The sequence below is a fragment of the Diabrotica undecimpunctata genome, chromosome 4 (assembly GCF_040954645.1).
Source record: "Diabrotica undecimpunctata isolate CICGRU chromosome 4, icDiaUnde3, whole genome shotgun sequence".
NCBI classification, from domain to species: Eukaryota; Metazoa; Arthropoda; class Insecta; order Coleoptera; family Chrysomelidae; genus Diabrotica; species Diabrotica undecimpunctata.
In genome coordinates, this window is record NC_092806.1 from 102,190,304 (window position 1) to 102,262,392 (window position 72,089).

A 72,089-nucleotide genomic window follows, 5' to 3' on the forward strand; every position below is an offset into this window, starting at 1 on the left:
TGCACAATGGAATGCCAACGGCCTAGGCAACCATAACACAGAAGTTACTAACTTTCTTGAACATAACAACATTGATGTTCTACTTATTTCGGAAACCCATTTTACTGATAGAACGATGTTCAAGATCCCTCATTATTCTATTTACAACACCAACCATCCTAATGGAACAGCATATGGTGGCGCTGCTATTATTGTACGTAACACCATACCACACCATAAAGAAACAATGTATCAGACGGAAAAACTACAAGCTGCAGTAATCTGTATCAATTCTTAACCATGGTCTTTTGACATTGCGGAAATGTACAGCCCTCCAAGGCATAATATCACCACAGTAGAATATGAAGACTACTTCAAACATCTATCAAACAAATTCTTAATTGGATGTGACTGGAATGCCGAGCATACAGACTGGAAGTCGAGACTATGAACGACAAAGGAAAAAAATCTCAGACAAGCCATAGTGTTCAGGTTTCATTCTTAAAATGAATAATTATGTTTATATTTTGGGCAAGGCCCACCCTGTAGGTTAATCTTCGAGGCAGCTTGTTCGCGCCGTCCGAAGGCAGTCGAGAAATATACGTTCTAAGTTGAGCATGTAGTTTTACTGTTTCTGACTCACTATTCATATTATCAACGGGTGTAAAACCACCATAATTCAAGAAAAGCATTATATACAGTCCACTCAAAATTCGAGGGTATCCAACAAATGGTCCATCGCTACGGATATCCAAGTTTTTCAATAAAAAATCACGAAGTAATCACGTTCAATTTCCGTTAACCTAGCAGCGGCAGGAGTCCCAGACAATCACATCTGGTCGGTCAATTCAGTAATTGGCGATCGAAGCGACGTTTCAGCGACGAATCCACTGACCGATTGCACACCTGCAAGCGACAATCATTGTATGGGTTTAGGGACTGAATTCTTCAAAAAAGTGAGTAGGATAATACATAATACCTTTAAAATAAACACATTTCCTTATCAATTTATTGCCTTGTGTTTCTTATTCGTTTGACTGTACTAAGTTTACGTTTTACGTTTATTATTTAATATGTCTGATCCAATTATTGTTCAATTACGTAAAAAACGCGGTATAATAAAATCAAAACTAACAAATTTTCAAAAGTTTTTAAGTAAAATTCAAGATTTAGCAGATATCCATGATGTTAGCATTCATATTGTCGAAATAGAAACTCGTTTAAATAAATTTCAGTGTTTACTGCATGACTTTGAATTAATTCAGGATGATATAGAATGCCACGATTCAGTTTCTGATAACGACTCAGAAGAGAGGGAAGATTTTGAGAATTCATTCTATAGTGCGGTAGCTTTAACAAAATCGATCTTAGAAAAATTTAATTCTGGTAGGGCTTCAGAAAATTCTGATCACTCTGCAAAATTAAATGCAATTGAAAATAATGTAGGTTCTTGTGCAATCAAACTTCCAACGATTGAGATGCCAAAATTCAATGGCGATTTCGAAAGATGGATGGATTTTCGCGATTCATTTGACTCACTTATAATAAAAAATTCCAATTTAAGCGAAATTCAAAAATTTCACTATTTAAAGTCGTCTATTTCGGGCAATGCGGCTACAGTGATCAGTTCATTGCCACTTTCAGCATCTAACTTCCAGTTGGCTTGGCAATTAATTTGCGAAAGATACGCTAATAAATGTATTCTTAAATTTAGCCATACAAAGGCAATTTTTAATCTACCAAAAATATGTAAGGAAAATCCACAGCAGCTTCGTCAGTTGTTGGATTCTGTTCTAAGTAATTTACGGTCTTTAAAGTCTCTCGGTGAACCCACTGATCAGTGGAGTACACTTTTATCATATATAGTCGTAGATAAATTAGATACAGTTACTGAGCGTGAGTGGGATCTATCAAAAACCGGTAGCGCAACATTCGATGATCTTATAGAGTTTCTAAAAAGAAGGGCTGATATTTTAGAAAATCGTATTCTTAAAACGAGTGAGAATAAAGATAATTTTCAAAGGAATTATTCTAAGGGCAAATTTTCAAAATCCTTCATTTCCACGCAAGTATCATGTCAGTTTTGTCAAAATGCACATAAGATATCGAATTGTCCAGAATTTCTACGACTTAGTGTTAAGCAAAGAGCGGAACAGGTAAAAGGTCTCAAGCTTTGTTTAAATTGTTTACATACCGGGCACATCAGTAAAGGTTGTAAGTATGGCAAGTGTCATAAGTGTGCTCTGAAACATCACACATTGCTTCATGTGGACACAAATCGCTCTTCGCTTGCTCCTCATGATTCTTCAGTGCCACAAGGTTCAGGTATAACTTCTTCATCAGAAAATCAAAGCTCAGCAGTTGTTAATCTTGCTGCTTATCAACCTAATAACCAAGTACTTTTATCAACAGTCTCAATTCTTGTTAAGGACTCTCGAGGTCAATTCCAATCAGCTAAAGCCATTCTTGAGTCTGGCTCACAGTCTAACTTCATATCTGAAGACTTTGTCAATAAATTGGGGTTAGAAAGAGAGGTAATAGAAATGTCAGTATCAGGCATTAGTCAGGTGCCTTCTCTTATAAATTCAAAATGTTTGGTCGAACTTGAGGCAGTGCATTCAAAATTCGTTCTGTCACTTCCATGTTTAATTGTAAGGAAATTATGCAATTCGCTACCAAGTTTCCCGATCAGCACTGCTAATCTCAATATTCCTCAAAATATTACTCTAGCCGATCCTACTTTCAATAAACCGTCTAGGATAGATATTCTTATCGGATCTGCAGTATTTTGGGATCTTCTTCAAGTAGGGCAAATACGGTTAGGTCGAAACATGCCTACTCTTCAGAAAACTCGTTTTGGTTGGATCATATCTGGGCCACTTTCTGTCTCTTCTGGTAGCATCACTCAGTGCAATTTTACTTGTAATTCCGAGTGTCAAACTCTATCCAAGTTCTGGGAATTGGAGGAATGCGATAATACCAAGGTCATACATTCAAAGGAAGAGCAAGGCTGCGAAGATCATTTCATTTCAACGTTCAACCGAGACAACGACGGCAGATTCATTGTGTCAATTCCTCTTAAGGAGTCGCCTAATAGTCTGGGTGAGTCGAGACAAATCGCTGCTAAACAATTCTACCATCTTGAGCGAAGATTCAATTCTAATCCTTTGTTGCAACAACAATATTTCGAATTCATGCAGGAATACATTGATATGGGACATATGTCGAAATGTTCTCCCAGTTCTTCAGATAAAGTTTCTTATTTCTTGCCTCATCATCCAGTCATAAAGGAAGAAAGTTCTACTACCAAGCTTCGGGTAGTTTTCAATGGTAGTTCTCCTTCTAGTTCTGGGGTATCATTCAATAATCTTCAAATGGTAGGTCCAATTATTCAAAGCGATCTTCTTTCTATTCTATTGCGCTTTCGTCAGCATACTTATGTAGTTTCGGCTGACATAGCCAAAATGTATCGCCAGGTTCTAGTTAATCCTGAGCAGCGTAACTTGCAGCAGATTCTCTGGAGATTCAGTCCTGAAGAAGAGTTGAGCCCTTATCAGCTGAACACAATCACGTATGGTACGGCTTCCGCTTCCTTTCTTGCTACCAGATGTCTACTCCAACTCTCCTTGGAGTCTTCTGGCACAAATCCTAAGGCAGCTCAAATAATTCGTGATGATTTCTACGTCGACGATTTGTTAACTGGGTCCGACTCGGCCACCGATCTTGCTATCGCAAGTGCGGAAATAAGTGATATTCTTCAACGTGGTTGTTTTCCTTTAAGAAAATGGGTTTCAAACTGTTCATCTATCATTCAAGGGCTTAATGCATCTCCAGTAGAGTCTAATTTTCTTCGCATAGGGGATAGCACTAAAGCGTTAGGTATTCTATGGCACATTGATGAAGATGTTTTAAGTTATCATGTAACTACCCCTGTATCTAATTCAGCAAGCAAACGTACAATTCTTTCAAATATAGCTCAGATATTTGACCCGTTAGGTCTATTGGCTCCTTGTATCATTAAGGCCAAGATCATAATTCAAGAAATTTGGTCTGAGCACTTGGAATGGGATCAATCGGTTCCTGTAAGCATTCACACAAAATGGTTAATATTCAAGGATCAACTGTCTTTGCTAAATAACCTCAAAATACCTCGTCACGTTATCTGTAGCAATCATATTCTCCTCGAGTTACATGGGTTTTCAGATGCCTCTGAACAGGCATATGGAGCATGCATTTATACTCGTAGTATAAATTCTTCAGGTGAGGTTACAGTTCAACTTCTTTGTGCAAAGAGTAAGGTTGCTCCGCTCAAGAAAATCACGCTTCCAAGACTAGAGCTCATGGGAGCTCTAATTTTATCAAGACTCTCTAATAAGGTAATTCAATCGCTTACACTTAAGTTGACAAACATTTTTCTATGGTCAGATTCCACAATAGTACTTGGTTGGATCAAAACTCCTCCCAATCTTCTTAAAACCTTTGTTGCGAATCGTGTCTCGGAGATTACATCAAATATAAGTTCTGGTACATGGTCTCATGTAGGTTCCAAGGAAAACCCTGCAGATCTTCTTACTAGAGGTGTTGACCCTTCTTTGATTCAGGCTTCCAACCTGTGGTGGAATGGTCCCGAATTTCTTGGTTCAGAAGATATTGTCTGGCCTAATCAACCCTCTCAATTATGCAAGGAGCTTCCTGAATTAAAGAATAATTTATTGTCTTTGATTACTATACCAGAAATTGAATTTCCGTTCGACCGTTTCTCCAGTTTCAAACGATTGTCACGTTGTGTGGCCTACTGCTTGCGTTTTATATATAATAGCCAAAAATTAAATGTTCAAAGGTTAGTTGGCTCTCTATCTCTTAAGGAAATTGAAAATGCAGAGTTATGCATAATCAAGTTAGTTCAAGGTCAAGCATTTGCTCAAGAAATTCATGTATTACGTTCAGGTAAATCTCTACCGTCCAAGAGTAACTTGCTTTCTTTATGTCCGTTTCTTGATAGTGGTCTTCTTCGTGTTGGAGGAAGACTAAAAAATTCCGCTTTTGATGAAGATAAGAAACATCCCATAGTCCTACCATCCAGTCATCATGTTACAAAATTAATATTTACGGATCTTCACATTGCTTCCATGCACGCAGGTCCTCAGCATCTCTTGTATCTCATGCGTGAGAAATATTGGCCAATTCATGGCAAAAACACTGCTAAGGCTATTTTTCGCAATTGCATAACATGTTTCAAGGCACGTCCCACCTCTAATAATCCATTAATGGCTAATCTTCCATCATATCGAGTTCAGCCCTCCTTTCCCTTTTGCTATACTGGTGTCGATTATGCCGGGCCCTTTCCACCCAAGGACAGGAGAGGACGGGGGTTCAAAGGTTACAAGGGTTACGTCTGCCTATTTATATGCCTTAGTACAAAGGCATTGCACTTAGAGTTGGTTTCAGATTTGTCAACGCCTACCTTTATTAGTGCTCTTCGGCGCTTCGTGTCAAGACGGGGCCTGCCTTCTGAGATACATTCGGATAATGGAACCAATTTTGTCGGTGCTAGAAATGAGCTGGTCGCTGTAGGCGAATTCTTAAAAAATAACGAAGGTAATATTCTAGATGAATGTGTTAATCAGCATATTTCCTGGAAATTTATACCGGGTTATTCCCCTCACTTTGGCGGAATTTGGGAAGCCGGGGTCAAATCGGTTAAGTTTCATATGAAAAGAGTATTGTCCAATTCTTTGTTGGTTTACGAAGATTTTCAAACGGTATTAGTACAGATAGAGGGAATATTAAACTCAAGGCCTATTTCCCCTCTCTCTAATGACCCATCCGACCTAAATCCCTTGACACCTGCTCACTTTTTGATCGGGCGATCTCTTCGCCATCTTCCCGAGAAGGATGTCACGAACGAAAGGATGTACCGACTGCTGCATTACGAAAGACTTCAAATGCTTCAACAACACTTTTGGCAGCGTTGGTCATTGGAATTCATCTCAGAGTTGCAGCAGCGTCAAAAATGGAGAAGGACCTCCGACAACATAACCACGAACACGATGGTTCTCATAAAGGATAGGAATCTTCCTCCTAGAAGATGGTTACTTGGTCGGATCTATCAGCTTCATCCTGGTTCCGATGGTGTGGTTCGTGTCGTGTCTATACGAACTGGTCAAGGAATCATTCGTAGGGCAGTGTCCAATATCTGCCCTCTTCCTATATGCAGTGAAAGTGATATCAGTGACTGATTATCGTGTTATATAACTGTTTTATTTGATTTATGTACGCCTAATGTTATTCATATATGTTTGAAAGTTTAGCCCTTTCAAGGCGGGGGGCATGTTCAGGTTTCATTCTTAAAATGAATAATTATGTTTATATTTTGGGCAAGGCCCACCCTGTAGGTTAATCTTCGAGGCAGCTTGTTCGCGCCGTCCGAAGGCAGTCGAGAAATATACGTTCTAAGTTGAGCATGTAGTTTTACTGTTTCTGACTCACTATTCATATTATCAACGGGTGTAAAACCACCATAATTCAAGAAAAGCATTATATACAGTCCACTCAAAATTCGAGGGTATCCAACACATAGCTAACACAAACAGCTCTTACTTATCTACAGAGAAACCCACCTACTGGCCATCAGATCCAAACAAAATCACAGATTTACTCAACTTATTTATCCTCCATATTCTCCATAGCATGGCCTTCCAACCAGAAGTCAGACGAAGATTGAAGAGACAGTGACCAACAGACTTTATTCACTAATTTCAATTTTAATTTTTATTTTTATTTCAATTTTAGTTTCAAATTATAATCCTACATTAATTTAAATTGTTAGTGATAGTATTGGGAGTGTTACCAGTGGATAATTTCTCCTCTCATGTATTTGCAATACTCACATTTACTAATAGCTTGTAATAGCAGATTATTTTTTTTTATTTATTTACGCTGTAACCACCAGGGTTATTAGAGACCTAAATATATAATACAGGTAAAGTTAGAAAAAATTACAATAATTGATACAGTCCTGAGTATTTAAGATAACTTATTGTGTTTTTAATGTTCATGTTTTTTCCTAGGGCTTCCTTTATATTATTTGGTATAGTGTGCTTCTTTCTTGCTGCTTCATATGTTTTGCACTGAGTTAGTATATGCTTCACGGATAGTGTTACTTGACATTTTTCACACATTGGCGGCACAGTTCGCGTAAAGAGGTGTTTATGTGTAAAGTTACTGTGTCCTAGTCGCAAACGTGTTATTCTCACTTGGTCCTGTCTATTCGCTGTTGGTTGGAGCCACGGTTTCACTAATTGTTTGATTTCCTTAAGTTTATTTTGTAATGCACTTCACTTATTTTGCCACGCACTTAACACTTTTTGTTTTATTTCTGACTTAAAGTCATCTGAAGAAACCTCATTAATAAGAATGGAGTCCTGGCTGAAGGATGCTAAGCGTGCTAGTTCATCTGCTTCTTCATTTCCTTGTATACCTGAATGTGATGGAACAAACATAAAGTCAACAGTGATCTTATTATTATTTAGAATCTTTATTTCTGATTTGATATGTGAGGCAATTGGATTATTGGTATATAAACGTTTGATAGTGTGAAGTGAGCTTAGTGAATCGGTTATTATGAGAGACGGGGACTATTTCGACTCGTTTATGTGGATAAGTGCTTGTAATATTGCAAACAACTCCGCAGTATATGACGAAGTAATGGGCTTGAATTATATTGGGTATTGGATGTAAGGATTGCTGCACCAACACCGTCTGAAGATTTGGATGCGTCAGTGTATATCTTATAGTGATTTTTATAAGTTTCCATTTCTGATAAGAATGATTGTTTGATCAGGTCTGTTATAGTCTCACGTTTTTTATATATACTAAGGTTAGTATTAATCTTGGAAATTGGTATTAACCAAGGTGGAGAAGTTAGGAAATTTGTTGGGAGAATTTCAGGAAATTTAAGATGTAGGTCATGAAGGTTTCTTCTAACTTTTTCGTAAAATGGTAGATCTAGTCTTGTTGTAGAGAAAGTGTCTTGAAATCGATCTGTGAACGTATTGGTATAAGTAGGGTGTTCTTTATTACTAGCTATTTTAGAAGTATACGAGAGAGAAAGGTATTTGCATCGTAAACTTAGTGGTGGTTCTCCTGTTAAGCATAGCAAACTTTCAACTGGTGTCGTTCGAAACGCACCTGTAGCTATTTGTAGAGTTTTTTTTTTAAATAGTTTCTAATGTTTTCAATACTCATATTTTACTTGATGAATAAACTATCGCACCATAGTCGAGTTTGGATCTAATTAAAGATTTATATACATGTAATAGTGTATTTTGATCTGCTCCTCAGTTTTTGCTGGAAATAGTTTTCATAAAATTTAGTCCTGCTTGGCATGATTTTTTAAGTTCTTCTGTATGTTTTTTCCAGGTGAGCTTTTGGTCGAAAACCATACCTAAAAATCTGATATTATTTGTGAAACTAAGGGTTTGATTACATAGCTTTAGATGTGGAGTTAGAGTGTTATTTTTTCGTGTGAATAAAATACGTTTAGTTTTTGTTGGTGAAAATTGTAATCCGATAGTCCTAGACCATGATTCTAACTGATTAATTGTTTGTTGTAAATGTTTTTGAATAGATGTAGAGTTTTTTCCTTTGGCGAATAAAACTAAGTCATCAGCGTATAATCTTCCTTTAACAATCGGTGAGCATTGTTGAAGTAAGTCGTTTATGACTATTAGAAAAATGGTTGAGCTTATAACTGATCCTTGTGGTACTCCGTTCTTTTGAACTTTTTTATCTGAGTTAACGTTGCCTGATCGAACTATGAAGCTGCGAGAATGAAGAAAATTGGAAATAAATTTTAACATATTGCCTCTGATATTCCAATTATGCAATTTTGATATCATATTGTATCGCCAGACAGTATCATAAGCTTTATTAATATCAAAAAAAAACTGCAATACAATCTTGCTTATTTGCAAATGCTTTATGTATTCCTGACTCTAAGTCTATTAGGTTATCTATAGTGGATCTATTTTGCCTAAAGCCGCTTTGTTGTGGAATAAGGAGTTTTTGTTGTTCTAAATACCATCTCAGCCTTTTATTTACCATTTTCTCTAACACTTTACATGTATTATTGGTTAAAGATATTGGTCGATATGACTCAGGTGATGTCCGGGATTTCTCAGGTTTAAGAAGTAGTAGTATTATTGCTTCGGACCAAGTTGATGGGAAAACCTGGTTACTCCAGATAAAATTATAAAGGTCTAGTAATAAATTTTTTCCATTGTCTGGTAGATGTAGTAGAAATGCTAAGGGGATACCGTCTGGTCCTGGGCTTGAATCTTTGGAAGAGTTTAAGGCTTCAGTAAGTTCTATGAGGGAAAAAGGAACGTTAAGGTTGTGAATCTCATGTCCGTCTAATCCCAATACGTTTTTTTCCACGTTGTTTTTATGTATTTTAAAATTATCAGTGTAATTTTCGTCACTGGAATTTAATTCGTATTGGCCTGCTAACATATCCACGATTTCTTTTCTATCACTAATTATTTTGTTATTTTTTGCTAGAAAAGGAATCTTATATGGTTGGCTTTTGCCAGAGATTTTCTTTAAGTTTCTCCAAACTGTACTTGTGCTTGAAGAGGTATTTAGAGATGAGATGAATTTTCTCCAGGATTCTTTTCTATTCTTTTTTAGAATGTATCTTGCCTCAGCTCTTCTTTTTTTGTAATCCGTTATGTTTTCGTCTGTTTTATGATGCCTTAGTTTATTGAAAGATTTCTTATACGCTCTTGTTGCTTGGCTGCATTCAGATGTCCACCACGGAAGAGGTTTATGTTTCTTTAAAATTTTTGTTTTTCTTACATACGTCTCTGCGGCTGTTGTGATGGTTTGTAAAAATGTACTTAAAAACTTGTCAATGTCATTTGATGATGTAATGTTGGTTTGGTTAATATCCTGTTCGATCTGTTTGGTAAAATTAGTCCAATCAGCATTTTTAATATTCCATTTTGAGATAGGCGATTCGATATTTGTGGTTTTTTGATGCGTTAAAGAAATTATAATGGGGTAGTGGTCACTACCATATAAGTAGGGTAGAACGTCCCATGTTAACGTAGTGGACAGAACAGGGTCACACAGAGAAATATCAATTGCCGATGATGTGCCCTTATGTATGTTGAACCTGGTTGGTCTTCCGTTGTTAAGTAGATTCAGATTTTGGGATGTTATAATATCTTCTATAATTCGTCCTTTTGGGTTGAGTTTTATGGAACCCCACATCGGATTGTGGCAGTTAAGATCTTCAACGATAATTCTAGGTGAAGAAATTTGTTCCAAAACAGCTGTTAAATCTTCTTGGGATATGGTTTGATATGGTTGGATATACATATTACATATATAAATCTTTTGAGGTATATTTATTGCAATAGTTATTAATTCAATGTTATTTGAAGTCACTGGTAACTGTGTGCTCATGAATTTTTCATCCACGTAAATTGCTACTCCTCCACTGGCAATGTTTTGGTTTAATCTGTTATTATAAAAACATGAATAATTACGAAAGTTATATACATGGTTTGAATTTTTGAAATTTGTTTCCTGTAGACAGATAATAGATGGGTGTGTTTCAGAGATAATATGTTTTAGTTTTTCAAAATGGGTGTAAAACTCATTTAAGTTCCATTGAAGCAGAGAAGTGAATGTAATTATTCTTTAAAGTAATTATTTATCGATGAGTCGGAATCTTCTTCTGACAATGAAGTATTCACTGCAGAGAGAAACCTATGTGTTTGCCAAGTTTTCGTATTAATTTGGTGCTTTTGGTTTTCATTCTTCTGTCGATGTAGTGTGGATGTAATTCCGATAGAAACTTTATAAGTGCATGAGAGTCTTTTGGGTACAATTTTGTTACGCTGATTATGTCTTTTGATCCTTGTATATTTTCGAATAGATCCACTACTTGATCGAAGCTTAACAATTGCTTTTCCCTTTCTACATATTCTCTAACTGGTTCCAATAATGTTTGGAGATTTGGTATATCATTTCTTAAGTTTTTGTCATTAGTTTTGGTTTTTTTCTTTACTTGAAGCTTAGGTTTTTCAAAGTTTTCTTTGGAGGGTGGCGTGATTGCATCTTCTAGGGTTCTTTTTCCGGTTGCTTTGTTCGAAGTTACTTGGGGTTCGTAAGAATTTAAATGTGTATTTTTATTTGGAGGTAAGTGTTGACTTGTTTTGGGTAAGGTTGATTTATTTTTTTGGGTATTAGAGGATGACTCAGACGATGTAGGTGTTGCGATTGTATTGTTAACTGAAGAAGTGGTCAAATGTATAGATATATTTTGTAGTGAGCACTGTTGGGTTTGGTTTATTGATAAATTTGGGATTGCTACTGTTTGTAATGTGGTTTGAGAAGACGTAGTAAGTGTGGAGGGAGTGGTATTTGAGATTGGGGGAGTATTTTGTAGATTATCTTGTTGAGTATGATTTATTGATGAATTTTGTCTTATTTTTATTTGCATTGCACTATCATTGTGAGGATCGTTAGAAGGTGAAATATTTGGACAATTGGCTGCCTGGTGTCCAGTTAATTTGCATTTGAAACAATTTTCGTTTTGGGCTATAAATATGCGGTATGATGTTTGTTCCAACTCGATAATAAAAGATTTAGGTAGTACAAAGTTGTCTGGAAAAGGTGAAACGAAAATTTGTCTTCGAAATCTTAAAATATGACTAAAAGCAGGATTGGTTGCTCCTATCCGTAGATATGATATGTCTGAGAGAGGATTTAAACCTAGTTTTATTAATTTGTCCATTATTATGTTAGAAGGTATGCTTGGACATACATTGGACAGAATTAAGCGGACTGATTGAGTTATTAATCTTCTCGCTTCTAGTATATTTCCATTTACTATTATCTTCTTTGTTTCTGCTATGAATTTATCTACTATGTTTTTGGATGATAGATATATGCATATTCTACCATTTGATATACGGGATGCGAAAATTATATTTTTCGGTTCTATATGCTGACTTAATCCTTCAAGATAGTCATTAATTGTACAATTCTCTAGAGTGTTAAATAAAATAGCTTGATCTCTGCTTGGGCTTAATATACTACGTGGTTGACTAACTGCTTTTGAGTATGATGCATTTTGTGGTAGCTGATTGGAAGATGACATCTTTTAAACGGATTTTAAAATCCGACTAAAACCGGTGCTCTTTTACAGCTTTCGTTGTGATACCAGTTCATGTAAATTGGATAATACTTATAACTAATTGCAGTTGTTTACTTAAATATATAAATTCAAATAGATGAAAAAAGTATATTTTATCTACTTACGATTCCAATATTCAGTATACAAATCACTTTCACTTTTATACTTAATTAATTACTTTTCTCACTAAGTTATTAAACCACTATAAAATTAACTTCTTTGCGAGCTATTTTAGATTAAACTCGAACAGAATTTTGATTTTAATATTATTCACTATTTACATGTTCAGAACTGAAGAAATAATCGTTTATATATTTAAATTTTTAAGAGAAACTTTAAAATGCGTCTAAACACTTTGACAGTTTTTTGACGTTGTAATAGCAGATTGTAAATTTGCAAATTTAATAAAAAAAAAATCTATATACATTACCTTGGTTGTTATCCTCTCTTTCAGTTTCATGACTATTTTTATCAGCTCTATTTTCCTTGTAGTCAAGATTACCAAGGCATTCGCAAATACTAAGCAGTTAAGTTTTTGTGGTAGATTAGACATGTTCTATTAATGTTTGATTCCTGTATAATCTTTTCTAATATTGTCCTAAACACTTTAGATGATAATGGACCTCAAAGTTTTCTGTTATACTATTGTTTATCTTGATTTCATTCGATGTCATTTGAAGAGTTAATGATGTTGTTGTAATATGTTACTAGGACAAAAGTGGGAAATTTAAAAAGTAGATAGATAGATGGATAGATTTATTCATGTAAATTTCTACATTATCACATTCGTCAAACATAAAGAAATAGAATACATTACATAAGACATATACTCATCTATAGAAGAGAAACTGTGATAAATCAAGAATTTTTTAACACTATGTTTAAAAGACTTAAAATATAACTGTTTATATCGTATGGTTGTTATTAATGGTCTGTGGTATAGAATAGAATAAAATAGAAATATGCTTTATTGTCACAGAAAATTGTACAATTTTATGGACAAAGTTTACAAAAAGTCATAAAATAACAATAATTAAAATTTACTGAAATTACAAAAATCTCCAATATCGCAAAATAATAGATAATAAAGTAAACAATTAATTGCAAAATTTAAATTAATTGCAAATTGCATTATAAAACATTACGAACTAATAAGTTGAAGTTACTCTAAAAGGTACTCCAATTGCTTAGTTATTCATTAAGAAACTCTTCTACTGAATATGTTCTTTCAGATAGATAGTTAGATTTTTCAGTCACTCTAGAGGTAATCTGTAAATTAAAATCAATTCTTTCAGGTGTAGCAAGCTGACGAAAACATTTCTCGGCGTGAAAATCGACAATCTGATTCACCAAAAGCCACAAAAAATCCGAACCAAAACCAAGCCAGGTGAAAATTTACACAGAGGCAATCGAGAACTTCTGAGACTATGGATGATTGGAGAAATAGAAATTCAACTCCTAAATCGACTCCAAAACCCTGTCAACATCCTAACAATTAGGGAAACAACGAGAGTGGTACCCACTAAGTTTCTCTCCAGATGCGGTGCCCCAACGAAATCCAATCAATGCCAAGATGGTTTCAAATCGGCCACGAATCGATGCTAACATTAATTCAAAGAAATCCAGGTACTCATCGATCCGGTGCATCAATGAATTATATCAACTCTAAATTGGTTCAATCGGCAGACGTACACAAAAAGGGTAAAATGGTCTAGTTGACTTGCAACCACTACCCACAGTGAGGGTACAATCGAAGTTACCATCGATTTTGAAAATTTCCAGTGCACAACGAGATATACTATTGTTGGAGATCTGAACCAAGATCTAATTCTGGGTATGCCATGGCTCCAAAAAGAAGAGGTACTAATAGACATAAACCGATAATGTCTATGTGTTGGCAAATAATCACGAAAAGTCCTCTACTGGAAGTCGAATTCAGCCAAACAATTCAACTCAAAGACTCAACTTCCAGATAATCAAGCTCCACCATTTGCAGTCCCAACCGTAAGGGAACTCCTGCAGGAGTACGAAGACGTCTTCGACGACAAACTTAAGTAACTCACTACCCGAGACATGGTGAGAAAAATTAAGCTGACAGACACACGGTCGATTAACACGAAGCCATTTAAATGTTCTCCAGCCAAGAAAACTCATGTTTGATATAGTCCAGGAGATGATGAAAGCAGGTGTATCCAACCAAGTCGATTATCCTATAACAGCCCAGTGGTGATAGTAAAGAAGAAGGATGGCATACTTCAATTTTGTGTTGATTATCGTAAAATCAACAAGATTACATTTGACGCAATCTCTGCCCTGCCGCCAATTCAGGATGCAATTAAAGATCTAGAAACGGCGAGAATATTTTCGACAATGGACTTAAAGAGTTGTTTCACACAGATTCGATCCCGTTGACAGCATTCAGTCTACCTGACGGATCATCTTATAAGTTCGTAGTTATGCCATTCAGACTCAAAAATGGACCTACAGCCTTCCAAAAATTGGTTACATCAGTTTTTGCTGGTTTCACAGACAAATTCGTGAAGGTCTATATGGACGATAATAATATCTATTTCAACTCCTGGGATGACCATCAAAAACATCTCTACATTGTCCTAGAATGACTCAGAACTCATTCACCATGGGTGTAGTTGAAAAAATGTCAAGAATTGCTACTACAAGAATTCAAGTTTAAAGTAGTTCACATACCAGCAAAAAATAAAATTAACTACCTGACCACCTCTCCCGAAACCCATTAGAAAATGACCAAACCACAAAAGAAGATAAAAACAGACAAATTGATCGCATCTTCTGGCCAACCCAGTCTCCGGTAAAAGCCAAACCTAAGGAATTTCCGCTACATTGTCTCCTAAACGACGACGAAGAGGATGCAGAACATCTCATTTTCGACGACCTAAGAGATATGCCTCTGCAAACTTGAATTCGACGAAATCACCACGTCCATATCGGTATGCAGAGATTAATTCGACAATGACAACAAATCACAGCCAAATGTCCAAGACACGAGATCCAGCAAGGCCTGATAGACGAGTTTACGGTAAAAAACAATATAGCCTACTACACAGCCGACCAGGATGCTCAAAAAATCATAGTACCTGAATCATTTAGGTCTGAAGTCGTCGAATGTTATCATAGCAGCGAGGAAGCCAACCACCCCGGCCAAGAGGAGACTACAAGGACCATCAAAGAGAGTTACTACTATCAAACCATCTCCAAAGACGTGAGTAAACATGTGAGATCATGCCTGACCTGTGCTACTACGAAGGCCGCAGCCAGACAGCCAAAACACCCATTATCCCCAGAAAACTAGTCAATCTCTGGGAAAGAATATCTGTCGAATATAGATGTTACATAGCTGCCAAAAGCCGAGATGTCAATTGATTTCTGCAGGAAAAAATCTATCTAAAACCGATGGGGTAGACCGTCCATCATCATCACAGATAATGCAATTCAATTCCGGACGGATGATTGGAAACGATTCCTCAGAAAACACAATATTCAGAGCGAACGAAGCAAACCAATAGAAAGACGAATCCAGGAGCTGAAAAAAGGTCTCCGAGCACGAGTTTCATCCCTTGAGGACTTAAGATGGGAATCCTACCTAACTGATATTATTTTCAGCCTTCGTAACCGCCAAAACGAAGCCACAGGCCAGACTCCGGTGGAACTTTTACTGGGTTACCGACCAAGAAGATCTTAGAAAACTGAACACCAGACAAAAAGAATCACGCAAGCAGTGAGTCGAACGAGCTGTTCATAGAGCCACTTTCTACGCCAGAAATATCTTCCCAGAGCACGAAGATATTCGACAGCCCAGAACATACTTAAAAGTCGAGCAAGTCTTGGTGAGGAACCACATCAAAGGCAGCTTTGGCCCTACCTAGACGGGCCCTCACCTAATCCTTATAGCGGCAGGCGACCATACGTATGAAGTACGTAGAGATCAAGATGTTGACAAAGTCATCCACGTAGACGACATCAGACCAGATCCACCGCCACGGGATGTTCCCGTATAAGCTCCACGTTAGTGGTTAAATGAATTACCATTGACACTTTATATATTTACAAACTTTTCTAAGTGTAAATCATTTTACCATTTTTTACATTTACAAACTTTTCTAATTGTAAATCATTCCTAATTTTTTTTTATATTTACGAATTCTTAAGGGTAAACTGAATATTAACATTTTCTACCCGCGAAAATTTTACTAGTGTAAACACCGTGCATTGACATTTTTATACATATTTTTATCTATCTCCCAAAAAGACTATTTAATATTGAGGTTTTATTTTCTACAAACAATATTGTAATGTTGCGATAGTCAATTTTTTTTAGTTACAATTTACAAATTAAATATACCTCTTAGTTCATACCATTTAACTTTTTCTAGCAACTTCCTAAAAAAGTTCGTAAAAACGTTTTCGACTTGAAATAATTTCGATGTTGTACCAAACCGACGAAAAGTTTTGTTTTATGTAAGTCTGTTACTGCTTATAAACTGTCGCCACCACCTCTATATATTTTATCACATAAACATTTAAAACTAAGAATTTAAATATAATCAAATTAACTTTTTCCTTGTTGGAATATTTTCATAATTTATATATTTTTTTTAACTGAAGTTACACATTATTATTGTTACACCTCAACAAGTGTCATAATCATTTTAAGTTTTACAAATATTTTTCATGCCTTAAATATTGTACAAGGCCTGTAACAAAAATGAGGAATGTGGGGCAAAAATGTGCAGTGTAGAAATAGGGTAAACTCTAAAATGTACCTTGATACACCAACGAACTAATATGTGGAATAACAGAAGATGGAAGGGATTAGATAGAAATAAATTAGGTAAACGAAATAAATAAAGAGTAACTATGAATTTTAAATTATAGCAGAATTAAGTGTTGGCTAGCGACTATGCAGGAGAATGACCACTTGACACTCAAAGAAGGATTCGGCCAATTTGCATGCCCTACAGAGACCGTAAGATATAAGAATTAATGACAAGAAAACCACCAAGAAATAAACAGATGAAAAAAATAAAAGCTGCTCTAGTGAATGCTTGGGCGCCAGGAAGTTAAATGTTTTCTTCCGAGATATCTTGTATTGCTGAAATATGAAAGATAGGTACTGATTGAAATATTGAATTGTTTTAACCCAACTTTAATAAATACCAATTTTATGTACAGACTACTTTAAACACTTATATATGACCCATCACCTCTTATATACAATTAACTTATCTATATTTACAGTAAAATCCCAGAATGTAATGATAAACAATTTCCCCCCCTAATGTACCTATTAATGTTAAATTTTGACAGAGGTTATACTCAATAATTATGTATAAATAATATAAAATAAAATATAAGATAATATAAATATAAAATACTACTCACTAATATAATAGTTTAGTTTTCGTTTAATAAATGTTTAAGTTTGAAATGAAATGAACCTCTCCGGATAAGTGTGCACACGATAACCTGATGAAGAGAGATTCAAGGGAGAGTCAAAATCTCATCCCTTGGTAGACAATAAATAATTTAATTAAATTGTACTGACTATTGTTTTAGGAAAATTGAATGTAATTATTATTAATGATGTAAAAGTTAAAACCTTGAAGAGGACGTAATGTTATTAAAGATATTTAAATAAGAAACAAAAAGATAAAACTAAGTTCTTCCGGCCAGTTTCCGTAGGTTTCCCTGGAAGGTCCTCTGGTGAAGAACTAGCTGCAGGTGGGTAAATTTACTCCAAACCTGGGTTCCATATAAAAAAAGGAGGTACTTTAAACCAAGTCCATTAAATTCTTCTTAAAAAAAAACCATAAACTTAAAATTCTTCTTCCCCTTGTCTTAATAAATTTTCCATACAAAAAAAATAATTATTCTTCCCTGACTTGCACTGGAATCCGTAAGTAGGCTAAAAAAACAGTTGTGTTACTCCAAGTCCTTTGTTCATACAAGAAAGTAAAGAAAAACCAAGAAAGGTCAACAGGTTGCTTTAAATTAAAATAAAAACTATATTGTTTTTCTGTAAAAAATAACCTTGGGATGGTATGACAATGTTTTATAGGATATATTAAATAGATAGGTTTTCAGAAAGCATGGTCTATATATATTATAGAATAGAAAAAAAAGGAAATATTAGCCGGTTTAACGGTATGGAATTGAAATAGATAATTGTTGGTTTTCATCTTTGGAAAGAAATAAAGTTTGAGATAATGATAAAATCTAATACTTGTAATATATTTAGGTATTAATGAAATAAGTGAAATAGGACATATATAAGATAGAATAGACAGCAAGATAGCTAAGAATATATCGAGAGCGGATTAAAATAGATTTGACTTTCACTAACAATGGCGGATGATATGACATGTTTTTACACATAATTTATTTATAACTTTAAACTTACCGGCTGAGGTGGTCCAAAATTAAAGTACTTTCCCAAAAAACTAAATAACAAATGGCTTCTTCCAACACAACAGCTTTTCCACAAAAAAAATAAAAAATAAACTTAAACCCAATTCATGAAAATGGCACCTACAGCCGTCTTGAACAAACGATGTTCACTCGACGAGATCCCAGCAAGAAGTGATTTTACAAGCTGTCGGTTGAATGTATTTTCAGAATTTCACCGCTGAGGGCGCAGTCTAATGCCAACCTCAGAAAACAAGGTTTACTGGGAGTTTTAAATATTTGGTTTAGGAATATTTCAAAAATGAATTTAATTTATAATTAAATTAAAGGATCCCAGTGACAAAAAGGTAAATGGTTCTTTAAGTAACGGACTCGTTACATTCCCCTCTTACTTGGAGAAAAAAAATTTTTACGTGAAAAAAAATTTTTTTTTCTTTTACTTGACTGATTGGTTAGATGTAGGTTAACCAATACTTCAACCATATGTGGAGCAATCAAGAATCGAGAAAAAAAAATAAACTTATATATAAAAAATTATAGCTAGGGCAACAATTTGCCAAGTACAGCTATAAACTATATTAACTCACTAAAATACTTCCAAAACAATCTACATCGATTCACATGATTATAATTAACCACAGATTATGAGTGATGTAGAAATAAAGATATGGTTTCATCTAAAGAGACCCACATGTAACTAAGTACAAAGTCATGCTATTTAGAGTAAAGTTAAAGTAAGGTAAAACTCCAACATAGCATAGTATAGACTAGTAATACAAATACTCAATACAAATAATTCAAAATAATGTGAAATCGGACCCTGGTTCCAAAATTGACTCATCAATGGACAACAGATTTATAGAAGAGCATATCCAAGGAATAATCAATCAGGCAAATAGGTGGACCGATACACAATAATAAGTAATAATAAAAATACCAACGTACTTATATAAAACAATATAAGTAACAATAAAAATACCAAATGTATAGACAACAATATAAGTGTCGAATTGGATGGTAAATCCAAAATTGACCATACAGTGGACAACAGATTTATAAAGTAGCATATCCAAAGATAATCAATCAGGCAAATAATGACCCAATTCACACTATAACCAAATAAAGCAAATAGGGTAGGTCCACATATACCCACATCCGGTAATATGTGCCTAACCTAAAAATTCATCAAATAAATTATTGGATCAAAATGTGGGACTAACGGCTTGAACAAAAGGACAGCCATAAAATCGATTCCATCCTGATGATCTGCCATCAGTACATTTGGGATCCAAATTAATAAAGACCAAAAATAAAAACTAGAAAAAACAACAAAATTAACTTATGCTGATACTCGATAACTATAGCAGGTAGCTACAACAAATTTATAAGAATACCTAGCATAAGAGCACTAAAAAGAGTTTAATGTGCCAGTAACTCTAACAACCATAGCAAAATAGTAAGAGTTAAGGTAGGAGTAATAACAAAACAGAACATCAAGAACGAGTAGACCAATTTCTGAAGAAACTGCAAATTTATAATTCGTTCTGATACTAATAAAAGAGAACAGGATAATTCCTAATTCAATATACCAAAATATAGATAAGTGCCTGAGGAAAGAAGTGAAAATAACTATAAATGGTCATTTGTTGCCAAAATATGGAATCACTATCCATAACTGTAATCTAAACATGCTAGCTGTAAAGGGAGCAATCCATGACTTGAATAAACTATTTTATAAGTAAGAATAATAAATCAGCTAAGGAACAACAATTCTTATATTAGACCAAAGTCTGAAAATATTAAGGATTAAAGCTAAATGTTCAAATCCTAAGACGTTCTACTGCCTAGATAACTGTACAACTTGTCATGAAAATGGTGAATTCCGAAATTCATTGCACAACTGAGGCCAACAATTGAACTAAAACTTCGAACCCACGTATTCATTCACATATACTCAGGCAGAATAGTCTATATAATATAGGAGTGTACTAAAATTATGCATACTGATTATCTATATAAATTCCTAATGACATAACAAAAAACCATCCCACATAGCACATTCAGATACATGTTCCTATATAACTTGATCATGACCAATAAACGGAATCAAATCCATAAAAAAAAAGTTACAACATTCTTTCCAACCTGGCAAAACAAGTAAGCAAAATGGGAACATAGGTTATACAACACATAAACATATAGCACAGTATAGCAGTACTACAATATTTAGTTCCATACCAATGCAACATCTAATATAAGTAAACACTCTAATGTCTTTAATAATTTTAACTTATTATAAACAGATACTAATCAAATTATAAGCTGTAGGTATACCAAATCTGGTGATTAATAACAAAAATCTAAGAAAATATCAAATCGTAACCAAACCGAGCCAAAACAATAACACTCATAGGAATAAGTTAACTTAATAGACATTAAGTTAATCTTCCTCTGAAGATGAAGATGTTGCCTCATCTGTTGTATTATCAGGGAGCAAATCCTTTATATGAAATTGACCAATTCGTCTATTTGTCGAATTGTCTTTTAATTCATATACTAAAGGAGATATTACCCTAACGACAGTACAGGGAACATATTTCTGACAAAACTTAGCAGAAATGGCATCACCTTTATTTGATTTTACAAAATTCCGTTTCAAAACTCGATCGCCCACAAAAAATCGCAAATCTCGTTTCCTCAAATTATACTGATGCTGATTTCTATGGTAAGAAGCTTTCAACTTCTTCCTAATGTCAGCGAATATTGGAGGTAAGTTTTGGAGATCTTCCATACGGTGAAGTTTCTCAGAAATTTGAGGAAGAGTTGTTGAATTTTCAGAAATTAAACCGAAATAATCACCTGACAATGGAACATGCCTACCAAAATTAACATAAGCTGGAGAGCACTGAGTGGTTTCATGAACAGAAGTTCGAATGGCTTGAGCAACTGAATGAATGTACTGATCCCAAGCTCTATGATCAGTGTAAGTGTAAGATCGAAGAGCAGTAACAATGCTACGATTTACACGTTCAGTGTGGTTAGCTTGCGGATGATAAGCTGTATTGTAGAATATCTTTTGGACCTTATATTTACTTAAAAGATCTTTAAAGGCTTTAGAAATAAATTGTGGACCATTATCACATGATACTATTTGGGGAATACCAAATAGTAAGAACACTTGCTCCTCTAAGAACTTCAAAATAGCTGGAGTTGTAGCCTTACGAAGAGGGCAAACTAAAGGAAATTTGGTGAAGTAATCTACAACCACCAAACAATACGTATTACCTGAATAACTACGTGGATACGGTCCAATAAGGTCTAAAGAGATCATTTGCCAAGGAAAATTAATGTTCCTAAACGAACCCATTAATCCAGCTTGAGGTAGGTTACTCGGCTTGCATGTTGCACAAACTCTACATCTAGAGATGTATTTCTTAACTGAGTTGCGCAGACCAGGCCAGTAATATAACTCAGCTATTTTACTAAATGTTTTATAAAAACCAAAGTGACCTGATGTCACATCATCATGAAAAGTTCTCAAGACTTCATCCCTATTTGCTGTTGGGACTACTATTTTCCAATCAGACATATTCGATAAAGACTCAACTGGACTGATTACATGTTTATACAGGATATTATTCTCTACCTTGAAATCAGGATATCTAGTAGGTTCTTGGGTGACATTATGAATCATCTTTCGATACCAATTATCTGGAGATAAAGTGGACAGATCTAAAAGATTGATATCGAATGTACGTGACAACGCATCTGCAACCACAACACCATTGGCTTTGCGATGAACAATATTATAATCAAAGACAGAAAGCCTACAAATCCAACGGGATAAACGTTGTGACGGATTTTTCATGGAATGTAACCATAATAAAGAACTATGATCGGTGATGATAGTAAACTTACGACCCTCAAGATAGTACCGAAAGGCATCAAGACCATGGATAATTGCAAGAAGTTCTCTCTCTGTGGTGGAATAATTTTTCTGTGCTTTATTGAGCTTTTTGCTGGTATAAGCTATTGGATGTTCCGAACCATCCTTCATTTGAAACAGTACACCACCTGAAGCAGTGTTGGAACAATCTGTCATGAGATAGAAATGCTCTTTAAAATTCGGAGATGTCATGACAGGTGCACTAGTAAGAGCTTCTTTTATACGCCGGAAAGCATCATCGGCTTCTGAAGTCCATGTAATAGTTTGGCCTTTTTTCCTATTTTTAAGGAGATCTGTAAGTGGAGATAACAAAGTAGAATAAGACGGCACAAACCGACGATAATATCCACACATGCCTAATATCCTACGGACTTGAGTAGTAGTCTTAGGTATAGGAAAATCTTTGATAGCTGTAACTTTATCATGGTCAGTCCTTAAACCTTTACTATCGACTACATATCCTAAAAATTTAAGACTAGGACGACAAAACTGACATTTATCTAAATTAATAGTTAAATTAGCCTCTTTGAGACGTAAAAACAACTTATCCAAAATTTCCATATGAAGAGAAAAATCAGGAGTGACAACCAAAATGTCATCCAAATAATAAAAAACATAGGGCTCTAACTGAGGACCAATGACTAAGTCCATCAGACGACACATTGTCTGAGGAGCTGAAACAAGACCAAAAGGCATAGTGACAAACTGAAATAATCCTTTCCCACTAACTGCAAAAGCTGTATACTTTTTACTTTCCTCACTCAAAGGAATCTGTAAAAAAGCTTTAGATAGATCGATAGAAGAAATATACCTAGCATTCTGGAGTTTACTTAGAATGACGTCTATTCGGGGAATAGGATAAGCATCCCGATTTGTAGTAATATTATTCAACTTTCGACCATCGAAGCAAACCCTAAAAGATCCATCTTTTTTCTTGGTTAACCACAAAGGACTACAGTAAGAAGACGTGGAAGGTTCAATGATCTTCAACTCTAACATGGAATCAATTTCCTTTTCCAAGTCAACTTGCCAAGCCTGAGGAATAGGATACTGATATTGTCTAAAAGGTGTGGTATCTCCCACTTCGATAGTGTGAGATATTAAGGATGTACGACCTAATTTGTCTTTTGACGAAAGGGTTGTAAATTTAGAGATCATATTCTCTAATTGACTTTGTTCTGAACTAGATAAACTAGTAAAATCCTGAATAGCACTAAGTAAGGACAGATTAAATTGAGAAATAGAAAAGGAAAAATTAGAACAATTTAGTGTGCTATTAAAAGCATTTAAGAAGTCCATACCTAAAATTATAGAATTCTGAACTGAAGGAATAATATAGAATGTAATTTGTTTACATAAATCTGCTACTGTGATTTCAGTTTCAAATTTGCCTGTAATAGACTGAACTGTACCATCTGCAGTAGACACTTGCAGAGAAGAAATGGGCATAATAGAAATCTCAGCATTTTTCAGTAAAGTTAATGAATGTGAACCTATCACAGAAATGTTCGAGCCACTATCTAAAAGAGCTAAACAAGATTGTCCTAAAATCTTAATAGGAAGATAAGGTCTATTATCATTATGTTTTCTCACTAATAACGAATTCAAATCAAAACAATTATTATCTGATTGATCAAAAATTTTAAATGGTACTAAACTAAACTTATTATCTCTACCTACACAATCAGAGGATGCAATAGGCAAACAAGAAGAATCAGAAATAAAAGAATCCTCCTGAATTGTGGTAGACTCTGGTATAGATACTGGAACTACTACACTGCTACTATTATGTTTATTACTAAAATTTGGGAAGATATTTGGGGAAGATAATCTATGCGAATCAAATTTATTATATTGAGAAGTTACTTCTTGGAATGACTTGGTGTGGTGTGTGTTGGTTTTTTTGGAACAACCCCTTTCCCTTTCCGACTGGAAGATGGGTTTGGGTGGCTTGACGTGGTTGGACCAGTGATTTCGTTTGATGTAACGGTTTGATTCCCTGATGGGGGTGTGGACGGAGAAACGCTCAGGGGACGGACCTCCGATCGTTCGTTTCCCGAACACCTAAAACAATTGCGTTTGAGGGTATTTTCTTTACCACAACCGTGGCAGAAAATACGGGTACGAGGGATGCCGCAATCATAAAAAGTATGGCCAGACTCACGACAATTCCAGCACACTACAGAACTTACAACTGAGATATTACGCTCAGGGCCTTTAGATTGCCAAGAACGGTGTCTAAAAGGATTTTGGTGACCGAAAGAGTCAGAAGAGTGTTTGGAAGTGGTGGGAGGTTGAGAAGACCAAGATAAAGTTTCCTCCAAACGTTTACATTTCTCGGTGATGTCTGCTATACTGGTGATGTCTACTAAAGCTAATTGTTGGTGATAAAAAGGCAATAGACATTTTAGAATAATCTTAATTTTTGCAGAATCTGTTAGAGGAGTCTCAAGGCGACTACACATACCCAAAATGTTATTGATAAACATCGTAACAGACTCATTTGGCTTCTGTTTACGATTTTTGATTTGGTCTAGAAGGTCATCTTGAAATGAATATGGAAGAAAATCAGATTTAAGTTTCTGAGCCAAATCAGACCAATTAGAAAAATTATTGCGGTTGTTTCTAAACCACGTAAAAGCTGCGCCTGTAAACAATTCAGCGGAAGCTGCAAAAAGATCATCTTCACTTACTCCTCTCGATACTCGAAGACATTCCACCCTATCCAAAAAAGAAATTACTTGGTCATAATGACCTTCACCAGAAAATGTAATGCCCCATTTATGTACCTGAACAGGTTTGGGGTGTAGAAATGAGTTAGCTGCTTGGACAGAAGAAATAGGTGTTGAAGTAGCAATTGGATTTACTCGTGAATCAAGTTCACCCTCTAGGCTAAGAATTCGGATTGAAATTGAGCGTTTATAAGATTGCTGCTCCTCATTCGCACACGACAATAAATGAACACGGCCTGAGACATGAGCTAGACGTGATATCAGCCTGGAGTATAGGCTATCTTGAACAGTCCCTCTAAAATCGGATATCCTTTTAGCCAAATCATCCACAGTCTCATCAATCTCTTCTTGCTGCTCTAGAAAAGGAATACTTGTGGCAGAAATTTGTCGAAAGCTTCTGTTTCCTTCTTCTTGCCTTAAAGCTCCACGCAATAGTTTGCGTTTTAAATCCACATTGGAAGACTCATCAATATTGATGTCCTTAATTCTCAACTCATAATCTAATTCCTTGACTAATAAATGTTCTACCTTGAATGCAGACATTGTGAAAAAAAAAATAGATGAATAAAGGAATAGACAAAGGAAATAATGTATTACCACTCCACAAAATCAATCGAAGAATAATCTAAGGTTTAAAAAAAATATATATCTAAATAAATATATAACAACACACCACAAAATCAATCCAAGAATAATCTAAAGTTATTCACAAAAATTTTAAAATGGTTAAGTAAAGTTAAGTAAATATAACACAATCCTTGAAGCAACACACAATGGTTTCAACAAGTATATGATTAACAAATAATTGAATATAAAAACCCACCAATATTGGCTAATAAATATATATAAAAATAGTAATATCTAAATTATTAAATTCTTATAGTTCAATAATTAGTAAAATAGATTGTTAACTGTACACAATGATTAAGAAGGTGAGGGTTTAAATATGAATATAAGTAAACTGCAGCAATACAAGTATACCTATAAATATAAATCTAATAAGAAAAGATAAATAAATAAGGAAGTTAAAAAAAAAATGAACAAAGAGCAACAGGAACAAATTAGAAATAATAAAGAATATTTTGCAAAGAGAAATATACTACAGAATGTACGGTCTGAACTGAGAAAAGGCACCACGTTGGGCTCGCCAATGTAACAAAAATGAGGAATGTGGGGCAAAAATGTGCAGTGTAGAAATAGGGTAAACTCTAAAATGTACCTTGATACACCAACGAACTAATATGTGGAATAACAGAAGATGGAAGGGATTAGATAGAAATAAATTAGGTAAACGAAATAAATAAAGAGTAACTATGAATTTTAAATTATAGCAGAATTAAGTGTTGGCTAGCGACTATGCAGGAGAATGACCACTTGACACTCAAAGAAGGATTCGGCCAATTTGCATGCCCTACAGAGACCGTAAGATATAAGAATTAATGACAAGAAAACCACCAAGAAATAAACAGATGAAAAAAATAAAAGCTGCTCTAGTGAATGCTTGGGCGCCAGGAAGTTAAATGTTTTCTTCCGAGATATCTTGTATTGCTGAAATATGAAAGATAGGTACTGATTGAAATATTGAATTGTTTTAACCCAAATTTAATAAATACCAATTTTATGTACAGACTACTTTAAACACTTATATATGACCCATCACCTCTTATATACAATTAACTTATCTATATTTACAGTAAAATCCCAGAATGTAATGATAAACAATTTCCCCCCCTAATGTACCTATTAATGTTAAATTTTGACAGAGGTTATACTCAATAATTATGTATAAATAATATAAAATAAAATATAAGATAATATAAATATAAAATACTACTCACTAATATAATAGTTTAGTTTTCGTTTAATAAATGTTTAAGTTTGAAATGAAATGAACCTCTCCGGATAAGTGTGCACACGATAACCTGATGAAGAGAGATTCAAGGGAGAGTCAAAATCTCATCCCTTGGTAGACAATAAATAATTTAATTAAATTGTACTGACTATTGTTTTAGGAAAATTGAATGTAATTATTATTAATGATGTAAAAGTTAAAACCTTGAAGAGGACGTAATGTTATTAAAGATATTTAAATAAGAAACAAAAAGATAAAACTAAGTTCTTCCGGCCAGTTTCCGTAGGTTTCCCTGGAAGGTCCTCTGGTGAAGAACTAGCTGCAGGTGGGTAAATTTACTCCAAACCTGGGTTCCATATAAAAAAAGGAGGTACTTTAAACCAAGTCCATTAAATTCTTCTTAAAAAAAAACCATAAACTTAAAATTCTTCTTCCCCTTGTCTTAATAAATTTTCCATACAAAAAAAATAATTATTCTTCCCTGACTTGCACTGGAATCCGTAAGTAGGCTAAAAAAACAGTTGTGTTACTCCAAGTCCTTCGTTCATACAAGAAAGTAAAGAAAAACCAAGAAAGGTCAACAGGTTGCTTTAAATTAAAATAAAAACTATATTGTTTTTCTATAAAAAATAACCTTGGGATGGTATGACAATGTTTTATAGGATATATTAAATAGATAGGTTTTCAGAAAGCATGGTCTATATATATTATAGAATAGAAAAAAAAGGAAATATTAGCCGGTTTAACGGTATGGAATTGAAATAGATAATTGTTGGTTTTCATCTTTGGAAAGAAATAAAGTTTGAGATAATGATAAAATCTAATACTTGTAATATATTTAGGTATTAATGAAATAAGTGAAATAGGACATATATAAGATAGAATAGACAGCTAGATAGCTAAGAATATATCGAGAGCGGATTAAAATAGATTTGACTTTCACTAACAATGGCGGATGATATGACATGTTTTTACACATAATTTATTTATAACTTTAAACTTACCGGCTGAGGTGGTCCAAAATTAAAGTACTTTCCCAAAAAACTAAATAACAAATGGCTTCTTCCAACACAACAGCTTTTCCACAAAAAAAATAAAAAATAAACTTAAACCCAATTCATGAAAATGGCACCTACAGCCGCCTTGAACAAACGATGTTCACTCGACGAGATCCCAGCAACAAGTGATTTTACAAGCTGTCGGTTGAATGTATTTTCAGAATTTCACCGCTGAGGGCGCAGTCTAATGCCAACCTCAGAAAACAAGGTTTACTGGGAGTTTTAAATATTTGGTTTAGGAATATTTCAAAAATGAATTTAATTTATAATTAAATTAAAGGATCCCAGTGACAAAAAGGTAAATGGTTCTTTAAGTAACGGACTCATTACAGGCCCATTTCAAACTTGAACCAACACTGCTGTGACCGATCGAATGTTGTTTTTCATAACTGATAAAATTATGTACTTGCGTATGTACGAAGTTTATATTCCTTTTAATGTTTGTAACATATTCTTTCTATTTTGTAACCTTATTATATTGTTACTATTTTTTATACATGTCTTATTTTGACTTTTGTTTGTAACCATTTTACTTATAACATTTTAATAAAAAATCGTATATTCATACATTTATGTCTTAGTTTGAAACAATTTTAAAAAATTTACAAATGTATTATTTTTATTTTGTACTGGATTTAACCAAATAATTGTAAAAATTTGTTACCTTTTTTTGAATAAAAAATACCCTGCCAACAGATCTCTGAAGGGAAAGGAGTGTCGCCAGAAGTGACCAATCACGACGCAGGTTATCACTCTAGTCGGCCAATCACAAACAGCGGTATTAATTGCGTTGTCATTGACCTCCCGGCGGAAGATTGCAAACACGAAGAGTATAAAAAGGCAACACATCTTCCGATCGGGATCTATATACTAGAGAGAAAATAATAAAAACACCACTCGTGGACAACCGCAACGTAAAGCGTGGGTCCAGTTGCTTTTAAGTTGACAAACTTTATATTAGCATAATAGTCACATTATAGTTTTAACATTTACTAATTATGATTTTTTGTTTCAGGCAACCTAGAAAAAAAAATCCAAAAAACACATAAAAACGGTCTCGGCTACCAAAAAAATTAAAAAATACTAACAAGACCCGGCGCAAGCCAACAAAAAAAATTAACAAAATACCCGGTCACGTAGGGCCCAATCCCTTGAGCACCAAGTCTCCGTACTGAGCCTAGCTCAGAGCGGAGACTTGAGATCCAAGTAAGCAATTTTAGTTCGCGGATAAGCCACTTTAATATAACAGGATTATAGCGACAATGTCCTGATCTGATTTTGATTCGGTCAGAAAACCATGTTGAAGTTCGATTACCCAGGACTCCCACATGAAGAGTATTTGGCTGATAGTTGTGCTACTATCGCTCATCAGAGTGCTATAAGGGGGAAAGGGGTGGTCTGGAGCATTGAAGCGCGGCGGAGTGACTCCTGTTTTTATTCGAATTAATACACCTCGATCCAATGAATTGTTACACCCGAACGTAACTCTTAGGGGTGACCATGTCTCACAGGCTGGGTTTAATTAAATTGCATGCTTGCTTAATCGAGATGTAGTCGTCTTACACTACTAGCCCCGCTAGACCTTGTTGGCCGAGTGTCGTTTAAAAATTCAACGTTTATTATTATTACCCAAGATTAAACTTTTGTGAAGACTTGTGAACATTCCGTGCCTGAGCGAGCATCAATTTTTGAGATAGGAAAGACAGGTTGCATTATACCTATCTCAGATCGTGCCGAACTGTACCGCTGGGCTACTGACGGTTGTTCATAAAAGGCCCCTAGTGAACTTAGAATCACTCCTCACTCGGTGGCCGATTCGAAGTCGCACTACGCCATTAAAACCCTTCTCGACGGGAATAATCAACATCTTTACAAGACATAAGATTGTTTCCACGGAAGGTAACGGGCGAGGTGTTGCACCAACATCAGAGTCGCCACTCTGACGGTGTGGTCTTATACTTTACTTACCCTTGTGGGGTGTGTGCTCGACCACACGTCGAAACGCAAAGGGCTGGCATCTCTGTGAAATCTAAAGCATACACCGCAATTAGAATACTCATATTCAATACATGTAAGAAAATAATACACCGCCAAGTAAGAAACTATCGAACTGTTACAGTACTCTAAAATGTCGGTGGGCTTTTGAGGACTACAGTGCCACCAGTGAAGTTCACGTGGAATGTGGTTCGGGTGCACACCATTACTACGAGGTCAAGAATGGAATCGAGAAACCTTCGATCCTCCTTTTTTCCTTTTTTTACATGATACTACATTAGAATTTACTAAAAAATGATAATAAATAAAATAAATAAAAAAATATTATATAAAAAACAAAGAGAAGAATAGATAGAAATAAACACACGATGATATTGTTCTTATCTATTTGTGCTTAAAAAGGGGGAAAAATTAATCACATTCATAAACTTTCAATAAAAATATCCCTAAACTTAAAAAACTGATGACCAATATATTAAAATATTCACGGCAGGTCGACAAGTCTAATATAAAAACTAATGGTACACTACTTATATTATTAGTTACGAGTAAAACACTTTTTATCAAATGAAATCACCAGCCAGTATCACCTGATTTTTATTCTTCAGTGTAATTTTAAACATCGTCGGTGTTTGGTCATTTCGGTAGTAAACAACGGTTTGTTGGAAAGTTTTTGTCGTTTTTATATTTAGAATATAAGTGATAAATTTAAGAACATTTCTCCAATATTAACAGTTTTAAACATGTTAAAAATATTCCGTAAGTTATAAAAAGTTTAACAACGCACGTTTCTTTGTAGTCATTTAGTACTTCTTTTATTATACAATAATTATAAATTATTGATTTTATTGTTTATAAATTAATCTAAGAATATACATTATCGGGGATGTGTGATATTTGTTGAATATGAAGATAAAATGATTTTCCGGGGTATGAAGTTCTATTTCGACAATAATTCTTCAGGCGAATTGGTAAATATTTATTCATTTAAAAGTATACAGTAAATTTATCGCAGACCATTTTTTATATTAAAGCATCTATCAGGTTCTATAACATTTACATAACACATTTACTTTTCTATATACCTAGTGTTATGTTAAACCTTTAAGTAATTTTACGAAAAAATGCATACCAAAGCTAAAGACTTGCAAATAGTTAAAGGTATTTTCTTTGCGGGATTTATGATAACGCATATTAAAAAAAGCATTGTTGATTTTATTTAAATATATGTTTGCTGTACTAGTTCAGGAAATGAAGCTCGAAAAAAGTTAAAACCTCGCAATTTTTTCGTCCTGCATGGATTGAGTTGAAATTTTAACAGAAGGTAGGTGATAGCCCAAGGATCAAAATCTATATCGAACCGAAGTGCGCTGAAGGGTTTTAGAGGTGAAAACTACCCCTAATTATCAAAAATTATAAAATAACATATTAAACCTGAATATGGGTAAGATTTGGTTTGAATTAGTTAAATAATGATAATTTTATACTTATGAATAGAGTTCCATCATATTTCAACCCTTAAAAAGCAACCCTTGTTAAAAATTAATGTAAAAAAATTACTAATTCTAAAAAAATGATTTCGCCTTGGATCAATTTGGGTAAAAATTTGGATTAAAGCTCAACTCACCCTCTGCTTTATAGTTTATGTCATGCCGATGAACCCTGATTGTTCTTAGGGGTGAAAACTACCCCTTATTTTAAAAAATTGTAAAATAACATTACAAATCTTAAGATGAGTGAAATTTGGTTTGGATTAGTTAAATAGTGATTTTTTTATACTTTAAAATACAATTTCATAAATTTTCAACCCTTAAAAATCAATTGTTATGAGTGCTATAGGTGAAAACAATTTTTTGCCAAAATTTTGCAACTTTTCAACTTTTGAAAATCACCCATACAACATTGCAGTTTTTATAATATAATTTAATAGATTGTATATATATATATAAAATATTTTAATTGATAGATAATAGATAAATTGAAAAAAGTAGAATTAAATACAAAAAAAATTATCAACATAAAAAGGCACCATATATTCTTATACATTTACATAAATAGTTGAAAATATTTACATTTATAGGTAAAACAATTATAATATTAATTTTATTCGTCATCAATTACATCTTCATCGTGATCTATGTCATCCTCATCTTCTTCAATTATTGGTGGACTATTATTGCACCCTTCACCTGAGCACCCAGAACAAGTAGAGTTACAGTATAAACCAACTTTTCTGCACCCACATAAAACGCCGCATCCTTTTTTGCATTGGCAAAAAATAATTTTCAAAAGTTCATCGGGTGCAGGTTGTTTGTTCATGCGTACGGGTAATAACAAACCATCTTTGGAATACCATCCCCAATCTGTTGCTCTGATATTTTCATTGCCAAGCCACTGTTGCATTTGGTAATAGCATCTTTTTGAATGCTCATCTAAGGCATCAACAGTGGGCAGAAGGGATGATATCTTAACCGCACAGTTTTGCGTTGTAGCTTTGATAAACTGTTTGTACCGCATCTGCTCGAGAAAAGCTTCCAAATCTTTTATTTTTTTTAACTTGGTAAGCTGCGTGTCTTTAACAGTTCCGTACAACATGGTTTTTTAATGTATTTCCTTCATTTTTAACGATAGAGTGTTTCTTTAAAAACTATTTTGTAGAAGTTTTTAAGAGCTACAAGGATCTGTGAAGTAAATCCTTTTGGAACCCTTGGTTTTTAAATGGGGTGAGTTTAAAGGGCTCGAAAAAGATGGTGCATGATCGTAAATTGATGCTTTAAACGGCTATATCTCGCCAAATATTCATTGTACAACAAATCTAAATAAAGGAAAATTTTAGTCATTAAAAAAGCTACAATTTAGTACATTTTTATTTTTTTATATATTCAGTATTTTCGGGGATATTTAAAAAAAGAAGGGTAAAAAAAATGAAATTGTAAATCGTTTCTCGCTTTAAGCTGTACTTTTTCTAAAACTAAGCATTTTAAATGGGTCAAACTTCTTGGACGTATTAACAATACATGTACAAAGAGAATTGCAGAAGGATGAAGATCAATTTTAATTATTGGGGTAGTCAGGGGGTTGTTTTCATCAATTTTTTCGTAAAAAAATGAGGTATTGACCTTATTTTCATCATAACTCACTCAATTTTTGAGCTATAGTCTTTTCTTTTATGATAGGTCTATTTATGCTCTTTAAAAAAGGTTTTATGAGTTTTCTTTCAAAAATGCATCATTTTCCCGATATTTGACTTTGAATCTTTCAAATTTGGCATTTGAAGACCACCGCTGAACATTGATAGGCCGTATTTCAGTTCCTATTATACCTCAAAAACATTTTAAAAAATGAATTGTATTTGTCTTTTTAAAAGCTACAAATTTGTTCTCTACAATTTTTTTGATAAAATGCACCATTTTCGAGTTATTCGCGAAAAATCTATTAAAAACGTCGATTTTTTCGTCTAAAAGTTGTTAATTTCAGTCGCGAATAACTTGAAACATATCAGTTTTACAAAAAAAAATGTATACAACATTTTTTGTTTAGAATCGCTTTTTTAATCGAAACCTGTAGTTAAAACGTAAAAAAAAAAATTTCACCCCCGAGATGGGGTGGCAACCACCCCCAAGGCTTTGGCGCACTTTGGTTCGATATAGATTTTGATCCTTAGGCTATTACCTACCTTCTGTTAAAATTTCAAGTCAATCCACGTAGGACGAAAAAATGGCGAGGTGAAATGCTTCATTTCCTGGACAATACCTTTACTTTAATCTTTTGTAATAAAACGTATTAAATGCACATAGAGTAGAATTAATTTTATTAATCGAAATTAAATCTAATACCGTCTTTCTATTCTAATATTATTTTGTTTCTTTTTGCAGTACAAATGGTACAATTTCGCCGGTGAGTAAGGGAATAAGTCAGGGGTTTTATATTTCTAATATACTCCTTTTATATACCGATTTTTACTTGAAAAAGCTTCCATTTAAATACTATATATACCATATTAGGGTATGTACCAATTGGTACTTACCCAATAGTATCCGACAAAAAAGTCTCGCATCTGTATAATTAGAGTATGCATCACTTTATGCTTACTCCCAAAATATTCAGTTGCTGTAACCTTCACAAATTACCGGTGTTGGATTTTTGCTTTGAAATTTCCTTTTTACCGATAAAAATCGAACGGGGTGCATACACATGTAGAGCTCAGTTCACGACTGGCACTCTGTTTCAACCAAACGCTCTGCATATATGTTCGAAAATGCTTTTCCAGTTTGAATATAGTTATGTCTGTACTAGTTACTTTTTAAGGAACATACTCTTTCGAATGTTATCGGTTGCCTAATCCATATGTTAATTTTACTATCGTTTAAAGTTATTTCTAAAAGTTTTTTTTTCTATAAGTCTTTGGTGTACTTATAGTTTAGTTGATGTCTTCTGATCTATAACCTATGTTTCAGAGCCTTAAGTGGTGACTGGTAGGACAGATTCAAGGTTGGGCTTTGTTTTTAACTTTAGAGAAATTATGTTTAGAATGTATTTTAATTTACCATATGGTGCCCAGCCCAACTTATTTCTTCTACTGATTTCATGTTCTACTTTTGTTTTTCTGTAGTGATTGATTACTTTCTAGCTCTATTGAGCACTTTCTATTCTGGAACTTATTTTAGTTTCTTCAGTTCTTCTGTTCTCTATTTGTACTCCCAAGTATTTGTAATCGACTCTGTATCGACTTATTCAAGTGTATTTCCGTTTAGTGTTATCTTCATTTGTTTTCTATTTTTTCCACGTACCATTACTTTCTTCTTCTCATTATTGATCCTTAAATTTCGTTTAATTAGTGCAGCGTCCCATACTTGTAAATTTCGATTGAGAGCTTCTTCATTTATCCCTTATTTACTATGAACTCTTCGGATTCCATATTATCGGTTCTGATTCTGTTCCTTGTATGTCTATATATACTCATAATGGCTTTCCTGAGTTTGATTTTCACACCTTTTTTTTTAAATGTATTTCAATCACCTTCCTTGGAGTACTATCAAATGCCTTTTCTAAGTCTATAAAGGCTTGGTATAACTTAGTGCGTAAGTTCCGTGCGTTTTGTATTAGTTTCTTGATAGTAAAAATGTGATCTTGGATATTTCTGCCTTTTCTAAATCCACTCTGTGATTGTTCCATTTTAAAATCAACTTCTTGTAAAAGACGTTTTTTTAGTATGGATTCTCTCCTATACTTTGGATGGGATGCTCAGTAGTGTTATTCCTCTGTAGTTACTACATTCGCGTATGTCTCCCTTTTTGAAAATGGGTAAAATAACTCCCACTTCCCAATCTTTTGGTATTTGGCTGCCATTCCATGGTAATTACATACTTTTGTTAGCAGTTCAATGCCCTTGTCACCCATGTTTTTAAGCATTTCTGCTGTGATTTTATCAAATCCAGCCGCCTTGCCTTTCTTAAGCTTTTGTATAATTTCGATGGCCTAACTGCAATACCCCGTATCTGACAATTTTGAGATTTTGAGACTTTCATTGCATCAGGTTTGTTGGGTTGCCTAGCATGTTGTGTAAAAAACCCTGTATCATACAAAAAATAAGGAAGCCTTGGAAATTGCTTTTATTTAATATCCCGTATTGCTCGTCAAAAGACATGCGCATAAAAATATCCCGTATCTGTCAGTTGTACATTATTTCATTCTTCTACAACCTATACGTGTGTGAGTTTGTTTAGCTGTTCAGTGAATTAATTATATTTCAAAGGTAAGTTTTACCACTATTTTTATTAAAAATATATTTCTGCTGCTATTTTTATAAATTTTAAGTAACCTAGGATATTATAACTTGATAAAATGGTCTTATATTGTGAGACCTTACGATATGGGATATTGAATTCTTGTTGTGAACAGATTTGCATACTAATTTTTAGTAGATACGGGCTATTATTATAACATTGTGCATTACATGACTAAAAAATGGAAATAAAAAAGCGAAAGCTGTTTTTGTCCTGCTAAAGTAGCGGGATTAATATTTTAGTTTATTTAACCAAAATTTAATCTAAGGAAACTGTTTTTAATATGAATCTAGTCTACACTGAGAAAAATTTAAAAATAAAAACCTCAGTTAGGTATACAGGGTGTAATAGATATTAGTACAAATAAGAGATTTATTAGCCCTATGTTTTATCAACATTTTTTCTTGTTTTGAGTTGCCCTATTATCCATTAAAATATTTGTGATCATACCTTTTACAATCTGTATAAGATTAAGTTATCTTAATTATGTTTTTTTTTTTCAGATGCAGGCAACTCGATCACACAGAATTTTGTCTATGGTTTTAAATCGAAAAGAAAATAATCAACAGCCACCTAGCAGTTACAAACAAGTTTCTTAAACTGCTCTATTCACTGAGTTCAGTGAATAAAGCAAGTGCCACAGATGGGACCCTAATACCGATAGAAGGAGATCTTCGAGATACTACTGATTGGCATGATACTGAAAATAACTCCATTTTGCTGAGCAACGTTCAACAGCAAATATTTCAAGATGAAGTCCTTGGTGAAGTCGCACATGAGCACCTTGTAGAAACAGATAAAGTAACAGAAAATACTAATCCAGATACTTATTTAAAGAAAACTCCTTTATTGGAAATGGCAATTTGCACCCTAACCCCGGTTCAAGCATCACCTCTCAGGATTCCAATCAAAACGACGACGACTATATCCTTGAAGAAGATTCCGATTTTTTAGATAAAACTTCTAATAATAAAAAGAAAACAGACAGTGCGTGGAGCTCAGATGAAGATAAACTAAATGAAGAAATTAGAGTAAGACGCAGAAAGAGGAAGGCTAAAGGTAAAATTCACAATTTTACTATGTCTAACTTAAAAAATCATGAAGGCTTTAATTATTGGTGGGCTAAAACAGAAGGAGATGTGTGTGCATCTACTTTTGCTTCCATTATTATCCATCATTATTTTTCTTTCACGGAATTATATAACATGTACTGAAGAAGCGCGGATAAAACCAACTCCATTTAAAGCGCAGATGCTTACTCAAACATTTTTTAAAAACTATGCATCCTGCGAACTTGCGTATAGAAGTATTCGACCTATAAAGATAAAGAACGATCCGACCGTCACAGATCTCAGGGTGTTAATGTACGATCCAGAGAAAAAACAAATTTTGTTCAAAACTAATTTTAAAGATGAATTTAAGCCATTACTTGTACGGGCCTGTCAATCCCAAAGGTCTAGAAATGTCGTCGTACCCTAACTTGTAAACCAAAGACTAAGTACATATATAGAGAGGTAAATATATTCATTTGCAAGACCTTCAGGCGGCACTTTTACCTACCGACTGTCACATGTTTTACAACAATTTACCCAAAGATAAGAAGATTTAGCTAGATATCTTAAAAGTTTTTAGTTTAGTTGTTATTTGTTTTTAGAAAGTTATATTTATTAAACCTAATTTCCCTTTAAAGTTTAAGTTACATATTTTTTTACTGTTTTACTTTACATAATGTTTGTAACTTCTAATAAAATTGTTTTGTACCAATTTTCGTTTTGTTTTTACCACCTGTTAAATTAATACTAAAAACCCATATCTAAAATTTATGTTACAACATTTTTGACAATACCCCGTATCTACACAAAAAAAACTCAAAATACTGCAAAATGCACTTTTTCATCTTTTATTTACTAAAAAATGAAATTATTCATTTTAAGGTCAAGAAAAAGTCTTCTGTTCATTAATAATTTTTGTTTAAAATCATATTTTGTCTCTCCTGTAAAATTCACTTATTTCAGATACAGGTTATTACAGTTAGGCCATCGATTTCTTTTGTTTCTGCTATAGTTATTTGATCTTGAATTTAGTCTTCTTGCTCTACCTCTTCTGGTTCTTCTGAAATAAGATCCTCAAAATATTGCTTCCATCAATTTAGGATGTGGTCATTGTCATGCAGTAAGTGTCCTTCTTTGCCCCTTATTTGATTTGGTGTTTGTAGAGCCTTTACGGTTCTTAAATTCTTCAGGGTTTTAAAGAATGACTTTTCGTTAGAGTGGTAGTGTTCTTACATCTTGTTTCCTTTTCGCTGCTAGTACCATATCTTTGATTTTGATTCTTTGCAGTTTATATATTTGGTAGTTGTCTGCAGTTCCGTTCATTAAATAATTTTTCCAAGCTATCTACTTGGACTTCACTTCTGCTTTTATTTCATTATTTCACCAGTTTGTACACTTTTTGCTTCTGTTATTTCTTGATATTCCGCATGCTTGTGTACCACCGTTTTGGAGTGCTTCTTCCAGTATTTGCCAATTTTGGTCTGTCACAGTCCTGTTCAGCGTGTTCTGTTAGGTAGTTTTTAACGTAGTTTTTAAACTTTTTTACTGTCTCCTTGTCCGCTAGCTTGTGTGACCTGATTACTTCTATAGTGGGTGTATCATGAGCTTTACTTATTTGCTTGGTCTCTTTCGTTATTGATTCTTATCGCTCTCCCGAGCTGGTCCTGGCTAAAACTAGATAGTGGTCACTATATATTTCAGCTCCCCGTTTTACTCTTGTGTCTTTAAATGGGAATAATTGTAGCTTATTCCCATTTAAATAATAATTACTTTAAATGTATCCATTGTAATAATATTGACTCAATGGACAATAGCGACGAATATGTTTTAGTTGTAATTATAGGCAAAATAATGTAAGGTCTTTTATTTATTTATAATTATTTATATTTGGTTGTGAATTCTTTAATTTATAATGTCTTGTTCTTATCTTAATTCATTAAAAGGCACAATAATTTATATCAATTTATTTAACGAATAATACACATAATTTATATAGGCGAGCGTAACAATTAAAATCGCGGCCGCGGGTCTTCAGAATTAACTGTTCCTCCATATAAAAATGTTTTATTTATATACATAAATCGCCGTTATCTCGAAAAGTCTAAAACCTTCTTGAGTAGACTGGACGGCGAAAACGGTAAGGGCAAACTGGTTTTCCCATCGACTCGCCTCGAACTTTGTTTTTATAGCATCATGTGTCATGACCTAGAAAAGACTTGAATGAATAGCATATCAGTAATAAACATATTTACCGTTTTTGGGTCAGAATTTATCGTAACATTGCCCCCCTCTTAAAAGATGGTTCCTCCTGGAACCTTGTCGGGACTGGAACCGGAACTGTATGCTGGTATCGGCAACTGGACCCTCTTTTACAACTTCCAGTTGTATAAAAATGACAAGTTACGGTTTTCTCTTCGCACCAGTAACTATGCGGATTGCAACAGACTAACACCTGGACTTCGCTGTCTTTGAAGATCTCCTCCACCATATTTCGGATATCCCTCCAATCTAATTGGCGGCACTCCAACTTTGGCATGGCTAACTTTTGCACGTCGGACTCTAGTACGTGCTCTCTCAATTGAAGTAAGGCTTCCCATACATCTCGGTAGGTAGGTTGGTCACGGGCAGTGTCTTTTGTTACCAGGTAGAAAAGGTAACGTAATGCATCTTGGAGTTTCAAGGTTTTACCGGGAGCTGGCATGTGGCATTGAAGTTCTGCAACTCGACCAAACTTCCTTCGAAAGACGGATGCCAACCCTGGTGCGTCTTTGATACTGGCCAGGATGGTAAGGGCCAGCGTGTAGTCATCGGGGAGCGCGAGTAGATCTTGCTTTTCTTCAGTGGTAACACCATGTCTTGCTTTACCGGTACCTCCATAGGCACCCATGAATTCCTCAAACGTGAGATCAGACACATCTTGGACTTGGTTTACTTCCACTTCTTCATCTACGTCGTGGTCACCTTCGAAAGACGCCAGCCGGTTATGGTGTACTATCATTGGCTTTCCCCTCGGAATCTTGCTTATTCGGTAGATGACATCGTTGATTTTCTCCATGATGAGGTATGGACCTTCCCAAAACTGCTGAAATTTGGGAGAACAACCTTTTTGCTTCTTGGGGTTATACAGCCAGACTTTGTCGTTCTTCTTAAAACAACCCTTTTCGGCTTGTGTATCGTACCGTTTCTTCATTCGGTCGCTAGCGATCTGAAGGTGGAAACGGACCACCTCATGTACATTGTCCATTCTTCTTCGTAATTCGATCACATAATCTTCACCTGCTACATCTTCTCCAGGTCGACACCCAAACTCTAGATCACAAGGTAGTCGCATTTCGCGTCCGAATAGGACTCTGGCTGGTGTCTGGCCCGTTGATTCGTTAACAGCAGATCTGTAGGCCATTTTGAAGAACGAAAGGTATTGGTCCCAGTCTCGCTGATGATCGGACACCATCTTTGTCAAATACTTGCCAACTGTCCTATTCATTCGTTCCACCATACCATCCGATTGCGGATGATACGCGGTAGTTCTTGTTTTCTTCATGCATAGTCTATCACATATTCCTTGGAATAGATCACTTTCGAAGTTCCTGCCTTGGTCACTATGGATCTCCAAAGGCACTCCAAATCGGCTGATATATTCTTGGATCAACTTATCTGCAACGGTGGCGGCCTTCTGGTCGGGAAGTGCGTAAATCTCGACCCACTTAGTAAAGTAATCCATTACTACCAACATGTACTTGCCTCCATTTTCACTTTCTGGAAATGGCCCAGCGATGTCCAAAGCTATTCTTTCAAACGGGCTTCCAACATTATATTGTCTCATAGGAGCTCTCCTTTTTCGGTAAGGCCCGTTACTCGTAGCACAAATAGTACATTTCTTACACCAGTCTTTTACGTCGTCGGAACTGTTCATCCAATAAAACCGTTCCCGAATTCTCTGAAGGGTTTTCTTTACACCAAAATGCCCTCCTGATGGACTATCGTGTAACTGACGAAGTACTTCGGCTATTCTGCTCTTTGGGATCACCAACTGTCTTCTCTTCTCTGAACCGTCATCATTTTCCAGGACTCGTTTGAGCAAGCCATCTTCCATGATAAATGAGTCCCACTGGGCCCAATACGTCTTAACTACTGAGCATAGGTTTGACATTTGTTGCCAAGGTGGTTGACGGTTTTCCTCTTTCCATTTTCGAATTTTCTGTATAACTGGATATTTTTCTTGTTCTTCTCTGATCTTAGTAGGCGTCCAGTCGTCGTTGACCATCGTTGTTCTTAGCACTGCTGCTTCCTTGGATTCCGTTTTGTTGCAGTGGGAACACTCTGCTGGGCATGGCCTTCTGGAAAGAGAATCAGCGTTTCTGTGGCTAACTCCGGCCTGGTGCTCAATCTTAAAATCGTATTCTTGGAGTCGTTCGATCCACCAGGCTATCTGACCCTCTGGATTCTTAAACTGCATCAACCATTTAAGGGCGGCATGGTCGGTTCGGATTAGAAACTTCCTACCATAAAGGTGTTGATAGAAGTGCTCTACTGATTTTACTACTGCTAGAAGTTCTCTTCTCGTGACACAATAATTCCGCTCAGGTTTTGAAAGAACTTTACTAAAATATCCGAGGACTCGTTCCTGTCCTCCTTGAATCTGAGACAGCACTCCTCCAATTCCCACATTACTTGCATCTGTATCTAAGATAAACTCTCCTTCTGGCAGTGGGTACCCTAAAATTGGTGCTGGAATTAAATGCTTTTTCAAGGTATCAAAGGCATTTTGGCAGTCTGTATCCCAGCGGTATTCTCTTGCTTCCTCCGTAAGTCGCGTTAATGGCTTAGCGATATCTGCAAACTTCTTAATAAACCTCCGGTAGTAAGTATATAGTCCAAGAAAACTTCTCACTTGATGTTTGTCAGTTGGTTTTGGCCATTCCTTAATGGAATCGATTTTTCCCTTATCCACGGCCACTCCTTCTTTACTGACAATATGACCCAGATAATTGACTCTACCTTGAAATAACTGGCACTTCTTGGGGTTTAGCATCAATTGGGCAGCTTTAAGTCGATTAAAAACGTTTTCTAAATTCCTCAAATGATCTTCGAATGTCTCCCCCAAGACGATTATAACATCTAAATAAACCAGGCATGTTTTCCAAGATAACCCTCTCAACACATTTTCAATAAGCCTCTCAAATGTCGCAGGAGCATTACAGAGTCCAAATTGCATAACGTTGAATTGCCACAATCCAGATCCTGTGGTGAAGGCTGTCTTTTCTTTATCTACTGGGTCCATTTCTACCTGCCAGTATCCAGACTTCAAATCCAAAGTAGAAAACAATTTACTTCCAGCCAATGTGTCCAATGTGTCATCGATCCGAGGCAGAGGATAACTATCTTTCTTGGTAACGTTGTTCAGCAAACGGTAATCCACACAGAACCTCGTCGTTCCGTCTTTCTTTTTAACCAGGACCACCGGAGAGACCCATGGGCTTGTAGACGGTTCTATTACCCCGTCTTTCTTCATTTCCTGAACAATCGTTTCAGCTTCCTCTCTTTTCGCCTGTGGTAATCGTCGAGCTGTTTGACGAATTGGCTTAGCATTACCAGTATCAATTTTATGCTTAACAACGGTAGTTCTTCCCGTCTTTCCTCCTTTCGGTACGAAAATATCACGATACTGCCGAAGAAATTCCCTTAATTTCCTTTTCTCCATCTGATTTAGAGACTGTCCTGTAACTGCAACCATTTGGTCGAATTTGTCGTTGGAATTATCAGATGTTATCGCCTGACGGATAATGGATGTCACAGGTATACAAGTTCCTACTTTTGTCTCTTTCTTGATGGTCACTAAGTAGTCGTTGACATTGATAAGTCTCACAGGAATTTCTTTAGCCGAAGTCACCAATTCCTTTCCAATTATTATTCCACGGCCGACCTCATCGTCGTGGTTCCAAGGCTCCATCATAACAGTTGTCCCTTCGTCTACAATTCCCTGTAGTCGCGCTACTATGATCGTTTAGCTTCTCGCAGGCACGACCGTATTTTGTGTAATGGCTGCTTGCACAGTGTTGTCATTATGTGGACGAAGAAATACCTCCTCGTTGCCAACTTTGATTACCTTATTCTTAAAATCCAATTAGAATCCATGCATATTCATTACGTCCATTCCTAATATAACATCCTCTTCGACGTCAGCAACTATAACAGTATGGACGAACTTTTCTGCTCCAATTCCCAATTGTACCTGGATTTCTCCATGAATGTTGGCATTTTCACCTGTAGCGGTCCGAAGTCGCAACCTCGTTGGTAACAGTTTCTTACGGCTGTTTATAACTGTTGGACCTATAATGGTTCTGGTCGCTCCGGTATCCACCAACAACGTATGTCTTTTACCATTTATTTCTCCATCTACATATACACTATCTTCACGACATTTCAAAGAAGCTATTAGTATGAGAGGGTCTTTGGAAAAGTTTTGGGTCAAAGCTGCCCCCTAAGGCTGACCCGTTCTAGTTTTCCTGGTGGTGAGTTTCTTGATTTGCGTCGTACCTAGGGTGCTTACATGAACTTCGTACGTGTCCTATTTCACCACAATTCCAGCATCTTATGGTCTTCGTTTTCTTGTATGTCATACTCTTAATCATATTAACGAGCTGGTCAAGTTTATCTTCATCTCCTTCCTCTTTTACAGTCCTAACTTTACTGTATTCGAGGGCGGCGGATAAGACATCAACCAGCGTCTTGTGACGAGCTAATCGTAGTGTTCTCTGCATTTCATGATCACGAAGACCATCAATAAACGTTTGAACGGCCAACTTTTCCATCATGTCATCGGGAGCTGTTGGATAAGCATATCGTACTAATCTGGCAATATCTGCCTCATATTCGTAAAGAGCCTCATCTTTCTTCTGTCGACGATTTTTAAGCTGCGACTGATATACATGCTCCAAATGTTCGTGGCCATATCGCATATTTAACCTCTTCTTAAGTTGTTCGAAATCATCCGTCTCTTCAACGGCTATGGTCTGAAGCACATCTAAGGCATCTCCTCGAAGAGCGATAGTCAGGTTTACAGCCTTTTCTTTTTCAGACCATCCATTTGCTCTTGCAGCTGATACAAACTGTTTCATGTAGTTGTTCCATGACGATTTTCCATCGAAAGTTGGGACTTTCACATGGACAGAACCTCCACTTCCTTTAAATTTCGGCCGTATTTCCAACTTACATTTCGTCTCGTCTTCTTTTGTCTCTGCTGTAATTGGATTGTTTCCTCTCTCTGCTGTCCCTGTTTCCTCCAGCTTCTTTTCCATCTCTTTCCATATCTTTTCTTCGAAGGCCAAAATATCGGCAGCAACTTGGTTTTTTAACTACGACATTCTATCGTCGAGGGCAGACATCTCAGAAGTGACTTTAGAGATTTCCAAAGAGATGTTAGCAGAAACTTTGCTTTCCAAAGAAGAAATCTCGTTAGAAACTTTGTTCTCCAATGATGCGACGTCACCAGAAACTTTGTTATCTAATGATGCGATGTCACCAGAAACTTTGGCTACATCACCAGAAACTTTGGCTACATCACCAGAAACTTTGGCTACATCACCAGAAACTTTCGTAATTGACGAGAGGACAGCATCTTCAAATATATAAGTCTCAGGATCTAGTCCTTCTTCTAGCAAAGCGTTCTTTAGTCGTTGGACTAACTCAGCCTTTTTTCCGGTAGAAGCTAATTCTCTATCCTCGAGATGTCTCCTTAAATTCGTCACTGTGAGCTCATAAATCGTAGCCATTTCCACAATTTCCACTTATTCCACTTTTCTTTTGACACCACTGTAAGGTCTTTTATTTATTTATAATTATTTATATTTGGTTGTGAATTGTTTAATTTATAATGTCTTGTTCTTATCTTAATTCATTAGAAGACACAATAATTTATATCAATTTATTTAACAAATAATACACATAATTTATATAGGCGAGCGTAACAATTAAAATCGCGACCGCTTGTCTTGAGAATTAACTGTTCCTCCATATAAAAATGTTTTATTTATATACATAAATCGCCGTTATCTCGAAAAGTCTAAAACCTTCTTGAGTAGACTGGACGGCGAAAACGGTAAGGGCAAACTGGATTTCCCATCGGCTCGCCTCAAACTTTGTTTTTATAGCATCATGTGTCAGGTAGACATGACCTAGAAAAGACTTGAATGAATAGCATATCAGTAATAAACATATTTACCGTTTTTGGGTCAGAATTTATAGTAACAACAAACTTGTTTTTTATGGTATGTAGTAAATTAAATTTAGAAACTAAAAACTTATTTGTCTATAAATACTGAAGAAAAAATAAAATGTGATTAAATATCGAAACTATCTAATGCGGTGTAAGCGGTGTAAAAGCCGCCACGTGACTTACCATGAAATTTTTTTGAACCGAAAATGATCTAAAATGGAAAACAAAAATCTAAATTAGCACTGATATTACTAAATATGGGACATTTTTATGTCTTGTATCTAACTTTAGCTAATATTACTTAATCGGCTTGTTAAAAGCAATAAGTGACAAAGTAAAATTACCGGAAAATCACCATGCGAACACTTCAAAGCTTGTAGATGAAGAGATTCAAGAATTCCACACGGAAAACCTCACCAGGACCAGACACCGGAAAGATTTTCAGATTGAGAGCACTTTCTTGATTCGGTTGGTGGTAATGCATGGTTGGTGGTTAACGACACTCTAGCCTACTAACTAGGCGTATTTCGACATACCAAAGGCCCGTGGGTGGAGTTTCCTGCTCTTGCTGTACGCGGTTTTTACTGTCGGCGTACACACAATTCTTCTTAGTGCGACAGGCGGCTTCTGGCGGCACTATATTGAGCAGGTCTGTGATGCCCTTAGATGTTCTGGGCAGCACGCGCGCTACACTGAAGGAATCAGCGTGTTTTCCCTAGCCGAGCGGCCATGGTAACCCGTTGAACCTCCTTTGTGCTAGGGATTGGAGCTTGCAATTGTTCCCATGAACGAGGAATTCCCAGTAAGCGCGAGTGATAAGCTCGCGTTGATTATGTCCCTGTCTTTTGTACACACCGCCCGTCGCTACTACCAACAAACTAACTATGTAAATGCGATGATCAAGTGTATATTTAGTAATATTTAATTAATTATTTATTTAATATAATTCATTAACTTATTTAATTATTTCTCGAATATAGATTTTATGGAAATAACAATGTATGAAATCTAGAAAAATTAATCATGTAAGTGTCACGGTCTTCATTCCACAGATCATAACTTATAGAAAACAGCTACTGCAACTAATGCTGATAATAATTTGTTGCTGCCATTTTTATGGTTATTTCTTATTTCTCCTTTACCCTTAATTTTAAATTTGTTGGTATCTTTTTGTTTTTTTAATAACACAACACTTCCTAGCGCTGCTCAAGCTATTTGAATTCTTTTAGTTACCTCTGACGTTTGATTCTGTTTTCCTAGTTTGATCTTTTGATCCAGGGATATATACTCTTCGACATTTTCGATCATACTTCCATCTAAGTCTATTGTAATTTTTTAATTTGAGATCACTTTTATTTTATTTAAATTCATTTTAAAACTGATTTTCGTATAGTATTCTTTAAGCTTCTTTATCATGTAGAGTAGTTTCTCTGTATAGTTACTTATAAGTACTATGTCATCGGTATATGTATCTTGGATGGCTTCAAAATCTGTTATTGATTTTAATTTCCAATTAAAATCTCTTGAACACATCTTCAATGCAAGAGTAAATAATTTTGGAGAGATAGTGTCTCTATGTCTAACTTCTCTTTCTGTTCTTATTTTGCCTGTTGTTAGATATTCAGCGACGTTCATTTACATAGTTGCATTGTCATATATGTATTTTAGAATGATTCTATATCTGGACTCAATCCTTGAGTTATTTATTCGTTCTAATACGGCTCATAGTTTCATGAAATTTAATGACCTATTGTAGTCAACACATGCAACAAATAAAGAGATTCATTGTATTCATTATACATTTCGATAAGTGTCCGTATTGTCTGGAGGGAGGTGTATAACCCTTGCGAAATCCCACTTGTTCAACAGGCTGGTGACTATTGAACTTATTTGATAGTCTGTTGGTAATTATTTTGGTAAATAGTGTGTACGGATATGGTTACAGTTTTATTGGTCTGTAATTTTTGGGTTTGTGTTTGTCTCTTTTATGTGTAGTAAAAGTACCTGCATATTTTGCCAAGACTTTGCAATAGCACTCCCAAAGAGACACTTTTCATTCTCATCAGAACTAGTTCGATATAGATACAGGCAAAAAAACTATGTACTAGTAGTGTACTACATGTAACGAACACAATTGTTTATGAATTATTAATCGTGGTAAAATTAGTTGTATTCCTGAAAGAAAAGGAAATTAGGAAAATAGTCTAATTATGAGATGTAGTAAATGTTCGTAGAAAATATAAAATCTATTTTAATTTTATTGAATTGCAGTGGATATGGCAAATATTATTAATAATATTAAAGGCCATTTAAGATTCTAGGAATATTTTAGATGAACCAAAGTTATAGATATCATAGATCAGTTACTGAGGGTTTTTACCTCCGAATTCTTTATAACTGAATCGATTAATTCGAAATTTTGTGTGTTGGTAAACAATTACTCAAGGAACAAAACTCATATGGTGCCGATGTGCGCTTCCACCCTGGGGGTGTTTGCCACCCCTTTTCGAATGTGGAAATTTTTTTACTCAAAATAACTACGCTATTTGATAAAAGGACAAATTTCAAACAAAAAATGTAGTAAACATTTTTTCGTTAGATCAATACTTTTTGAGTTATTCGCTGTTGAAAAGTGTCATTTTTCGTTAAAAAAAAAACATGTTTTTCAAAGGTTTTTTAAGAACAGCTCTGAAACTAAGAGTTTTATCAAAAAAATTTTAATAACTAAAATTAAAGTACATAAAAAAAACAAAAAGATTGGCTTTTTAGTGAAAATTTTAAGTTCAATATTAACTGAGTTATGGCTGTTCAAAAGTTTGTTTTTGTTTTTGTCTTTCAATACGAGTATTTAACGTTAAATAATGGAAAACAGGTACATTTTTCAACAAAAACTTATATAACATTTTTAAAAGAGCTTGAAAAGACCTTTAAAACAAGTGCTGGTAAAAGTCTTTTGCGCCAACTGTACGTGACATACGATCAATTAACTATGGGTTTCTCAAATTTTTGTAAAAAAAAACGCAATAAAACTAACGTCATGTTCTCTAGGATTGAAATAAATTGTTTTCCTTATAGAATTCACTTTATTTTAGTGTTTTTTGTATGATCCAAAAGTTTAGCCACTTTAGAATACCCAGTTTTTGAAAAAAGTATGATTACATTTTTTTTGTAAATATTAAAATTTTTTTTTATATTAACTTTAAAACCGTAAAAGATACGTAAAAGATGACATAATACAAAAAATATAGGTTTTTTTAACAAAAATGTTTATTTTTTAATTTTTTTTGTAGCTTAAAAAATAACGGAGATATTGTTAGTTGAAGTTTGCTTTATAACGCGTGAACCACTGGTCTCCGACCGTTTGACCCTTCACCCTTTAAACATGAAGGGCTTTAGAATATTTTAACATAACCTATACTTATAGCCCGTTAAATTACCTGTAAAACAGTTTTTTATGCATGTTATAGAATCAAAATTAACCGAGTTATTGTAAAAAAACCAATAGTACTTTTTAGAATAAATTGTGGAGCATTGGAGCATTTCGATGGAACTAATAGACATTTACTGTATACATATGTATCTATGTCATCTTTTTTTGGAAAATAAAAAAATTGTAATATATTATAAACTAAATTTTTTCTATTTATGTCCATGTCTAAGTAAAGGATTTAAGGATTTTATTTTCATAAAGAGAGGTGCTTGTAAGGGTTGAAAAAATTAGGCTTATTTAATAAGTAAAAACTTAATTTTTGTCTACAAAAAATGCACTCTAAAAATGTTTCAAATAGATTAAAATATTTTTTTATTTCATTTTTGACAAAGGGGGTGGTTGTGAGGGTTGAAATGTTGAAATTATAATAAAATGTTATTTTATAAGCAAGAAATTAATTTTCGTTTAATAAAATGCACTCAAGAAATGTTTCAAACCAATAAAAATATTTTATAATTTATTTTTAATTCATTTTTGTCATAAGGGTGGTTGTAAGGGTTGAAAATTTCCAATAAATTAAATATTATTGTATAGCTAGGGTATTAATTTTTATTTGTATTTAAATACATAATTGAAATGTCTCAATCTACTACGACGTTTTTTTCATATTATTTTTATAAAAAGTATTAGCTTTTAAGGGTTTTTAAACGGTTTTAAGGGTTGAAAATTGTGAATAAATAATTTTCATATTAGAGAACACCTTACACTATTTACCTTATGCAAATAAACAAGATTTAAATGCATAAAATAATTAAATCAGTGTTTTTACCAGTTTTTTCAATAAGGGGTAGTTTTCACCCCTTAAAAACAAAAATCGCACCTAGAGCGTATATACCTTTTGAAGTAAAGGGTAAGATAAGCTTAATTTGAAATTTTCAAAGATCGAGGCAGTTATAAAAAATTCGGAGGTATTACCATATTTTAAGCCTCAGTAACTGGACTATCATCGCCGCGTTCTTCGCAGATATTCAAACTTTGTGAGTTTTATTGTCTATTTCAGTGATTTTATTTTTAAGTTTTTTAGCTGTTTTTACATATATTTAAAAAATAAAAATTTATATAAAAAATTTATTTAAAAACCAGTGCTGAAACAGTATTTGTGATATTGATTACTTAGGAATGTAGGCAACAACAACCAAAAGTATTTTCTAAAATTGCTTTATTCACAACTCATAAGCAATATGAAAGGATTCGACTCATTGATGGTTTACGTTCCCAATAATAATGTAATAATGTAATTTATTTTATGCTGAAGCTGCTATTGGGAGTAATAATATGTACAGTGGAAATTCGAATAGTTTAAGGCAATACACAAAAAAAAAATAAAATAAAATATATATCTAGATTACTAATGAAGCATTATATTTTGTCGACCAATAGAAAACCAATGGAACACCATAATCAGTATCATACTCAACACAGCCAAATAAGTACTAGGAACAAAGACACAATGGAGAGAAAAAACATGGTTTAATGATGAATGCAAACAAGCTATACAGGAAAGAAATGAAGCACATAAGAATTACATACATAGACGTACTAGAGAGAGAAGAACAGAACTTCAGAACAAAAGACGAAGAGCAGATAAACTGTGCAGGCAGAAAAAGAGAAAGTACGAAAATCAACGGATACTAAACATAGAGAGGGAGTTTAAGGAAAACTAAACACGTAGTGCATACCAATTTATCAAACATATAAGACAGGGATACAAACCGAAGACTAGCCTCTGCAAAAATAAGAAGGATAAAATCATTAGCGATATGGACGAAATTAAGAGAAACTGGATGACATATTTTAAGGAATTACTAAACAAAGGGACACAACCACCATTACAACAACAGAGGCAGCAGCAGGCACGGCAGAAGGTACAACAACAAGAACTGGGGGAAGATGGAGAGGTAAATGAATTAACTAGACCCTCAATGCTAGAGGAGGTCCAAACGGCAATCCACATACAAAAAAGCCATAAAGCACCGGAAATAGAAAAAATACCGGCAGAACTACTCAAGCAAGAAGGAAGGAATTTGACACAACACATGTACCAGCTAATACGAGAGATATGCATAGAAGAAGAAATCCCCCAACAAAGGAAGAAAAGTATAATCTGTCTTATTTATAAAAAAGGAGACAAACTGTTGTGTAAGAATTATAGAGGCATCTCTTTACTTTGTTCGGGATACAAAATACCCACAAACATCATTAATCGAAGACTCCAACCTCTCACGGAAAAAATCATCGGGAATATCAAGCAGGGTTTAGGCATAATAGATCTACCATTGACCAACTATTGACGGTTAAACACATACTAGCCAAAGCATGGGAATATGACATGGACGTTTACAATCTCTTTGTAGATTTTAAACAAGCCTATGATTCAATAGATAGAACAATTCTACCTAATATATTGGAAGAATTTGCTATACCATCAAAATTGATACGACTAGTACAAATGACAATGACAGAAACAGAAGCACAGGTAGGTATTCAGGGACAAATCACTGATGCATTTACGATAACGCAAGGACTGAGACAAGGCGACGGACTCCCCAACGCTCTTTAATCTTGTTCTTGAATATGTAATTAGTCGGTTGACGGTGAGCGGAAATAACATACTTACAAACAAATCTACGCAATTAGCAGCATACGCAGATGATATAAACATAATGAGCAGAACAGTGAATGCAGCGCAAGAAACCGACGTTGAGTTGAAACAGAGTGTAGAAGCAGTAGGGCTAGCAATAAATACAAATAAAACAAAACTACTCATACAAACCAGATCAAATAGACCGGCGCAACAACAATTTACTGACGATATAGAACATGTGAATAGATTCACATACCTAGGAATGGATCTGGTCGCAAGCAATGAAGAAGAACCGGAAATAAATAGAAGGCTTATGCTGGCAAATAAAGCCTATTTCGCAATGGGCTGGAAAACAAAACTCCGGGTCTATAAAACAATAATCAGGCCCATAGTAAGCTATCGTTGTGAAACATGGGTCGTGACACAGAAATCTGCCAATTCATTAGATGTGTTTAAAAGAAAAGTATTACGTAGGATACTGGGCCCAATAAGTGAAAACAACAATTGGCGAAATAGGTATAATAGAGAAATATACGAGCAATTTATTTTAGATTAAGTTTATTCGACGTTTTTTTATGGCTTTGGCAGTTTGCCATACAGCTAGTTACATGATGTTTTAATCTTATTAGAGGCAGTAAAAAGTTTTTGAATTATTTGCAATCGAATAGACTAAAATAGATAAATTTAAAGTTGGGAAATCAGTAAAATTAATTAATGAAAACAAGAGAAAAAATATATATACATACACATCTTCTTCTTCTTCTCGTGCCACTCCTAGCGGAGATTGGAAATCATCATGGCCACTGCGACTTTGTTAGCAGCGCGCCTAAAAAGTTCAATCGAACTACACCCGAACCATTCACGTAGATTACGAAGCCACGATATTTTTCTTCTTCCCACACTTCTTTTGCCCTTAATTTTGCCCTGCATGATATTTCTTAAAAGTTCGTACTTTTCACCTCTCACAATGTGCCCCAAGTATTCCATCTTTCTAGTTTTTATCTCTTTTAGAATTTCGCATCTTTTGTCTAAAGTTTGGAGTACTTGCGTGTTAGTGACGCGGTCCATCCATGATATTCTGAGAATGCGCCTATAGCACCACATCTCGAAAGCTTCGATGTTTTTTGTGGTCAACTGTTTTAGTGTCCAAGCCTCTACTCCATACAACAGGGTAGAAAAGACATAACACCGCAGCATTCGTATTCGTAACTTTATATTGATATCACGATTGCAAAAGAGTTTGCGCATTCTATTAAAGACATTATTACATACATAATTACATACACATATATATCCATAAACACATACAATAACATGGGTCACTCGCTTCACGTCCAGGGGCCCATCAGGGCATTATAATATATAACATACACAGGAAAACAAGGCCACGGTAAATATGACTTTAAGCATATTTATAAAGGAGAGAAAACAAAGGTAAAAAGTAAAAACAAAATTTTTTTTTGAACTTAAGAAAAATATTACATTTGGTTATTTGACGTTACGATATCCAATTCGGAAATCCATTTTCGAAGTGGAAATTTAAACGTCAAATATACTTTGGAGCTTTGTTCAAGCGCAATACAAATCCTAAAATTCAGCCGCATCTCAAAGGTCAGATTAAAAATAATCTTTTGCTTAAACTAAACAAAAAAAAAATTAACATATTAGACCATCGAATTACAAATGGTTAATATTCTTATTTTGAGTTAATAGATTTATATTATCACATAAATAAATAACACAAAAAAACAAGTTATTTAGTCATTAAAGAAAAATGTACAAGTAGGTAAAAACCAAGATAACGGTATTTTTAAACAACCTTAAAATATAATTAAAGGTACCACTATTATACAGTGATGAGTGCCTTAAGAACCAGCAAAATAACGCAAAAGATAGAACACATAACAACTAGTGAAATAAAAAGAGATGAAAGTAGTAGAGGTGGGAAATTATCGATAGAATCTCTAATTTACATTAAATTACATTAGGACTATCGATAGTTTCCCACCTTTAGACGTTAGCTTATGAGCCAGTTGACTTCAGTCATAATATTACAAGTATGACGTCAAATATTTACATTTTTTCAATTTCGCATTAAGTTGTAACGGCTAGTTCACGCATTGCACATTGAAACCCCTCAGGGGTGATGTTCGGCATAAATTAACTTAATTTGAGAAATCGGGAATTATTAATAAAATAATTTCTTTAACACATATCTTTATGCATTTATATTTTAATAATTCAAAATGTAATAACAATTAAATTGAGGTTCTAACAACAGGGAATTAAGCATCTATATACAAAATCTCAAAAAATAAAGAAACTTAGCTCTACTCTATGAGAAATCCTCCTGCTGTTTCCTTCTCAACTCGGACCATACAATGTCTGCAAAAACCATGCCGCTAAGCCGAAACCATGTGGATCCCTTTCCAATCCAAAGCCATGCGGACTTTCAAAATCGAGATGGATTTCTTATTCCAAAAAAAAAATTTCATTTTCGTATTCTTCAAGGTGGATTCTCTTGAATAAAAACCAAGATGGATTCTCTTGAATAAAAACCAAGGTGGATTCTCTTGAATAAAAACCAAGGTGGCTAGAAAAACAAAAGCCGCTATAAAACTCGTCATGGCACGAGTTTTGTCCAACAACAGAAGAATTCTGGCAAGCGGAAAGCTCTTCTCTCCGAGACCTGTATACCGATCCAGAATTCTCTGATGTTGCCAAAACTCACAAATTAATAATTGTAATTAATAGATAAATTATTAAATAAAAAATGAAAAAGACAAAGTTGTGCGATAAATACGATTTATATTAAATTATTATTATTACAGCAAAGGTAAAAAGAAAATAAAAATTGTAAGCAGTTTTTAAGTACTTGCGTACACAGAATTATACGAAAAACTAAAAGTGTTCTTGATTAAAGTATGAAAATATGTTGTTGTAAAAAGAGCAAAGTATTAACTTACCCAGACCGTTGGAAGTTTCTGACAACAAGGACTTATATTTTTAATAATACCTTCTCGTTTGCTGGTTTATTTTAAAAAGAAATTAAATCGGGTCGGATTGATAGAAGTAAATTATTTAGGAGTGGGGTTTCTGTTTCTTGTACGATAAAGTAAGCGAAGGTAGGACTACGAGGGGACTTAAGAAATTAATCAGCGGATTTATTTGTAATAGGAAAATATTGAAATAAAATATAGGAATACAAACAAAGGAAAAAGAACTTATTATCAATAAAAATCAAATAGTATGCACAGAAAATAGTGGAAAGTACTTTGAAATTAATAAGAACAAAAATGTAACGTTTTAAACGTTACACACTCCTCCCACCAGGAAAAAAAATTTGAAGACTGACTGAAAAATTTTGGAGAAATACTAATCAGAAAGCAGAACTAAGAGAAAACAAGAACAGAAGGCAAAATGAGACAATAGTACAAATACCCAAAGAAGAAGGCTTAAAAGTGACACAGAAAAATAAAAAGAAGTGGGAAATACCGAACGTGACTCCTATAAAATAAATATATTCGAATCATAAGGAATACAAAACTCTACTTCATAAGAAACGATCAAGAAAAAAAAATACGAAGGATCATACAATGCACATTGTAAAATAAAAATCTAGAAACGACCTATCTACAACGTGAAATAACAGAATACAACTTTTAATTTGAATTAAAGATGCAAAAAATTAGAAATCGAAACTACAACATATTTCTATAAAAGTTTTACAGATCCGAAATGTGAACACACTAAGTAACAATATTTTTTTGTCTTTTTTTTTAAACTGCTGAACATATGATAAATAATAGTGATAATGTAATCAAAAAGTGCTTTGTTTAGTTATATTAATCAAGATTTGCTGTAACAATTAAATTCTGCAATATAGAGAGAAAAAAAAAACAGTCTTTTACTTTTAAATTGAAGAGCGAGATTTTATGGCTGAAATTAAAACAATATTTGCATATCACGGTTAATCCGTTAAAGGTACCAAAAATAACAAGAAACAAATAATAGCTAATATCTCAAAGATACTCATGAAATTTTATTTATTTTTTTTTTTAAATTAAATTAATATTATTGTCAACAAAAATCAAATAGTGATTTATAGTGTCACCGCACTAAAAAAACTATTCTAAAACTATAACTCTTAATAAAGTTTAGTGAAAAAAAATTAACTAATAATTCTTAAAACAAAAATAACAAGTTCTATTTTAAGTGTAAATTATTATACACCGTCAAATTAATAATAAGTTGGGGTAGGTAACTAAACGTATCCCAGGAAAAATTTAATCAGTATTAATAAAATTTGCTAACTGTACTGGTCTAATACATAAAATTGCATTAGTTAAATAAAAATTACTGAATAAAATTATTCCAGTATAGATTAATTAAGTTAAGGTAAATATTTACAAAAGTATGAGTCTCAATATGTTACGCTACTAATAATCATTGAAAACAAAATAAATGAATAAATATAATCGTTTAAACATGAAATAATACCATAATCTAAGATCCTATATAGATTTGAAGAAGAAAAAGAAACAAAATTTAATTTCTCGATATTATGTCTTCCTAAATATACTACGAAAACACTCTGTTATTGAGATCTAAAACGAGTGGAAATAAAGAATACGATGCTCAATTATACCAAGAAAATTGTTTTGGACGCCAGTATATTTTTGATAAAAAATATACAAAAACTAGTGTATGTGGTTGAAATAGATAGAACAAACACAAATATAAATAGAAGATAAACTGCCATAGTTTTTCTGTTAAAATGGAAACGATGATTACGCACAAATTAGAAAACTGCATAATGCATGAACCATGCGGAAAAAATACGACCAAAGGGTGCATAGTTTTATTAAAAGCTAGCAACAATTACTCCAAAACGCCATAAATTTACACTAGAGTCTCATGAAGAGTAATGCATAAAATTACTTTAGTTTCAGAAGAGGGAAAGTGTCTTGACACTAAAATAAGTTAACTTAACCTGTACTATAGGAAAAGCAACTCAACCGAGATAGTTATAGAATAACTACTGGTTAATAAACAATCAACAAAATCAACGAAAAATAGAATATCCAGAATGTAATATAAATCAATATCATCCTAGAGAATAAAATAAAGAATAATCAACCACAAAAATGAACATCTCTTACATTACCAAAATGACACCACGTGTAATCCCTTACAAACACTAGGCAACAAGGCAAGGATAACAGATAGATAAAAAGGTGTAATAAATTGATTTTAATTTTTTTTTTCTTCTAACAAAAGATAATCCACTATAATGTAGTGTACAAAAGATCATAGACAAAGTAAAGCAACAAAACAATGATTATTTTGAGGACTCATCTTCAGAAAGGTCAGTAACATCTAACTTGATGTCTCTAATATGGAAATCTCCTAGGATGTTGCCATCCAGATCTTTCAAGGAATAAACTAAGGGTGAAATTACCTTATGGACAACACAGGGTATAAATTTAGGTGCTAGTTTAGCTGAAAAGTTGTCGACAGCCTTGGAAAGTACAAAATTTCTCTTCCAGACCTTATCCCCTACATTGAAATGTAGTGTGCGTTTACGCAAGTTGTAACGCTTAGAGTTAATTGCATGCGAGTGACGCAACCTCTTTTGCACTTCAGAAAACAAAGGTGATAGCTCCTCAGGAGGTTTGGGAGAAAACAAATGACAGTTAATGTTAATGTCATTATCTGCTCTGTCTTCTATTTTTCCGAAGAAAGAACCGTTTGTAGAAATGTTCCTAGCAAAGGTTAAGAATGACGGAGAAAATTTCGTGACTTCGTGTTTGGCAAGTCGAATTGCCTGTGCAATTTTATAAATTTCAGAATGACGGTATTAGATTTTTGTTTTGATACAGTGCAGCAACAACCGTTGATACGTATTTCGACCTCCTTAAGTCAGCAGTGACTATACCGTTCTGAAGAGACTTAAGGAGGTCGAAATACGTATCAACGGTTGTTGCTGCACTGTATCAAAACAAAAATCTAATACCGTCATTCTGTTTTGTTATTTACTTCGTTGGAAGTACGAGAAACTGAATTCACTACGAATTTTGACTAGGATGAACGGCTTGTGGAATGCAATTTTAGATTCCCTTGCCGAGTAATTCATCCAGCTGTTTGTTTCGCAAATTTTAGGAAACACAGTGGTTAAGATTTGAATTCGGTTTCGCTAAGTAGAAATCGCTTGATTTCTCTTTTTGTTTATAAATTTCCTTATCCCAATCTTTGTGATTGTCGTGTATATAAGAACGAATGGCTGTAGTTATGGTTTTATTTACCCTTTCTGTTGGATTAATCTGTGGAAAATACCTTGCGTTATACCAAATTTTTTTCACTCCATACCTGGACATAAGATCTTTAAATTCCTTAGAAATAAATTGTGAGCCATTGTCGCATGCAAATATCTGAGACACTCCAAATAACAAAAAAATTTGGTTTTCTATAAACCTAACAATTCCCTTAGATGTTGCACTTGACATGGTATAAACAAACACAAATTTTGTAAACCAATCTGTGACGACTAAAAGATAACGGTTCCCGTTTTTAGACCGAGGGTAGGGACCCAATAAATCAGCGGAAAGAAACTGAAATGGATAATTAATATCTCTATAATTGCCCATTTTACCAGCTGGAGGTAGATTTGATGACTTGCAGGATGCACAAATTTTGCACTTGGAGATATATTTCACCACCGAAGATCTCATTCTTGGCCAATAGTAAATTTCAGATATTCTCTCTAGTGTTTTAGACACCCCGAAGTGACCAGCTGTAGGTTCATCATGGTACATCTTAAGGACTTCTTGTCTATTCGGTGCAGGAACAAAAACCTTCCATTCGGTGGAAGATTCACCAAATTTAGTTTTCGGGAAAACGTGCTTATAAAGAACATTGTCCTGTACTCGAAAAGAAGGATACAATTCTGGATTTTCTGAACACTTTTTAATTAATGACTTATCAAAAACATCTGGCTTTAAATTAGACAAGTTTAAGACACAAACTTCCGGTATGTTATTGGGAATTCTAGATAGTGAATCTGCCACTACATTTAATGAACCACTGCGGTGTATAATCGAAAATTTATGACAAGATAATTTCATTATCCATCTAGCTAACCTAGGTGATGGATTTTTTATCGTAGTTAACCATTGTAAGGAAGCATGATCGGTTATAACACAGAACTCAGTACCTTCAATGTATCCTCGAAATTTTTCAATGGATAGTAAGATTGAAAGCATCTCTTTCTCAGTGGTACTGTACTTACGCTGACATTTATTTAGCGTTTTGCTGAAGTAAGCGACGGGATGTTCGAAACCATCGTCTTTTTGAAAAAGAACACTACCTACTCCATGATCGGAAGCATCGCAAGCTAAGTAGAATTTTTTAGAAAAGTCTGGACTGGCTAGTACAGGAGCACTAGTCAAAAGTTCTTTTATTTTGATGAACGCTTCGTCTGCCTCTTTGGTCCAAGTAATAGATTGTCCTTTTTTCTTTCCTTTCAACAAATCGGAGATGGGGCTACTAACAGTACTGAAATTACGGAGGAAACGACGATAATATCCTATCAACCCAATTAAAGGACGTATCTGTGTCGTATTTTGCGGCACAGGATAGTCAAGAATTGACTGTACCTTATCTGGGTCGGTTCGTAAACCTTCTTTATCAACTATAAAACCAAGAAACTTCAATGAGGGTCTACAGAATTCACATTTATCAAAATTAACAGTAAGATTAGCGGATTTTAATTGTCTGAACAGGTCTTTGAGTACTCTTATATGGGTGTCGAAATCTGGGGTAACAACTATAATGTCATCAATATAATAAAATGCATATGGATCAAGTTTTGGTCCAATGACATAGTCCATCAAGTGACTCATAGCTTGTGCACTATTATTTAACCCGAACGGTAAGACATTAAAACAAAAAACTCGTCTGTTAGGAATTGAAAACGCAGTCTTTAATCTAGATTCTTCATCTAGAGGTATCTGATAAAATGCATGACGGAGATCAATAGATGAAATATACTTTGCATCTCGAACCTTAGAAATTACAGTATCAACAAGTGGCATAGGGTAACTATCTGGTATCGTAACAGAGTTTAATTTACGACCATCAAAACATGTGCGGTATGTACCGTCTTTTTTTTTTAACAAGCCACAGTGGGCTAAGCCAAGGAGTGGGAGTAGTTAAGGGTTGGATCACCTTTAAACGTAGCATCTCATCAACTCCTTCATTTAAAATTTTTTGCATGGCAGGAGACAAAGGATACTGCCTCTGTTTAACTGGTTTATTGCCTGCTGTATCAATGTGATGAGTGTAAAGATGAGTTCTACCAATAGAATCTACTGGACCTATTTTTTTAAATAATTTCATCACGGAATCGAGTTGAACTGATTGAGAAGGTGTTAGGCTGTGTTTGTCACTAATAGTGTTAACAACACATGTTGAAAACTCCATTGAATTGACAGAATTAAAGGTAAAATTGGAAAAATCTAAGTTAAGGTTAAAAATTCTTACAAAGTCCATACCTAAAATTATTTTTTGAGAAATAGAAGGTACTACTAAAAATTTCAATATATGTGTGCTATTCTGCAAAGATACGGGTAAATCAACAGAACCGATAGTATTTTGAAGACTACCATCAGCTGTTGTTAAGCAAATAGAAACATCATAATTTAAAGTTAGCTTACACTTTTTTAATAAATACAATGATGATGAACCCAGGATACAAACGTTGCTACCTGAATCCAAAAGTGCAGAAATAACCTCACCATCTATTGAAATAGATATATATGAACGATTATCAGAACCGTGCGTGTCCAACAATGGATTAGTAGTTAGTTTCTCAGAAGGCAAAATAGGAACTAAAGTTAAATTACTATTTGAAGTCAAATTATTACTCAGAGAAATGATAGACTCATCATCAGAATCATCAACTTTTGAAGAATAAGTAGGTAATAAATTAGATACGTTTTTGTCTATATTACTGTTTGAATTCAATTTAGAAAAAGAGACAATTTTATTATCATTGTTATGCAATACTGTATTAGAAGACGAATGGGAATCACTATTATGCAAATTAATTTGTCGTCGGTCTATTGTCGTGACCTTTTTTGTAGAGATTTTCCTGGAATGTGCTTGTCTTTTGTTGTCGGCTTTTCTGTGTTCGACGTAGACGGGGCTGGTGGGTTGATGTTGACACCAGATTGCTCGTTTTTTGAAGAGCGACTACAATTCTTCTTATAGACATTTTTACTACCGCAACCATGGCAAAATACGGTACGTTCAGATCTACACTCCGGGAATGTATATCCTTTAATACCACAATTCCAGCAAATCACTTGTAAAGAATTTGTCTCCTGAAATCTTTTATGAAACGTAGGATTTTGAGTCCTTATAGTAGACATAGATAAAGCTGACTCTATTTTTCTACAAAATTTTGTTAAATCTGCAATTGTGCTTACTTCGTGCAAGGCTAAGGCTTTACTGTAGTCTGGAAGAAGGCCTCTTTTGATTTCCGAAACCATTTCACATTCTTGTACTTTATTTGGAAGCCTGTGGAAAAGCGCTTCAAAATTTGAAATAAAAGTAGTAACGGGTTCCCTAAAACTTTGCTTGGTAGAACGTATTTGATCCCATAAATTACGTTCATAATCTTCAGGCAAATAGGTATTTTTAAGAGCTGTAACAAGTTCTGACCAATCGTGAAAAGATCTCTTAAGAAAATGATTGTGCCACCAAACAAACACAGAGCCTTTAAAAAGGTCTCCAGCAGATAGAAATAACTCCTGGTCCGTACATCCTCTTGAGGCTTTTAATGCTTCAATTTGCTCTAAAAACGGAATAATTTGTTCTCGACCGGAAAACTTTTTAATTCCCCATTTGTAAATCGGGACGGATTTAACAACAGTACCAAAGGATCTTGATGCAATAGGCGTAGAAGCGTTTTGGGAAAGCATTTCATCATTAGCGTCCTCTTGTAAGTCCACTTGAATTTTCTCAGCCAAAACTCCTTCTAAGTTGACGAGGTTGTTCCTAATTTCTCGCTTAATTTTAATTTCCTCATCCTTAGTAGCATTCAATTTGGAAATCCTACCAGACAAATGTGTCAATCTATCCGTTAACTGTTTATATGGTGATGAGTTCTTTGTGCTAGTGAAATTGTTTATAATTGTAGTCAATTCCTTTAAAGTTGTTGTTGCACCTCTGAAATCTTCTTCGAATGACAAGTCATTGGAGGGCGATGAAAAGCTACGATTAAAAACTTCCTGTGTTAAAAGTCCACGAAGAACTTTCCTTTTTTCTTAAACTGTAATTGGCACATCAACATCTCTTGTCTGAATTTCATAAGCCAGTTCATCCGACTTTAAATGATTTGGATTAAACGGAAGAGACATATTGATAAATAATTATTAAATACAAAGGGCAAAAATACTCGTAAAAAAACGGACTAGACGCAGATGCATATAGGAATACAAGATAATAGCAAAAGGTATTAAAAAAAATATAGTTTAACTACTAGGCATGTAGTGCAAGCAGGTTAACTCACCCAAAAATTGGAATAGATCGAAAATATTGCAATGTAATGTATAATATATAAGAAGGTCTAACAATTATAGCAAAATATAAAATAAATCCTTAAATTGGAACTAGTAATGTATGTGAATTAAATTTGCAACAACATTTAAGAAGAGAGGAAATCACCTAAAAGATTGCCTTAGTTGACGCATAAAGCATATTACTTAACGCTTGTTTCAAAAAAAATTATTTAAATAAAATTATAGTGTTGAACTTATATGCAAACTTTTAGAACGCGCCTTGTATTATGAAAACTAACCATTACTATAAACTTATCATCTAGATTTAGATCGTTGTGAGTATAGTATTAAAAGTTTCTTATTTTATGTAGATATCAAAATAAGATTTATTTATATATATATATATATATATATATATAATTAGAAAAAAAACCTTCGCTTTTCAAATATCTAAAGTAAACGTTTAAATAAATGGTCAAACAAATACCTTGTTTTACACAAAATACACATATACACAAAAACTGATAAGCTGATAACTCAAATGAGTTCTCTATTTTTTATTTAAATTACTTATTGATAGAAAAAAAAATGAAAAAATTGAAATAGATTTTACGGAAACAAATTTAATAAAGAAAGTGTGAGAAAAATCCATTAATAAAACCCAAAATCAACAAATTACGTACGCAGTTTACGTACGTTGGTCGCCAATTGTGTAACGGCTAGCTCACCCATTGCACATTGAAACCCCTCAGGGGTGATGTTCGGCATAAACTAACTTAATTTGAGAAATCGGGAATTATTAATAAAATAATTTCTTTAACACATATCTTTATTTATTTATATTTTAATAATTCAAAATGTAATAACAATTAAATTGAGGTTCTAACAACAGGGAATTAAGCATCTATATACAAAATCTCAAGAAATAAAGAAACTTAGCTCTACTCTATGAGAAATCCTCCTGCTGTTTCCTTCTCAACTCGGACCATACAATGTCTGCAAAAACCATGCCGCTAAGTCGAAACCATGTGGATCCCTCTCCAATCCAAAGCCATGCGGACTTTCAAAATCGAGATGGATTTCTTATTCCACAAAAAAAATTTCATTTTCGTATTCTTCAAGGTGGATTCTCTTGAATAAAAACCAAGATGGATTCTCTTGAATAAAAACCAAGGTGGATTCTCTTGAATAAAAACCAAGGTGGCTAGAAAAACAAAAGCCGCTATAAAACTCGTCATGGCACGAGTTTTGTCCAACAACAGAAGAATTCTGGCAAGCGGAAAGCTCTTCTCTCCGAGACCTGTATACCGATCCAGAATTCTCTGATGTTGCCAAAACTCACAAATTAATAATTGTAATTAATAGATAAATTATTAAATGAAAAATGAAAAAGACAAAGTTGTGCGATAAATACGATTTATATTGAATTATTATTATTACAGCAAAGGTAAAAAGAAAATAAAAATTGTAAGCAGTTTTTAAGTACTTGCGTACACAGAATTATACGAAAAACTAAAAGTGTTCTTGATTAAAGTATGAAAATATGTTGTTGTAAAAAGAGCAAAGTATTAACTTACCCAGACCGTTGGAAGTTTCTGACCACGAGGACTTGTATTTTTAATAATACCTTCTCGTTTGCTGGTTTATTTTAAAAAGAAATTAAATCGGGTCGGATTGATAGAAGTAAATTATTTAGGAGTGGGGTTTCTGTTTCTTGTACGATAAAGTAAGCGAAGGTAGGACTACGAGGGGACTTAAGAAATTAATCAGCGGATTTATTTGTAATAGGAAAATATTGAAATAAAATATAGGAATACAAACAAAGGAAAAAGAACGTATTATCAATAAAAATCAAATAGTATGCGCAGAAAATAGTGGAAAGTACTTTGAAATTAATAAGAACAAAAATGTAACGTTTTAAACGTTACAAAGTAAAAACTTATTGAAGGCAATAAAGCAAATGTAGGTAAACAGTTTAATTAGTAGTAATTTGATAATTAATTCTTTGTTGACGAATACAGAATAACAAGCTATGATAATTCTGTATTGAGAAGAGTGTATGCGACGTTTCAAATCATAGTTTATTATTGATCAATACTTTAATTTTGGATAAAAAATGCTCCTACTTAAATTATTTTTACTTACATTACGTGATACGTATTACTATGACTGAAGTCAACCAGCTCATAAGCTAACGTCTAAAGGTGGGAAATTTTCGATAATTCTAATGTAGTGTAAAGTAAATTATAGGTTAATATCGATAATTTCTCACTTCTACTACTTTCATCTCTTTTTATTTCACAACGTATTATGTTTTCTATGTTTTGCGTTATTTTGCCAGTTCTTAAGGCACTCATCCCTGTATAGACATTTAAAGAAGGATAATAAATAATTTATTGACAGACCATGTGGTGCTATAAGTTCAAATATTATAGTTTAAAATATCAAATATTCAGATCGTCTAACTTAACGTAAAGCTTACGGTCCAGGTGCTTGATGTTATCACTTGAAGTAAAAAAAAACATCTAAATTCTATTTGATTATAATAGGAAGGAAGCACAATATGGCTACAAAGTTACTTTTACAATTAAGCTCGCATTAAAAATCACTGAATGTATTATCGTAACACTTATCACATACCACACGAGCATGTTTTAAACACAAACGCATTTTTCACATTTGTATTTTAAACATCGAAACCTTTTTATGTCTCCACACTTTGAACACCTTTTTCTTTGTTCATCAATGCATGAACGTACCTTTTGATTTTGTTGTGGAGTGGGCTGCAATTGACATGGTTTGAGCTGTAACACAGTGGGTATTTAACTGCTTGGATGATCTTACTTTGGAGCTGTTTCAAACACAATTTGTGGATCAAAACTTCTAATTATTCTCGTCTTTTATCGGTTCCTTAAATTTTCCTAGAATCACAATCTGAAATATATATCACTTCTAAATTGATTTGGACAATGTTTAGTAAAGCAAAAACAATACCATTGGCTACCTTCGAACATTTTTAGCAACATTGTAAGTCGCGCACTATTTATCGACTACATCCACTTCAGATATGGTAGCATTGTAATCCAGGATTGTTTGTGGCTTTTTTGTTTCTGGGTCAACTGCGTCATCGTTATGAACGCTTAATATTTACAGCAGGTTTTTTCTGTTTTATTACATATCTTATAAAAACAGCGTGCTTTCATTATTATAGTTAAACCAATTACTGCTTGTACCTCTAACCTTTGTGTCAACGAATTTAGGAGGAAGATGCTGTTTTTTTTTTTCGTAAGGTGCCTAGTATAGACAAATTTTTTCTTTTAGAACCTGTAATAGTTCAAGACTATTGAACCAATTGTCGCATGTGGAAAACTTTGACCCAAATAAAGGTTCCACAAGTCTCATAACCGTGTATTTTGGCTTATTGCTGAGCGTGTAAGGGACCTCTGGCTGTTTGCCTACGTAAATCTCTATCATGGGAATATAAAGTTTTGTATTTATTTGGTTTTGATGGTATATATATATATATATATATATATATATATATATATATATATATATATATATATATATATATATAGTAGAAGGATTGTCTGCCTCGAAAACCGTTTAATTTTTCATCTACATTTACATTTGTTCCGACTAAACAACTCTTTTAACAGTTCTTCTTCTTCTTTGTTAACCATTTTCCATCCACCCCTGAATGTAGGTCTCTCCCAATTGCTTCCATCTTTCTCTATCTTATGCAAATCTTATCCACTGTTTGCCTGCCACTGTTCTTATGTCATCTACCCATGTTTTTTGAGGTCAGTAACATATAGAGAATACATCATTTATGTTTTTTAAATAACAAACATATAAAATCAGAATTTGGTGTTTATTGAAGGTAAACTAAATGCACGATCAAATACTTACCATATCGGGATAGTATTATGAGGTTTTTTCCTGGTTTTTCCCTCATAATTTACTATGGAATCACTAACAGGAGAATTTTACTGTCATCATGGCATGTATTTGTCTTTTTAAAGACAAATTACATGTTATGATCTTTTCTGACGGATATTCTCAAGTTAAAGTTGATTTCATGTAATCGAATGAACTATCTTATAAGTAAAGTCGTCCCAGGAACGCAACTCAACAATATTGGCAATATCATTTTATAGTCGTCTACTTTAAAATGTATAATGTATGTCTGGATTGTCAATATAGATGAGTCAGATAAAATTAAATTATTAGAAGAGTTTTTCACTAAGTAACAAAAAACAAATTTTGTTTAATTTACTAATGTTTGTATTTTGAGAACGATTTTCGAAGTGGAAATTGAAACGTCAATAAACGTATTTTAACCTTTAATTGTGGCTTATTTCCATTTAAATAGTAATTAATTTTCTTCCACAATATCCCTAATCTTCGTTCTACGTCTTATCTCGGTGTTTCTAATCTTGTCTCTTAGTGATATTGCAAGCATGATTCGTTCCATTGCTCTTTGCGTTGTTTCTAATTTTTAAGCAGATTTTTTGGTGAGGACTACTGTCTCCAAGCCGTAAGTACAAACTGGTAGTATGAATGTGTTATACACCTTTTTCTTTAAGTTTACAGGAATGGAGGTGTTTTTCAAGATATATGCTAATTTGCCTAAAGCGCCCCATGCCAGTTGTGTTCTTCTTTTAATTTAAGCATCTTGATTTGGTTTTCCTAATTTGATAACATGACCTAGATATACATAATGTTCAACATTTTCTATGGTATGATTTTGTATTGTTATATTTGTCTGGTCTCGGCTCAGTATTTTTGTTTTACTGTAGTTCATTTTTAAGCCTACCGCTCCTGAAACTGCATTTAATTGTTGTAACATATCATTTAGTTCTTGGATATTATCGGCTATTAAAACTATGTCATCTGCGAATCTCAAGTGGTTTAAGTATGATCCGTCGACTTTGATACCCTTATTTTTTCATTCTAGTTTCTTAAAAATGTCTTCTAGAGTAAGGGTAAATAGTTTGGGAGAGATTGTGTCTCCTTGTCTTACTCCACGTTGTAGTCTTATGGGATTAGTTTTTGTGCTTTCGTCCAGCTTTATCTGCATGGTGGCATTTTCATATATGTTTTTAATTATGTTAGTGTATCTTGAATCTATACTTGCATTTTCTATAGATTCAAGCACTGCCCATATTTCGATGGAATCGAATGCTTTATGGAAATCGACGAACGCCATATGAATTGAAACATTATACTCGGTGCATTTTTCTATCAGTGTTTTTACGGTATGCAGGTGTTCTATGGTACTAAAATGTTTTCTGAAACCAGCCTGCTCGATAGGTTGATAGAAATCGAGCTTATGTGTTAGGCGGTTGGTTATGATTTTAGTTAGTAATTTATACAGATGTGAGAGCAAAGATATTGGTCGGTAATTCTCAATGTTTGCTTTGTCTTCTTTCTTGAATAGTAAAATGACTTCGGAGTTGTACCATTCTTGAGGAATCTTTCCTTCATCAATTACTTTATTAAATAAAATATTTAATACCTATTCTATTTTTCTTCCACCAATTTTCAACATTTCTACTGTAATTTTATCCTCTCCCGGACATTTATTCGTTTTTAGTTGATGTAGGGCCATTCTTATTTCATAGTCGGTTATGTCCGGTATTTCTTCTGAGCCGGTGTTAATTATTGTTCGTTCAGTACGTCGTTGTTGTGGTTGTGTATTTGCCGAGTATAATTTATTTATAGAGTAGATTTATATTTATTTATAGAGTAGCTAAATATAACTTTTAAACTCAACCACGTCATTCAGTTTAACATCTCTTTGTTTTGCATATTTTTCTTGTATTGTCTTAACATAATTATTTGTTAATTTCAATTATTGTCTCTAAAAATATGCATTTACAGCATTTGTACGGTAATTTCGCAAATCTTACATTTTCAATAGTGCCAGCCACATGCAAGAAGACTTTGGGTGCCCCTTGCCTAACTTTGACATAAGGCTTAGTTTTTTACAATTTCAACTTTATCTTTGTCCAAAAAATATTTTAGGCTATGTTCTTCGTCGTCAGAACTTTCATTCTCCTGCTAATTCTTAGAATGTCCATATCTTTCCTGAGTTTCCTGTTATGTATCGGTGTCCTCTTGGTCTCCATTATCCTCATTAACATGTTTATCATCGTCCGATTCAAAAATCTCATTATTAGCTACTACATCACCTAGATGCTCCAAGTTAAATATTCGCTGACTTGATTTGTTTCGACGTAGTAGCCATTTTTCTGAAAATACAACAAAAATATATTTAGAGGGCATGACCGGGTACAATTGATTTTACAGATGACTACAGGAAAAACTACCATAGGTGAATAAAAAATTATTAAAAAAAAAAGTTTTACAAATATTGTAGATCGCAAATGCTTACATAATAGGGCGCAACTTCATCAGTCAGTCCTGAGTTGTCCATTGTTGAACATAGGCCTCCTCTAGACTTTTCCGTCTGCTTCTGTTCTGCGCCTCTGCTATCCAATTGGTGACGATTCTTCGGGCGCAACTTATGCAGTAGATTATACCGTGTGTTTCAGAGATCAGCACTGCGCTACTAAAGTTAGAACACGGACTATGTTTCAGACGTGGAGATTAAAGAAGCTACTGTAAACTCTCTCCCCTATTGATGAAAGCCAACCGTTGGCACATCAAATAGCTAAGTATTTAATTTTACAGACTATTACAACCAAAGGCATTCGTTTGTGATAAAAAATTAATCTACAAATATTCACAATAGAGGTTTTAACCGTTAACTCCCAAATATTTCTCAGACATGGATAGAATTCTAGAAGGTTATCAACAAGGTCTAAGTTAGGTATTATATTTATAGACAAATTTAATTGTTAAAAATTTTTGATTTAAAGGAAATATATTATCACCAATAACGTCAACATCTGCTTTATTGTAATAAGATAGCTAAATATTTTAAACAGTATGAATCACTGTAGCTTGGCTATTGTTAGAAAATAATGATGTGTGGTTTATTGTGGAAGTTATTATTCACGGAATTCTAAAACATTGTAAAAAACTAAGAAATTTTCAAAAAAGCTTGTTATCAAAACCCGACATATATTGCTAATAATAAAATTTGGTTTTAATTATGATTGAATTAGTCTATAACAACAAATACAATATAGATTTGTCTGCGCCACGGGTGTTCAAGAAATTTTTTAAAAACTTTGACACCGATACGTAGTTCAGACGAAAAGTTGAAACTAATAGCTATTTTAATACGTACATTAGTCTTTAAAGAGTCTAAGTACAAATTATAGAAATAGTAGAGCGAAACAAGAAACAATGTTTACTCGTTTAAATACACCACTGCCTAATCACTCAAAAAATGGTAAAATTAAGTGTATTTGTCATCTGTCTTAAATTTTCACTCGTCATAGGTAAAGTTCTTACCTTTTTAAAATTTTCCCATTACTCAAACGTTGTGCTCGATCCGCAAGTGACATAATAGGATTTTTATGTTTATTTAAAATACTTCCTCGGAGAAAAAAGGAATAAACTTGGAAAAATTTCCATTTTTCTCGGTCGTGCATATCCTTTTGAATACCTATATATAAACTAAAACCGACATCGCTACAAAGCAAAGGCAACCATTGTATTCTAACCTTTCAAAATTCAATCACTCCAATAATGTGTCTCTTCTACACCTGCAAAAAACTTCTTCGATACCAGAGGCGTACTTGTGTATAAATATATAGATAGATAGATAAAATGTATTCATCTATAAAGTTTACACAATTTGTACAAAAAAAAATTTATAAATCTTATCGGACTAGTCAAAATTTTAGTACAAAAGAGTACAGTATATTGTAAAATTACACATGATTAAAATAAAACAGTGATTACAAAAAAATAAATAAGAAATAAAAGTTACAAATACAAATTTAAAACTACTACTACTACTACTACTATCGGTTTACAGCGTTCTCCGACGCCTTCCGACTCCTACCCGCCATTCTTCTTTATTCAGCCATAGGCCTGGAGGGATTTCTCTTTCCTCTAGTTATTTTTCAATTCCCTCTCTCCAGCTTTTTCTCGGCCTTCCTCTTTTCCTTCTCCCTTGTGGTGTCCACGTCAAAATCTGTTTTTGAATCCTGTCATCTGGCATTCTCTGTACATGGCCGTACCATATTAACTGTTTTGTTTTTATGTCATCAACTATTGTATGCTTGACTCCCATCATTTCACGTATTCTCTCATTTGGTATCCGATCTCTTCTTGATTTTCCTGCTGCTCTTCTCCAGAAGTCCATTTCTGTTGCTAGTAACAGTTTCTCTGTTCTTTGTTTCATTTGCCAAACTTCGCTGCCATATGTGATTACACTTTTAAGTATGGTGTTGTATATGAGTTGTTTGTTCGCTTTAGATATTGTTTGGTCCCACAGAATTCCGTTCATCCAACTGGTTATTAATCTGGTTCATGGAACCAGATTAATAACAACATGCACCCAAAATAACTTAAAAATATTAAATGGATTTTATCCACATCGCGATGTACACAAATACACGTGGATACAACAGACCAAAAATCTGAAATCTATAATAGATTATAGCATTGTAAGACAGAGAACTAAAATTAAAATACAAGATGTTCGAGTAGCCAGAGAGCCATCATGTGGCACCGATCATCATTTGCTAAAAGTTAAAACGATACTTCCAAACAGGTACGAAAAAGAAAAAGAGCACATCGAGTCAAATCAGTTAATAAAATAAGTACGCTACAACCTAGACAGTTTAAACCATGAGAGTGTAAAGCTACTGTATAAAAAACGATTAGACCAGAAATTAGAAATGGGTGATTTCGAAAATACCGAAGAACACTACGATCACATCAAAAGGGCGATTCATTTAGCAGCAGAAGAAGCACTGGGGAAATGTGACGAAAATCATAAAGGAATAAAACCATACTGGTGGGATGAAGAAATAGAGAAGAAAATTAAAGATAAACGTTGGAAATACCAAACATTCTTAACAACAAAAACAGAAAACGATAAAACAATTTACAAAGAAGCACAAGCCAAAGTAAGAAAAAAGATCACTCAAAAAAAGAACGAATCATGGGAACAGAACTGCCAAAAGATCAACACCTACATAGGAGGTAGAAGAAGCACAGAGAGTTGGAGATTGATTAAAAGTATGAGAAATAATAAGAAAAAAGACGTTATATCACCAATAACAACAGAAAAAATAGAAAGCATATTTCAAAAAATTACTAACAGAACAAAGACCAGAATTTGATAACATGGAAGACAACACGATAGGTATACGTATAAATTCATCACCATTACAAATAAGTAAATCAGAGATGGAAGAAATAACCAAATCCCTGAAAAATGGAAAATCCCCTGGCCCTGGTGACATCCCTGCAGAATTAGTGAAAGCCGGTACAGACAAACTCCAGGAACAGTTAAGAAAACTCTTTCAAGACTGCTTGAATGGAGCCGAATTACCAAAAGAGTGGAAATTATCTATCATGTCAACTATCCACAAAAAGGGCAGCAAGGATCAGTGTGAAAATTACAGAGGAATTGCGGTAAACAGCACAATAAGTACGATGTATGGGAAACTTATTAAGAACAAAATAGAAAATGACTATAGAGATTACGAAGCAGAGGAACAAGCTGGTTTTAGAGCTGGGCGATCCACAGTAGACCACCTGTACTCTATTACGCAAGTTATTGAAAAAAAAAACAGCCGTCAATAAAGAAGTTCACCTGATGTACGTAGACTTACAAAAAGCATATGACAGTGTACCCCTAAGTAAACTATGGTCAACCCTACAGTCAACCAACATTAAGCATGGTCTTATCAAAGCAGTCCAAAGTCTGTATAATGGAACAACAGCAAAAATTAAAACTGGATCAAGGATATCTGAAGGATTTAAGGTCACGAAAGGACTAAAGCAGGGTTGCTGTATTTCGCCTACCCTTTTCAAAATTTATCTGGAACAAGCACTCAAGCTGTGGAAAAGAAAATGTAATGGCATGGGAATTCCTCTCAATGACGAGACTACACTGTACACCTTATGTTTCGCTGATGACCAAATACTGATTGCTCAGGATCATGACGACTTGAGTTACATGACTCGGAAGCTAATAGAAGAATATAACAAATGGGGTCTCGAAGTAAACATTAAGAAAACTGAAGCCATGTGT

At 34.1% G+C, this 72,089-nt stretch overlaps 1 protein-coding gene across 1 annotated transcript; it reads left to right on the top strand.

Moving 5' to 3' along the window:
• Positions 1–1,052: 1,052 nt before the first annotated feature.
• LOC140438852 (uncharacterized) lies at positions 1,053–6,218 on the top strand. Its single transcript, XM_072528495.1, has one exon. The coding sequence runs from the start codon at positions 1,053–1,055 to the stop codon at positions 6,216–6,218; it is 5,166 nt and encodes a 1,721-aa protein (XP_072384596.1).
• The last annotated feature ends 65,871 nt before the right edge of the window (positions 6,219–72,089 follow it).

Excerpts from the sequence above, each read along its gene's own strand:
- LOC140438852 (XM_072528495.1), top strand. The coding sequence starts at position 1,053 with ATGTCTGATCCAATTATTGTTCAATTACGTAAAAAACGCGGTATAATA.